The sequence below is a fragment of the Cololabis saira genome, chromosome 12, assembly GCF_033807715.1.
Source record: "Cololabis saira isolate AMF1-May2022 chromosome 12, fColSai1.1, whole genome shotgun sequence".
Classification (NCBI taxonomy): domain Eukaryota; kingdom Metazoa; phylum Chordata; class Actinopteri; order Beloniformes; family Belonidae; genus Cololabis; species Cololabis saira.
This window is the reverse complement of record NC_084598.1, coordinates 30,961,121-31,033,209: the sequence shown is the minus strand read 5'-3', so window position 1 is coordinate 31,033,209 and position 72,089 is coordinate 30,961,121. Positions and strand designations below refer to the sequence as shown.

Genomic DNA, 72,089 nt, shown 5'->3' with positions numbered 1-72,089 from the left:
ATTGTCGTGTGCTTTTGCCTCGCTTTCCAGCCTTCCTGATTTCTGTCCTGTTTCTGCCTGCCTGCCTGTAACCCTGCATGATTCTTGGTTTATGGATTTTTGCCTGCCCGTTTTGGTTTTGTTTGCCTGATCTGCCTGACTACCCGGTTTGACCCCTGCCTGCCTTTTGACAAAGATTAAAGCCTCTTGGACTCTGATCCTGCCTGGTGTTGTGCATTTGGGTTCTCTGTCCTGTCTGAGCCGTGACAGTACAATCTGGCCAAGACTGAACCCAGCCAACATGGACCTACCACTTAAGGAAGAGGATTTGTGGGATTTTTTTTATGGGGACCAACTGGCGTTCTACCACCGTACGGTGAAGGGGACGGGGACATGCCCCCGGTTCCGGCCTGTTGCTGTTCCCGAGGTGGCCCCAGACCCACCCCAGTCTCTTCCCCCTTTCTGGGGAACACGCCTGGCTCTGAGTGGGCCCAGGAGTCTGCAGGCTCAGGGGAGGCAACGACGAAGGCATCAGCCCCAGCCCCAGCTTGCTCCAGCTCCTGCTCCGGCTCCTGTTCCGGCTCCCCGCATCCTCTCTGCCCCGGTTCCGGCTCCCCGCATCCTCTCTGCCCCGGTTCCGGCTCCCCGCATCCTCTCTGCCCCGGTTCCGGCTCCCCGCATCCTGTCTGCCCCGGTTCCGGCTCCCCGCATCCTGTCTGCCCCGGTTCCGGCTCCCCGCATCCTGTCTGCTCCGGTTCCGGCTCCCCGCATCCTGTCTGCCCCGGTTACGGCTCCCCGCATCCTCTCTGCCCCGGTTCCGGCTCCCCGCATCCTGTTTGCCCTGGTTCCGGCTCCCCGCATCCTGTCTGCCCCGGTTCCGGCTCCCCGCATCCTGTCTGCCCCTGTTCCGGCTCCCCGCATCCTGTCTGCTCCGGTTCCGGCTCCCCGCACCCTGTCTGCTCCGGTTCCGGCTCCCCGCATCCTGTCTGCCCCGGTTCCGGCTCCCCGTATCCTGTCTGCCCCGGTTCCGGCTCCCCGCATCCTGTCTGCCCCGGTTCCGGCTCCCCGCATCCTGTCTGCCCCGGTTCCGGCTCCCCGCCTCCTGTCTGCCCCGGTTCCGGCTCCCTGCCTCCTGTCTGCCCCGGTTCCGGCTCCCCGCCTCCTGTCTGCCCCGGTTCCGGCTCCCCGCCTCCTGTCAGCCCCGACTCTTGTTCCTGAGGCGGTCCCGCAGCCAGTCTCCGTTCCTGAGGCGGCCCCGCCGGTCTCTGTTCTGGAGGTGGTCTCTGTTCCCCTTCCTGAGGTGATCCTGGATGGATCTGCCGCAGTCCCGGACCGACCCCCTGACCAGCCTGCCGCAATCCCAGACCGACCCCCTGACCAGCCTGCCGCAATCCCAGACCGACCCCCTGACCAGCCTGCCGCAATCCCAGACCGACCCCCTGACCAGCCTGCCGCAATCCCAGACCGACCCCCTGACCAGCCTGCCGCAATCCCAGACCGACCCCCTGACCAGCCTGCCGCAATCCCAGACCGACCCCCTGACCAGTCTGCCGCAGTCCCAGACCGACCCCCTGACCAGTCTGCCAAGCTCCCAGACCGACCCCCTGACCAGTCTGCCAAGCTCCCAGACCGACCCCCTGACCAGTCTGCCGCAGTCCCAGACAGACCCTCTGACCAGCCTGCCGCAGTCCCAGACCGACCCCCTGACCAGCCTGCCAAGCTCCCAGACCGACCCCCTGACCAGTCTGCCGCAGTCCCAGACCGACCCCCTGACCAGCCTGCCAAGCCCCCAGACCGACCCCCTGACCAGCCTGCCAAGCCCCCAGACCGACCCCCTGACCAGCCTGCCAAGCCCCCAGACCGACCCCCTGACCAGCCTGCCAAGCCCCCAGACCGACCCCCGGATCCGCCCCATCGGTCTGCCCGGCACAGAGGACGGCCCCCGGAGCTTTGGCCATGTGGTGGCCGGGGCCCTCCTCCGGACCCCCTCCTCCTGCCCGGGGTGGGGGGTTTTGGGACATCTGGAATCTGTCCCTTGAGGGGGGGGTTCTGTCACAGTTTCACAGTGTAGGATAGGTTTTTTTTACTGTTTAACTCACTCCCCTGTTTTTCCGGATCCTGCCACCCTAATCAGCCAGAGATCCACTCATTCCCTTCACCTGTGCTTCCCCACCAGCTCCACACCTGGTTTCCCTCATCAGCAGTTCCCCTCATATACCGGCCCATTTCCACCTTCTAGTTTGCCAGATTGTCGTGTGCTTTTGCCTCGCTTTCCAGCCTTCCTGATTTCTGTCCTGTTTCTGCCTGCCTGCCTGTAACCCTGCATGATTCTTGGTTTATGGATTTTTGCCTGCCCGTTTTGGTTTTGTTTGCCTGATCTGCCTGACTACCCGGTTTGACCCCTGCCTGCCTTTTGACAAAGATTAAAGCCTCTTGGACTCTGATCCTGCCTGGTGTTGTGCATTTGGGTTCTCTGTCCTGTCTGAGCCGTGACATGAATTGTATGAGGGACTCAAAGGGCTTGCTATATAAATTGCAATTTAACAATAAAGTAAAGAGAAACGTGCCGGATATTATGACGTAACAGTCAAAATGTTAACTTAGTGCAGATGTTTACAATTTTCAGGGGGAAGATTCAAAATTGTTTGCATTGTTACCTCAACTGTCCCATGAAAGCAATATTTTTGCATACCGAGCTTGATTTAGGTGATGCGTTGGAGACGAGTTGACAGCGTGTTTTAATGCTCATATGTCAAACTGTGCACCATTAAGTGAATTGGCATCTTCCCCTGCCTCGTCTTAGCATTCAAAGCTCTGCAATGATCAGTCAGTGAGCATCTCGATACAGCACTGATCCCATGCAGCTAGGGCATCACTTGACCCATTTCTACATCAATAGAATACAATAAGCTTTATTGGCCAAGTATGAACATGCCAGACAGGGAATTTGTTTTCGTTTTTTTTCGATCACTGAAACCAGATTTAAATAGTTACAAACAGTAATAGACAAATGGCTCTTATTAACATATATACAATTTAAAAGTGAAAGGTGCAGCAGTATGAGGTAGTCATGGTTATTGAAAGGTGCCTTGTTACAGCATATGATTGTGGTTATTATTATTATTATTATTATGGGGATGGTAGTCTAGTGGCTACAGAGGTGGGCTTGGGTCTGGAGGACACAGGTTCAAATAATAACCACAATTATTATTATTATTACGCAGTGGTTGATTACTCTGAGACTCTGAGTGAGAGTTCATCAGAGCAACAGCTTGGGGGAAGAAACTGTCTCTGAGTCTGGAGGTTTTGGCGTACAGTGGTCTGTAGCCGTCCAGAGGGGAGGAGTTCAAACAGACTGTGTCCTGGGTGTGCGGCGTCTGCAGAGATGCTACCTGCCCATTTCCTGGTCCTGGACCGGTACAGGTCCTGGATAGATGGGAGGTTAGTCCCAAAGACCTAATTGTCCATTGCAGTCTGTGCCTGCACCAATTGTTGAAGGATATGGAGGAAAAAAAAAAAACCCAAAGAAGAAAAAACAACAAAAAATGCGATTATCCTTGGCACACCTGCTCAATCTGTATTTTCATAATCTGTCTGCCTGGATACAGAAAAGCTGGGGTGGAATTCGTGTTGCATAGTAGGAGTAACACCACAAATCTCCCAGTGAGAGTATTATTGAGAAATATGCATGGTAATATCAGAATGGGTATATTTGGCCACGTCAGGTCAAACAAGACAGGGAATTTGACTCGGTTATTTTCGCTCACTGTACAGTAAATAGACAAGTGACAGCTCTCATTAACATATATACCATTTAAAACAGCATATGATTGTGGTTATTCTTATTATTATGGGGATGGTAGTCTAGTGGCTACAGTTGTTGCTCTCAAATGACAGCTCTCATTAACATATATACCTTTTTTTTAAAGTGAAAGGTGCAGCAGTATGAGCTAGACATGGTTACTGAAATGTGGCTCAAGCACTGACACCCTGGACGCAAATACCAATATTACTAATTTATTGGCCAACATGTGCTAGCAACTCCACCAGGAAGAAGACACGTCACATAGCCGCGGTTGAATTGGTTTGATATTGGATATTGGATATTCGACATTCAACACCCATAGAACTTGTGATACATACCACTGATTTTGGTCATATTGCTTGTGATGTGTTAATGGTCATCTAGACTAGGGCTGTTCGATTAATCGTTTTTAAATCGTAATCGCGATTATGTAATTAGAACGATGTTAAAACATGATACTCGTAAAATCGATTTTTCATTTTTTATTTTTTTTTTTACCTTTTCTGCACACATATTAATGATTGATACCATATTAATGATTGATGGAAATACCTCTCAATACCTGCGACAAGTGCCCCATCGGAGAGGCTCTTTAGTGTAGGAGGGGGCGTTGTAACATGCCACCGGGCATCCCTCAAGCCAGATGCGGTAGACCGGCTCGTGTTCCTTGCAAAAAACTTGCAAATGTGAATAGCAAATGTAATGACTGACATTACACACCTCTACCTCCTTCATGGGTTGCATTATTATTTAGCATGCAAAGACCCAGTTTAGTTTAATTAGAAAATGTCTTGTTTTATTTAATTGGAAATATAACTTACTGTATGTTTGCAAGTGCTGATTTTTTTTTCAGAGATAAAACTTTATATTTTATTATATTTTTTAAAACTTTTTTTCAACTTATTTTACAGAGTTTTGCACTTTATTCATTCATTTTTGGTCTAATAAGAGCAAAGTTTGCACTTAAAGCCCAATGGGGAAAATGTTCAATAAAAAAACAGCATAGTTGAAATCATTTCTTTGCCTTTTGTCAATTCACAAATTTTCGGATTTTGAGAGAAAAAAAAAAAATCGAGATTTTATTTTTGGGCAAAATCGAACAGCCCTAATCTAGACTATATAATCACAAGAGAGTAATTATTATAAAATCATATTATGGGCTGATTTAATGAGGTTTAATTAATTCAACACCCATAAAACTTGTGATACATAAGACTGATGGTTTTATGGGTGTTGAATTCATTAAACCACATTAAATCAGCCCATAATATGATTTTTTAATAATTACTGTTTTGTGATATATAGTCTGACCATGAACACATCACAAGCAATATGACCAAAATCAGTGGTATGTATCACAAGTTCTATGGATGTTGAATGTCGAATATCCAATATCAAACCAATTCAACCGCAGTCGTCACATATAACATGGAATAAGTGTGTTTAAAAGGCTGTGAGTGAATGAATGGTGGAGTAATGACAGCAGAACCCCCCCCCCCCCCCTTTGGGCCTGGCCTGACGCTGCAATGACAGAGAGGAGTTTACTGCTAGTGAGATTAGCCAAGACCAATCCACGTAATACCACCTCTCCGCCTGCCACTGCTGTTAAAAACACAACATAAATGAATCCAATAAGACTAATAAAAACAAGTCAAGTGAGTTATAGAGAGCCTTATAACGAGATAAGCCTGAATTATGGTTCTACGATAAATCGACGCAGAGCCTACGCGGTAGGGTACGCCGTACCCTACGGCGTAAGCTCTGCGTACGCTCTGCGTCGCTGTGACGCGGAACCATAAATCACGCCTGTCAGCCGCGGCCCCGGCGCTGCGCGGCAACGTTACCTCGGAATTTCAGTTCGTGTTGCGGCTCCAGCACCAGGACTTGTTCTGGTCTGGCCATGTCCCGCAGTTTTATTCCCGTTGAGACGGCTAAGACGACGGATGTCACAGCGCTGGTTTGGCCCGAAAAGGGGATGATGATGGGACGGCTGCCTGAAAACAACCACTCCAGTCGTAAACGGGGTTTCCAAATGCGAGGGAGGAGGTGTAGAAATGCACCGCCGCTCGCACTGGCCGGCCGATTACTCTTAGACTGGCTAAATGACAGGCTGACCGCCACCAACAGCTGCTGGAGCTACTCTGCTAAGATGCTAACGCCGCTAGCAACGGTGGGAGGGGAGTGGTGACGTAGGCAGTGACGTAGGCAGGGGGCGGGGCTACGCCGCCTGGTTTATTTTGAATCAAAACCTGATTTATGGTTCCATAGAAAGAAAGAAAGAAAGAAAGAAAGAAAGAAAGAAAGAAAGAAAGAAAGAAAGAAAGAAAGAAAGAAAGAAAGAAAGAAAGAAAGAAAGAAAGAAAGAAAGAAAGAAAGAAAGAAAGAAAGAAAGAAAGAAAGAAAGAAAGAAAGAAAAAGAAAGGACACTTGCATGTTCAGACAAAGTTGTTCACAGTGTATACGTGTCTTAAAGGATAAATGAATTGTATGAGGGACTCAAAGGGCTTGCTATATAAATTGCAATTTAACAATAAAGTAAAGAGAAACGTGCCGGATATTATGACATAACACTCAAAATGTTAACTTAGTGCAGAGGTTTACAATTTTCAGGGGGAAGATTCAAAATTGTTTGCATTGTTACCTCAACTGTCCAAACTCAATGTGTCCCATGAAAGCAATATTTTTGCATACCAAGCTTGATTTAGGTGATGCGTTTGAGACGAGTTGACAGCGTGTTTTAATGCTCATATGTCAGAATCTGTGCACCATTAAAGCGACACTACGTAACTTTTCCACCTTAATATAATATTTCCAGAGTCATTGTGATGGTACATCAACTTCCAACAGGTTTAATGACACCTCTGTCATGGTCTGAGGGGGTCTGTATCGCCTTCACTGGCACTATGTAAACAGGGTTTCCAAATGCGAGGGAGGAGGTGTAGAAATGCACCGCCGCTCGCACTGGCCGGCCGATTACTCGCAGACTGGCTAAATGACAGGCTGACCGCCACCAACGGCTGCTGGAGGCTATTTTGCTGAGATGCTAACGCCGCTAGCAACGGTGGGAGGGGAGTGGTGACGTAGGCAGTGACGTAGGCAGTGGGCGGGGCTACGCCGCCTGGCTTATTTTGAATCAAAACCTGATTTATTTTGATTTGTTTTTGATCTGTGCCTAAAATTGAAATATGAAAAACCAGAGGTTTTTCCGTTTTTTGTGTTATAATAAAAAACAAAAAACAAAATAACCAGTCACTTTTTCATGTTTTCGTTTTTGATTGCCAATTGAAAATGGAAAGAACGAATGATACACGGATTCCCAGGCGGTGCGCACATTTAAAATACTCGACGAGCCCGGTGCAGTCTTTACGAATGAAGGCTGATTTATGGTCCCGCGTTAAACCAACGCGGAGCCTACGGCGTAGGGTACAAGGCGCGCGTACCGTACGGTTCGCGTCGCCGCGTACCTACGCCGTCGATTTAACGCGGAACCATAATTCAGCCTTGACAGGTGAAGAGAGACGTTGCAGTCGCAGCGTCAGCGAGCCGTCAGATGATGATCCTTATCATTATCTGCGGGAATTTTACACATCGTCTCCAAAAGAGTCGACGGTAGAAATCTAACCTCTCTGTGCAAATTATGTCCACCTGCGCTGAGAAAACAAGTCTGAACATCTGCCTCGTCAACTTGACATTTGAAACATCATGTTTTTTGAATGATTGATTTTGTCTTTGACAGTTTGACACTTCCTGTTTGCTTCAGACCAGCTGGTCATTGTTTAAGAGCAGAATGATGTCATGGAAAAATACAGTTTTTTCTCCTTTTGTTTGTTTAGAATGTTTGCTTAGGTCGAAGCAGGAGATTCTACAGTCACACATGTGGGCGGGGCCTAAGCAGGCCTGATCAAAGGAGGGATGACGTCAATGTTCTGATGATGTCATAAGACATCTCAGTCAATAAAAGACTGATGTTGGGGAAATTCTCATATTCCCCAGGGAAGCATTGAGTGCACATCACGAGCGAGTGTTCGTCTGAGGGGTTGTAGACTCGACAACAACAACAACAGAAAACTTATAACAAGTACATTCACTACATTATTACCTTCACACCTTATTTACTTCAGAAATGACTGACAGAGCTGTCACACCAAACTCGTGGAACAGAATCCAGGGGTCAGTGAAAGAGAAAAACGGACAGGGCGATTGTAAACGAATTAATCCATATGCGCCCGTTACGAGAGACGACATGGAGAAGATGAAGGTCGAAAAGCAAGAGGCTAGGGCTAAGGAGCTCCATCAGATCAAGATAAAGTGCGTCCAGCAACTTCCGTGTTTCCAAAAGTTTAAACAGACTTTTGATGCTCAATGTATTCAAAAGGACAATTTAGAATTAGCCTCATTACACAATAAACGGAAACAACAGATAAAAAAGGGGGAGAAAGACTTCACTGAGGACAACCCCTCTATACCTTTGAAAGGAAAGGCAGGAACGAGCCTGAAAGGACATCAAAATCACACGACATGTGGTCAGCCTGACCAAGATGTGACGAAGCAGGAGAAGACCGAAAAAGGGCCGAAAAAGAAAGACCTCAAATATGTGTTGGATCAGTTGGCAGCGGTGCAGGAAGAAAGGGAAGCCAAGTGGCGTCTTGAAGAGGAGAGAGGATTTAATAATTTTATGTATTGGCAAGCCAAGAAGGAAGAAAACAGGTTGAAGGAAGAGAAGGACAAGAAAGCTGAGTGGAAAGACTCATATCATAAATTTCTGAACGAGCAGGTACAAGGAAAGTTGTTGCAGAAGAGGGCGGAAAAACAGGCCAAGTACGACACCAGGCCGTCCCAGCTCGAGGATGAAAGGCTTTTCCTAATCAAAGAGGAGACAAAGCAGCAAAAAAAGATAAAAAGGGCAATCCACTGTCAGGAAGTCAATCGTGCCATCGCGGAGAAAAAACGTCAGGGAAAAGTGATGGTGCAGGAGCCTCCAAAGCCGAAGTGGGAGTCCTTCCACCTCCCGGAGATAAGAACTGGACCGTTCCAGGCCGTCGTGCGCTCTCAACTCACCCTGGGCGAGGAGCTCGGCCTGGACATGCAGCGTCTCACACGCAGCGCTAATAACGCCATGATCCTGCTGGACGAACAGCCCCAAATATTCCACAGAAGAGATATAAATACAAATGGGAGGGCATGCGTGCACACCTGGTAGTGCAGCCGTCTCACAGCAAGAAGGTCCTGGGTTCGATTCCCGCCGGGGACGCTGTGGACTTCAGTACCCACACCATGGGTGGGGTTGGAGACACGCACAAAAACATGCACACTGGGTTATACATATTTTGATGTATAACACACCTGGGTGCAGAGGCGATTCTAGGATCTGTTGGGGCCTTAGGCAAAAATTTCTAGGGGGCCCCTCAAACCAGCGTTCATCGGCGTTATGTTATAATAAACTGACACCAACAAAAACTTTATGAAATTTTGTTTTTTATTCCAAATGTTCACAGTAAAGTTTCTGTAAATAACAACACTGTAATAAAAATAACAATTAAGTACTTAACAACGAATATAAACAGTAAACATAGTATATATATATATGACTTTATGAAATTTTGTTTTTTATTCCAAATGTTCACAGTAAAGTTTCTGTAAATAACAACACTGTAATAAATATATATATATATATATATATATATATGTGAACATATATATATATATATATATATATATATATATATATATATATATATATATATATATATATATATATATATATCTGGAGTTCATGCCAACTCGTCATACAGGTAATGTGTGGCACAGTTCATTATGGCCTAGGACACATGGCCATTGTGAAGGGTCATTTGACATCAAAACTTTTTTACTGGTAACGGTGACATCTTCATCTTTTTTTTTGACACTGCGTACAGGTGGATGACCGTGATCATGGGAATGACAACATGGGGCCCATTAAGGGAGGTTTCTTACTGGCTACTGAGATGTCATTGATAATTGCCTTATGTTTGTTTAAGGAGGAGGATGTGGTCATTGCGGTTACCACATTTTGAGATCTGTACAGTAAAAACAGCCTTCAATACTTTTTTAGTCCTCTAAACCCCTGATAGGAAACACTTTTGTAATAAAAGTAATTATTAAAAAAAAAATAAATAAACATTTTTTTTTTTTTTTTTTGGGCCTCATGGGCCCCCCAACAACTCGGGGCCCCAAGCAGTTGCTTGCCTTGCCTGTTCACAAGCGGCGCCCCTGCCTGGGTGCACGTTACGGTTCGGGCCGTATTAACTGCCAAAGGAATAGCATAAATTTCGCCAAAATTACGCGATTAATTCAAAATGTTCAAAACTTCCTGTCCGACTTCCTGTTCAGTTTCGGCCATGGCGCCAAGAGACTTTTCTTTAAGTTGCGACATGATACAGGTGTGTACCGATTTTCGTTCATGTACGTCAAACCGTATTGTGGGGCTTGAGGCACAAAGTTTTCTCTGTCTGAACCAATCAGATGAACGCCACGGTAACGCTTTTGAAAGAGAAAAGTAATGCGCGTAGTCGCAGGATGGAGACGCACATTTTGATGTATAACACACCTGGGTGCACGTTACGGTTCGGGCCGTATTAACTGCCAAAGGAATAGCATAAATTGCGCCAAAATAACGCGATTAATTCAAAATGTTCAAAATGGCTGACTTCCTGTTCGGTTTCGGCCATGGCGCCAAGAGACTTTTCTTTAAGTTGCGACATGATACAGGTGTGTACCGATTTTCGTGCATGTAAGTCAAACTGTATTGTGGGGCTTGAGGCAAAAGTTTTCTAGGGGGTGCTGTTGAGCCATTTTGTCACGCCCATTAATGCAAACCGTTAAATATCACATTTTTCGCCAGGCCTGGCTTGTTTGCAAAATTTGGTGACTTTTGGGGCACGTTTAGGGGGCAAAAAGGCCCTCCTTTCGTCAGAAGAATAAAGAAAAATTCCTACAGATACAATAGGGCCTTTGCACTGTAAGTGCTCGGGCCCTAAAAAGAAGAGATATAAATAAGACGCTGCTTGACTCCTGAAGAAATGTAGCGCGATGGACCTTCTCTTTCTCTCTGGGTTTTCTCCGGGCGCTCTGGTCTTTCCCGTTTCCCCCAAAAAAGTTCATATGCGGACGTCAGATAGCTGCTCAACTTAACCAGAACAGAAGCAGATTTTCGTACCGGTCGTGGAACACTGGACCAGCTCTATACCCTCCGCAGGGTGCTCGAGGGTTCATGGGAATTTGCCCAACCAGTCTACATGTGTTTTGTGGATCTCGAGAAGGCATTCGACCATGTCCCTCGTGCCATTCTGTGGGGGGTGCTGAGTGAGTATGGAGTCCGGGGCCCTCTACTAAGGGCTGTCCGGTCTCTGTATGATCGGAGACGGAGTTTGGTTCGCATTCCCGGCAGTAGATCAGACTTGTTCCCGGTGCATGTTGGACTCCGGCAGGGCTGCCCTTTGTCACCGGTCCTGTTCATAATTTTTATGAACAGGATTTCTAGGCGTAGCCAGGGTCCGGAGGGGATCCGGTTTGGAAACCGCAGGATTTCGTCTCTGCTTTTTGCGGATGACGTTGTCTTGTTGGCTTCATCGGACCGGGACCTTCAGCATGTGCTGGGGCGGTTTGAGGCCGAGTGCGACGCGGCAGGGATGAGAATCAGCACCTCCAAAACCGAGGCCATGGTTCTCCACCGGGAAAGGGTGGCATGCCTTCTCCGGGTGGGGGGAGATGTCCTGACTCAGGTGGAGGAGTTCAAGTATCTCGGGATCTTGTTCACGAGTGAGGGAACGATGGAGCGGGAGATTGACGGACGGATCGGTGCAGCGTCCGCAGTTATGCGGTCGATGTACTGGACCGTCGTGGTGAAGAAGGAGCTGAGTCGAAAGGCGAAGCTCTCGATTTACCGGTCAATCTACGCACCTACCCTGATTTCGGGAGCTGATTTCCATAGGTCGGCCTCCGCTGCTGAAACCATGCCCACAACCAGATTCTTCCAAGCAATGCACCTGAAGATGTTCAAGGACACCTTCAGAAGAAATGCACGGTCCTTCCTTGAGCCAGCAATAGTGCATACATGTTATTTATATACAACTTATGTTCTTTTTTAACAATAAAGTTTGTAAAATTTGTGAAAATTCAGTGTTGTGATTTCTTGAAACATATGAAATGATGAGGAATCGGAGTAAAGAACTATGGTGTAACTGTTTAGAATTCAATTAAATCTTCCTGTGTGAAGACGAGGTGACTAAAGGCTGATTTATGGTTCCGCGTTACACCAACGCAGAGCCTACTGCGTAGGGAACGCGTCGATTTAACGCAGAACCGTAATTCAGGCTTTAAGATCCGTTTCCACCGTGTAACTGAATGAGAGCGTCCGACTATCGCGTCGAGCTGCGTGACATCGGACGCTCTCTGTCCACACTAAAACTGTTAAACTCGCGGCCAGTTAGGACAGTCCAATACAAAAAAAAATAAAGCAATGGAATTTATTTTGTCGCAGAAACTTCTCTCAAGGGAGATGCTTTGTTTACGCAGCCGGCTCTTCTCCCCGGAGAGAGGCTTTGTTCCCTTCCCTGCTACACGTCATTCAGGGAGCCAAAAAAGTCGAAATGTCGAGAATAATGTTGAAGTACAATTTCGAGAAAAAAGTCAAAATGTATTTCAACTTTATTCACGAAATTTTGACTTCATTCTTGAAATTGTATTTCAACATTAATCTTGACATTTCGACTTTTTTTTCCGAAATTGTATTTCAACATTAATCTCAACATTTCGACTTTCTTCTCGAAGTGCACAATAAAAAAAAATCTTCCCCACTCAAATATTTTTTCTCCTGCATGGCCCTAATACTCTTCCGTAATAATACAGCCCAAACACAAAAAAAGATTACTTTGTCAAAATAAATATTTTCAACAAAAAAGAACTGGGTTTCAATCAAAGAAAATATGTTCAATCAAAAAATTATTGTTGAAATGCAATTTTTGTGGGGTTTCAAATATATTTCTCCATTTTATTTTTTTTATATGTTAAATTACGCCTTTTTTGATTGGAAATATGTTTTGGTTTAAAACAACTTCTTTTCTGGTTGAATAATAAAGACAACATAACTTATTTTCTGGGTGCATAATAAAGACAAAAATGTCCTACTAATAATATGACCCACACGCCCAAAAATATTTCAATTAAAGAAAAAAATTGTCAATTAAAGAAAATATTTTTAATAAAAAAAAAAATCCACTTCAATCAAAAAAATGGACGTGTTCAAATATTTTTTTGCACAAACACATTTATTATTTGATTGAAAATTATTTTTTTAAATTGAAGTGAATGCTGTTATTATGGAACTTTTTTTTGATTGAATAATAAAGACACAAATATATTGCAATCCTTTTATTATTTTAATATTGCTGACTATGGCTTACAGTTTAAGATTAAGATTCCCAGAATATTCTAATTTTTTGAGATAGGATATTTGAGTTTTCTTAAGCTGTAAGCCATGATCAGCAACATTAAAATAATAAAAGGATTGCAATATTTCAGTGGATTTGTAATGAATCCAGAATGTATGACATTTTTGTTTTTTTAATTGTGTAACCTGTGTCTTGTAGTCCCCTTTAGTAGGGATTATATACTCTTGACCTTGGCGTTTAATATCTAATCTACAAAAATATCATCATCTTCAAAAATATAAAACACCAACAGCTAATCACAGGTTCACTCAGTTTTAAATTCTCACAGGTTCAGGAAGGGAGATTGGAAGTAGCAATTCAAGAACTCCAGCCCACATAAAACACACTCAACCACTTCTTTAAAACAAAATGTGATAAGACACAAATTTATTGAAACACACTATTCTAATTGTCTCTTCTTATTCATTTCCAACAGCTTATGACGTCACTTTTTTTTTAGTCTCTGGTTACCTTGGGCCCAAGAACAAAAAATACCTGAGATCTCAGTGGAAAAAAGTATCAAAATAAAATATTAAACTCCTTAGATTCTTCTGGTTTTGTCCTTACTGTCCCTGGGAACAGTGCAGCATCCACAAACCCACGTCCTGACAGGATGAAGGCACCCTCAAGCAGCGGGATGATTTCTGGATCACAGGAGGGACAGCTCCACTATACCGGTGAAGTCTTCCCTCGGAAAAAAACAGCCAGGATATCTTGATAGAAACACCAATTAGGGTTCCGATGGAGTTCACTTCCACAGTTAATTGACTGCTTAGCACTTCCTCTCTGTCCGTGCTGCTTGCGCAGCTTGCAGCTTGCAGAGAGACGAGTTTCTGTGTCTGTTTGACCGCATTTGGCAGGCAGCTAACGTCTGCGCACGAGGTGCGTTCAAGGACAGTGGGAATTTCTAGCATCACAACACTTGTGCTTGCGTGTGTGGTGTTTAAGAACCCTAGCAAATGAATTAAAATAAATACAGAAATAAAATAATAAAATAACCCCGGTTACACTCTCCCCCTCTAAACCGCATGAGTCTCTTCATGCACATCTGGCTTATCTGTATATATGTGCAAGGGTGCAGTGTGGGAAAATACAGTCCCTAATGTCTGAAAAAACGAACTAATGGCCAAAATCAAAGGTTCTCCTAACTCATCATAAGTGAGTTTTCGAGGTTGACGCCTGTCTCTAGAGGAACGCCTCAACTCTAGGGGCTCAGGATCTGGACTCTCAGATGATGCATTCACATGGTCTGCAACTGTGGGCTCTGTTGTGACGTGACCTGTGCTATCTCTGACAGGTGATTCGCCTGTCACATCAGCTTCTGGGATATCAATAACAACATAATCAGGGGCTCTACAGTGTGGAGTAGAACGTGTCACAGCACCACTTCTCTCTGAGCTAACAAGAACATCTGACTGGGGGGTCTGGCTAGGTTCAGAAGGAGTGTGAGATTTCTGTGGCATAAAGGCAGGGATATTGGGGTTTAACACCCTTGAGATTGGCTGACGTTCAGTGGAATCTCCTTCAATGTGTATGAAAGGGCCTCTAGTGATAATTTCTGGCATTTGCATGCTAGGATACAGTTCATCGTCATCACTGCTCATGTCATCCTCTTGATCATCAGCATCCCTTTGTGTGTCTTTTGTTGTTTTGTCTCTCAGTCTCATTTTCTTTGGTGCGTCAGTGTGAAAACCATACTCCTGGGTCACTTTTGCAGGGAGAAACCCACACGGCAAAAGGAGGTCTCGGTGCAATGTACGACGAGGTCCCTCTCCTGTTTCAGGTTTCACTACGTAGACGGGACTATCTCCGATCCGTTTTACAACAACATGGATTCTCTGCTCCCATCGATCTGCAAGTTTATGTTTTCCCCTGATGTTAACATTCCTTACTAAGACTCTATCTCCCTCAGAGAGTTCTGCTGCCCTGACTCTTTTGTCAAATCTAGCCTTGTTCTTTTCCCCCATTTTCTGAGAACTCTTAGTAGCTAGTGCATAACTCTCTTGCAGGCGTTGACGAAGGCTTTTGACATACTCTGAGTGGGTCTTATGGTTTCCCATATCAGGGTGGATTCCTAGGATTAGGTCGATTGGCAGTCTGGGCTGCCTCCCAAACATTAGTTCATAAGGTGAGTAGCCTGTTGTGTCATTTCTTGTGCAATTATATGCATGGACCAGGGGTTTGACAAAGTCCCTCCAATGGTGTTTGTCTCTCTCTTCCAGGGTCCCTAGCATATCCAGGAGTGTCCGGTTAAATCGTTCCACCGGGTTCCCACGGGGGTGGTATGGGGTGGTGCGTACTTTGTTAGCTCCTATCAGTGTGCAGAGCTCTCTGATAGTCTGAGACTCAAAGTCTCTGCCCTGGTCACTGAGCAGACGACTAGGGAATCCATAGTGGACAATAAAATTTTCCCACAAGGCTTTTGCAATAGTTTTTGCTTTCTGGTCTTTAGTTGGCACCGCAACAGCAAATTTTGTAAAGTGGTCAGTGATAACTAATACGTTTCTAGTGTCTCTATTATCTGGCTCAATGGACAGATAATCTATGCACAGAAGTTCAAGTGGGTACGTAGCAGAGATGTTTTCTAAGGGTGCAGCTCTTTGAGGCACTGCCTTCCTTCTGAAACAGCGCTCACATTTTTTGCATTTTTCTTCAATGGCTCTGGCCATTCTTGGCCAGTAGAATCTGGCACGAGCAAGGTGTAAAGCACGCTCGGAACCAAGATGGCCTACATCATCATGCACTCCCTGTAGTGCCTGTTCTCTGAACTGCTCAGGTAAGACTAACTGGTAGACATGACTGCCTCGCTCTACCCATCTCCTATACAGTACACCGTCCCTGAGTTCAAGTCTTTTCCATTCCCTGAGAAGGAGTTTGACATCGGAGTGTTCAAGATTGGTTTCTCTAAAGCTGGGTTTTACCCCTCTCTCAAAAAAGGTGATAACCCGAGAGATAGATGGATCATGCTTTTGAGCATTACACCAATCAGAAGTTGTCATGGATGGCAATGTGTCTTCACCAAAAACACCAAGTACCAAGGAAGGGTCGATAACCAGAGATTCTGCTGCAATAGGTTGTTCTGGATTGTGATGGTGTTCACCCCCAACTGCTATGAGATGTCGTTGACATAAGGCGGAGAACACTTCATGACTCATGTCATCTCTTGAATCCAAGAGTCGTCTTTTCATATCCTCAATTCTTTCCCTCTCTTCAATGAAAGCTTTGTCCTCTCTGGGTGGGTCTTGAGGCCGGCGGGATAACCCGTCTGCATCACCGTTGGCATGCCCTGCTCTATATTTGATGGTGAACTGGTAGGTGGAAAGGGCAGCCAACCAACGATGTCCAGCAGCATCTAGCTTTGCAGATGTTAGCACATATGTGAGGGGGTTGTTGTCTGTAAGTATAGTGAAGCTTGTACCATAAAGGTAATCGTGGAACTTCTCACTAACCGCCCATTTTAGAGCTAAAAACTCTAGTTTGTGGGTAGGATAGTTCATCTCACTTTTTGAAAGACCTCGACTGGCGTATGCGACAACTCTAAGCTTCCCCTCCTGCTCTTGGTAGAGAGCAGCCCCCAAGCCTTCATGACAAGCATCAGTATGTAAGATATACGGTAGTTGGGGGTTTGCAAAGGCAAGGACAGGTGAGGATGTCAATTTCTCGATGAGAGTTTGGAATGCATTCTCGCACTCGAGTGTCCATTCCTCCCCGAAGAGTGCATCAGGGCTGAAAAGAGATTTGGGGCGGTCTCTCTTGTACGCTTTGCCCCTTTTCTTCGGTGGGTAGTAGCCTGCTGTCAGGTTGTTCAGAGGTTTGGCTATCTGGGAATACCCTTTGACGAAGCGTCGATAGTATCCAGCAAAGCCTAAAAAACACTTCAACTCCTTCCTGGTAGAAGGGCGAGGCCAGTCTTTCAAGGCAGACACCTTGTCTGGGTCAGTGTGAACTCCTTGAGCATCGACCACATGACCAAGGTATTTAACTGAGGACTTGAAGAAATGGCACTTTTCTGGAGACAGTTTTAAGCCATAGTCCTTTAGACGGTTCAGCACTTTCATGAGCCGTGCTTCGTGTTCTTCTAATGTATCGGAGAACACAATTAAATCATCCAGAAACACAAGTACCTCATTTAAGTGCAGGTCACCAACACACTTCTCCATGAGACGTTGGAAGGTGCTGGGAGCATTTGTGACACCCTGTGGCATGCGGTTGAATTCAAAGAAGCCTAGGGGACACACAAAAGCGGTTTTGGGCTTATCTTCTTCAGCCATCTCAACCTGATAATAACCAGATTTGAGATCCATTACAGAAAACCATTTGGCACCGCTGAGGGCCGTAAATGTCTCTTCAATGTTCGGGAGGGCATATGCATCTCTGATAGTTCGAGTATTTAACTTCCTGTAGTCAATGCATAGCCTGATTGAACCATTTTTTTTCCGCACTAAGACCACTGGTGATGCAAATGGGCTCTCTGACTCTTTGATTATTCCCGCATCAAGCAGTTCCTTGAGGTGCTGCTTGACTGCTTCTCTGTCTCGAGGATGAATAGGCCTTGGCCTCTCCTTAAAAGGTGTTTCGTCACTCAGCCTAATGTGGTGCCTCACTGTGGTAGTATGACCATATGATAGGCTGTCTACAGCAAAGACTTCTGGGATTGACTTAAGCTTGTTGACAATGCGCTCTTTAAATTTTTCAGGGATTGGTGAATCGTCAAGGTTAAACTGGAGATCGCCACTCTCAGGCTTGTCTTGAGGAGACATCCTTTGTTCATCTCCAAGTGGTGTGATGTGCTGGACTGCACAGATTTGGGCTATGATACATTTTGGTTGCAGAGTAACACTGTGTTCACCCAGGTTGCGCAGAACAACAGGGACCCTGCTGCTTGATTTAAAGGGGATATCAATCAAAGCAGCTTCAAGGAAAAGGCCGCCTGGCAACCCGTGGTGTTCGTGTGGTTCAAGCACGAATGTACTCTGGCTGTTCTTTTTCGGCCTGGCATCACCAATGACACAGAACTTTTGTTTTGGAGCAATAGTGATGGAGTCATTTCCATGTAACCTGACGGGACATGAGTGGTTGTCAGTCTCCTGTGTCTGGGCAATGTGCTGGAAGATCTTTACAAAGTCCTTTGAATCGTAGAGTGGTAATAGCACATTCGTACCGATCAGCAGGGGGATTCTACGGTTGAAATCACAATCAGGGACTACAAGTGCTAACATATCTAGGTCCTCATCTCTGCCAGTGATGCGCTGGGGAAAGGTAACATGAGCTTCTATGTAGCCAAGATAGGGAACATGCTGTCCACCAGCTCCCTCAATTTCGAGGAGAGCACGAATTGGATGGATCGGTAAGTGAGATAGATGGTCTCTATGAAAGCGCTCAGAAACTGTTGTGACTTGTGACCCGGTGTCCATAATGGACTCACATTGGGTACCTTCCAGGAAAACTGAGGCTGCACAACGAGGACCTATAAGTCCTGGGGGTATGAGTTGTTTTGCCTCATTATTAGTTGTCTGTGTCATAATTGTTCCTTGTGTCTCAGTGCCATCGATCAGTTTATTGGGACGGAGTTCATCTGGGGTTACAGCTCCTGAGTGTCCCCTAGCAGGAGCTGCTACCAGTTTAAAGCAAAGGGTGAGGCTGCTTGTTGGGCTAAGAACTTGTCTCGCCTCTCTCTGAGTTCTGCATTCTTGCTGCGAACTAGTGTGGGGTTTGGTTCATTTGAACACTGTGCGGCAATGTGATTGTCCTGCCCACACTTAAAGCAGAACCATGCCCGTGGCATTCCAGGGACTCTAAAAGGTTTTTTCACATCATTGCTGCTAATTGCAAGACAGGCTATCTCTTTTTGACTTTGGGATAGCTTTTCGACTTGTTTCGTTAGTTCAACTATCCTATTCTCAAGCTTGGAGGTTTCATCTTGTTTTTGTTTTGGCACTGGGTGGGGGGAAATGTCATGAGCGGGGTTGAATGACCTTTGGCTTAACCTTTCCACTTGTTTAGTTAACTCACTAACTTTCTTTTCAAGGTTTGAGGCTCCATCTTGCTTCATGTTGGGTGTTGGGACAGGCTCACAATCATAGGAGGGCAAATTAAAAATGTTATGGGCATGTGAAGTAGCTTTTGTAGAACCTAAATGTTTCTTCATTCTATCTAGCTTAGCTGAACGGCGATCTTCCTCAGTTCTCAACATGAGGAGAAAATCAGGGAATGAAGGTGGGTTGCTCTTTTTGCACTCTAACTGCAGACCTATAATAATGCTCTGGTCCCAACAGCCCCTACAAAACTGTCTGAGTAAATGATCATTGGACCTTTCAGCTGAGGCTCCCCCTCTAGAAATTGCCCTTGTGATGAGACTGTGGAGTCTGTTCAAGTACACTGAGGGTTTTTCTCCATTGTTTTGGTTGGAGCTGAGAAATGCTGCAAATAGCTCCTCTCCATCCTCCACAACACCGTAAGCAGAGTCAAGTTGTATAACATAAGCAATTGGAGGTGAGGAGATCCCAAGAGGTTTTACAACATCAACAGCTGGACTCAGCAAGCTTTCAAGGATTTTTCTGACCTTGTGAGCGTCATTCAAGGAAGGGTCAGCAAGGAGGAGATCAGCTTGGATGCGCCAAGCATCATAGTCGACTTCACCATTAGGCCTTGGCATGCGGCCGGAGAAGGTACGCATTCTAACTGGTGTGGATGATGGAGCAGTTGACTCATTTCGGATGACATGTTCTACAATCACCTTTTGGATCTGAGGTGGGTTAAAGAGGTTCTCATCAATGTGAACTTGGCTCGCTGGCACGCTAGCAGTAGCACCCTGAACACGTGTGGCTTCTGCTGGTTCACTATTATCTTGTGTAATGTCATGGTAAGGAGTGCTACTACTTTGAGTTACATGTTGCTGCGTGTCACTACTGTGTAGAGGCGATGTAGCATCTTGACTCTTTTGCAACTCGCTCTGAAGGATACTTAAGAACCCTGCCCTGCTACTGCCTGCTACAAAGCTCAGTTCATCCAGGTACTTACGGGCTATCTCTCTGCCTATTTCTTCCTGACAGACATCTCGTATAGTTCTGCTTTTCAAAGATTTTTCTGACCTTGTGAGCGTCATTCAAGGAAGGGTCAGCAAGGAGGAGATCAGCTTGGATGCGCCAAGCATCATAGTCGACTTCACCATTAGGCCTTGGCATGCGGCCGGAGAAGGTACGCATTCTAACTGGTGTGGATGATGGAGCAGTTGACTCATTTCGGATGACATGTTCTACAATCACCTTTTGGATCTGAGGTGGGTTAAAGAGGTTCTCATCAATGTGAACTTGGCTCGCTGGCACGCTAGCAGTAGCACCCTGAACACGTGTGGCTTCTGCTGGTTCACTATTATCTTGTGTAATGTCATGGTAAGGAGTGCTACTACTTTGAGTTACATGTTGCTGCGTGTCACTACTGTGTAGAGGCGATGTAGCATCTTGACTCTTTTGCAACTCGCTCTGAAGGATACTTAAGAACCCTGCCCTGCTACTGCCTGCTACAAAGCTCAGTTCATCCAGGTACTTACGGGCTATCTCTCTGCCTATTTCTTCCTGACAGACATCTCGTATAGTTCTCACAGACCATACCACAGCAGGGTCTTTGGGACTCGGTATGGTACCTAAGGTAATGGGGTCTATTTTAGAGATTGCCTTATCAGATACGTACTGGAGCAGGACTCTGCCCTCTGGTTGTCCTGACTCATCAGGGATCTTGACTATTTTAGATATTTCTCCATTTACTTCAAATGTACCAGCTATTTCGTCATGTGTGTAATCTCCCTTAACACCCGTTATATAAAGGGAACACTGACCGTCAACATCAAAACGGTTGCAAATATCCATATTTAAACTTGAACTAATAACTCAAAAAGGTGTGAAATGTGGGATGGAAAATCAAGTGGCTACTGAAATCCAATCTCCCCGTACGGGCCACCACTTTTGTAACCTGTGTCTTGTAGTCCCCTTTAGTAGGGATTATATACTCTTGACCTTGGCGTTTAATATCTAATCTACAAAAATATCATCATCTTCAAAAATATAAAACACCAACAGCTAATCACAGGTTCACTCAGTTTTAAATTCTCACAGGTTCAGGAAGGGAGATTGGAAGTAGCAATTCAAGAACTCCAGCCCACATAAAACACACTCAACCACTTCTTTAAAACAAAATGTGATAAGACACAAATTTATTGAAACACACTATTCTAATTGTCTCTTCTTATTCATTTCCAACAGCTTATGACGTCACTTTTTTTTTAGTCTCTGGTTACCTTGGGCCCAAGAACAAAAAATACCTGAGATCTCAGTGGAAAAAAGTATCAAAATAAAATATTAAACTCCTTAGATTCTTCTGGTTTTGTCCTTACTGTCCCTGGGAACAGTGCAGCATCCACAAACCCACGTCCTGACAGGATGAAGGCACCCTCAAGCAGCGGGATGATTTCTGGATCACAGGAGGGACAGCTCCACTATACCGGTGAAGTCTTCCCTCGGAAAAAAACAGCCAGGATATCTTGATAGAAACACCAATTAGGGTTCCGATGGAGTTCACTTCCACAGTTAATTGACTGCTTAGCACTTCCTCTCTGTCCGTGCTGCTTGCGCAGCTTGCAGCTTGCAGAGAGACGAGTTTCTGTGTCTGTTTGACCGCATTTGGCAGGCAGCTAACGTCTGCGCACGAGGTGCGTTCAAGGACAGTGGGAATTTCTAGCATCACAACACTTGTGCTTGCGTGTGTGGTGTTTAAGAACCCTAGCAAATGAATTAAAATAAATACAGAAATAAAATAATAAAATAACCCCGGTTACAATTGCATTACAGAAAATAAAGAAATTTATCACAATATTCAAATTTTCTGAGACAGTCCTGTATATACAATTAGAGAACTGAAAGGTGCAGCAGTATGAGGTAGAAAAATGACGGCTCTAAATAAAATAACATATGTACAATTTTTTTTTTTAAAGTGAAAGGTGCAGCAGAATGAGGCAGACATGATTGTTGCTGGAAGGGGCATTGTTACAGCATGTGATAGTTATTATAATTACTGCTATTATTGTTATTGCACGGTGATTGGTTTCTCTGAGACTCTATTAATTGTGAGAGTTCATCAGAGCAACAGCTTGGATCATAAATAAATCCAATTTGGTTGGATAAAGCAGCATACTCAACTGCAAATACACATGTGTTATTATATAAATAATAAATGTCAAATATGGAATTGTTTCCCAAACAATTTAGTTTAGTTTATTGATTTGCACAGTTTTAAAGATATACAAAAAAATATCAAATATAAATACTATACGGTGCAGGAAGAGGCAAAAAACCCAATGGGCCTCCACCCAAGCCTCCACCGAAGTTATTAAACTTTCACATGTTATAAAGAACACAAGATTAACATACAAAAACAAAAAGTATAACTACACAAAAGTGATGGCAAACTAATAATGCAATACATAAAGAATAAAGACAAAAAAATAAGTTTGAGTGTGCATGGGATATTGTTTTTACAATTTGTATTGACTCCTGAGCAAATAAGACTAATGGTAGAAATGATCATGTCACTATGAGTGAAACACACAAAAAAACATTGATTGATGGAATTCGTTTCAAATAGCTCCAAAAAGTTATTTAAAACTGTTATAGAATAGAATAATAGAATCAGTTTTATTGGCCAAGTATGAACATGGCAGACAGGGAATTTGTTTTCGTTTTTTTTCGCTGAACCCAGATAGTTACAAACAGTAATAGACAAATGACATCTCTTTTTGGTTAACCAAATGTTATGACTCTAAAAAAGAAAGAGAATATTCAAAATACGATTGATGAATGTAAAAAAAAACCTTAAATAACTGGCTACAAAGGGACTTAACGTTGTTTGGTAGAACAATGTTAAGCAAAATTGAATCATTATCAGAATCAGAATCAGAATCAGGTTAATTGGCCAAGTCAGGTCAAACAAGACAGGGAATTTGACTTGGTTATTTTCGCTCACTGTACAGTAAATAGACAAATGGCTCTCATTAACATATACACAATTTAAAAAAAAAAGTGAAAGGTGCAGCAGTATGAGGTAGTCATGGTTATTGAAAGGCGCATTGTTACAGCATATGATTGTGGTTATTATTATTATTATTATTATTGGGATGGTAGTCTAGTGGCTGGCAGAGCTGTTGCTCTGATGAACTCTTCGGGATTCAAGCCCCCGAATGGCAACCAAGATGAACCACCTTGGGCCCCTGAGCAAGGCTCTTAACCCTAATTGCTCCATCGTCTGTTTGTCTCAGATGTAAGTCGCTTTGGATAAAAGCGTCTGCTAAATGACAGTAGTAGTAGTATGACTGCACAGTGATTGATTACTCTGAGACTCTATGAATGATGAGAGTTGATCAGAGCAACAGCTTGGGGGAAGAAACTGTCCTTGTGTCTGGACGTTTTAGCGTACAGTGGTCTGTAGCCGTCCAGAGGGGAGGAGTTCAACCAGACTGTGTCCTGGGTGTGAGGGGTCTGCAGAGATGCTACCTGCCCGTTTCCTGGTCCTGGACAGGTCCTGGATAGATGGGATGTTAGTCCCAATTATCCTCTCCGCAGACCTAATCATCCTAAGATAGCCTAAATACAATTTCTACCATCTTTTTTATTAGAAAACGTTTAAATTAATTCCGACTGCAGACACATTATTTTGACTCTGTCATATCAAAATGTATCTTAATACTCTTAATACTTTTTTGGGGGGAATAATCATTTTGGAAATAACGCAAAAAAAAAATAAAGTTATGACTGTTACCACGAAAATATCCAGCATGATTAAATATCTCCTATGAAATTTTTCACTTACTCAATTACACAGTTGTTTATCTATCTATCTATCTATCTATCTATCTATCTATCTATATTAAGGTAGAAATATTAATGGGAATTAGATTAGGTTTTTAAAACCCCCCAAGCACATTTTACATTCCCATTCAAATACTTTGGATTTTTCTTTCTTTCAATAAAAATGTATGAAAATATGCCAACATAGAAAATATGTATTGTTTGGATGAAAATTTGGTCAAAATATGAATGCAAAATGACATGCAGTCTTATTTTGCTATTATTTATGGCAAATACAAGCACCAGCATTATTTTATAAAACGTAATTTTAACACTGACATCTTTTAGAACTTTTTTTTATGGATAGTTTTCAATTGTAACACAAAAGTAAAGAAATCTTAGTTTCATCCCATCACGTAGATTTTGCATATATCATTAGATAATTTGTGTATTTAAACATGCAATTTTTCTAATATTGATCATTTTCAGTTCTTTGTTTTATTGCAAAATAATTGAATTGAGAAGTTCACACTTGTATTCATCTCTAAAAAAGTCACATTCACCTGCAGTAGTGTGTCCTCTCCACACATTTTTCATCTTCCACTTTTTTTTTCTTAAACTTCACATTTTCATTGTGGACCCATCTGTTTCTCCCAGGTGGAACTAGTGGCCTTGAGACTGCACAGATAGCTACAAGCATCTGTTAAAAAGTAGGATTACAAATACTAGTTGGAGTACTTTTTCATGTGTTTTAAATGTTGGATTAAAAAAACCAACCAACAAATAGCTACATAAGTATAACAAAAGTATAAAAGAGATTTGTTTTTGCTTTTCCCTTTTAAGGATTGCTACAACGAATCATTGTGTTCCACATATTGGTTTGACAAGTTTTATATCTGCGCTTTTCTGGACACAACTCTCCTGAATTATATGGATAATAATAATGAATACATAAAAGTAATAATGGAGCAGTGAACAACACTTCTGCAATAATTCAATTGGTAAAGCCACTAATTCTTTTTTTGGCCTAAATAAGATGTGAACATGCTACAAAAGCCTAAGAAGACCCAACTTTCAATCTTGAAACTAGTAAAAAAAAATAAAAAATAAATAAATAAAAAATAAAATAAAAATTTAACCTAAAAGCTAATTTAAATACAAATATTCAGTAAATGTACTGTTCATCTCTGATCATTTTTGTCTCCTTTATTTTTTATTTTAATTCATTTTTAAAATGTTCGAATTCATCGACCGGTCAAAGATTACAGTGCTATTTAAAAAAAAAAAAACATTCACACACACAAAAAACCTCTATTGGATCTTTATCAATGACAGCGTTCAACTGGGTATTTAAAAGAATAAACTAGTGTAGACTCAGGCCTTGGTAATCCTGAAAAGACAGAATCTCTTCCAAACTTTCATCCAAATTGATTTTCCAGTCAAATTGAGAAAAGCCTCTGGATAGAAAGTGAAACACCTTCAAGAACAAAGAAAAAAAATCATATTGTTTCCTTTGATTCTAGCCTGTTGAAGATTTTTTTCAAAGGAGGGATTTAATCACACTGAAAAACATCTCTCAGGTTGTCAATCATCAAACCAGGGTTTGTTTCCTGCTTAGAGCTCCAGCTGATTGGCTGCTAAATTATAATTCCAGTACAAATCAATAGAACGGTATCTATTCTTCCTTCTGTAAGCTCATCTTTGGCAACATCTCCATCACAGGCTGATTGGCTGTTTGGAATTTATTTCTTTAAACTGCAAAATGAAATTCCGTTTTGATTATCCAAATAAAAATATACCAACCTTTTCTGAGCAACATAGCTGGCGAATGTATTCTTGGGGAACATTTCCCATCAATATACATTTACTATAAACTTGAATCCATTTATGCAATGCCGGTGTTCATTTTAGACCAATTCTCTTTTCAAATCCTTATGGCACGTATAAGAAATGTCATTTCACATCCATACGTCGTCGTCACTGCAGCCCTGCAACCACACCATCCATGCTAAAGCTTTTTACCGCCATACAGTATTTTCTGAATGCAGGGATTCAAACTCTTCTTCTCTCCTCCCCGTCAGCTGGAACATAAACCAGGACTTTTAAAAGACTGGATCATCTCAGAAAGCTCAACTGGTTCCCAAATTGTGTTGTTTCATAGCTCAAAAGGTACTAAAAAAATGGTAATATAAGATATTGGTATCTGGTCTTGGAGATAATGAGCGCTTGGACAGTTTGAAAAGAATTTGAGACCACTTGTACAAGCATTATGGACAAAAGAGAAGTTGTGAGATGGAAGAAGAGCTAACTTTCTGCGCAAGCTTGAAATAAAATACTCAAAATACCCACAATCCTTTTAACCAACACAGAACTCCAAGTATCACATAAATGTCTCATGTACGACATATCTCCAAAATTAAGCTCTATATTTTTTGCATCTCTGAAAAACGTGGGATAAAGAGTAAATCTAAGTTCTGGGTGGATGTGGTAGGAGTACCAAAAAGAGTTTGTAGTATTGAAGTCTGTTTCATTTTTGACTGTGACCACAATCTGAGCTGAAAACAAAAACCAAAACTACGTATCAGGAAATCTACTTTCTAGAGTTGAGTTTTCAATTTTCCCCACTTAGACATTTCTCTTAGGTACTTTTGCATTTATCTTTTGGTGAAAGGTTTCAACCCACATTTCCAGAAGCTTAAAACTGGAGGCTCTTCTGCCATAAAAAAAAGACTTTACAATAATGTTTGTTCCACAAAATACAGACTCTGCATATCTGAAGGGGAAACGATGGGTAAACGAACAGGAAATTTCACTTCCTCTGACATGGATTTACAACATCCCTTTTGACAGATGAGAATTTAGGGATAAGTGCAGAATAGTAGTTGCGTTGCCTGTGTCTGTGGGTGTGTTTTTATGTGTAATGACAGGGCTGTAGCTGTCTGCACCCAAAAAAAAACTTTATTTCTTAGAGCTCCTGGTCAAAAAAAAAAAAGTAGAGACCCATTTGTGATGTACACATTAAATGAAAACTAGGGCACTGAAATAAGAGATGCTAATACTGTACAGGCTGCCTCTGGTGTGCAAGGCTATGCAGGAGGACCCCCTCCCCCCTCATCAGAAAATAAACCTTTATTATTCATCACATTTTTGGCCTTACTTTTCTTTTTTAGCAAAAAAATATGATTTGTGAAACAAGCAACGTTTTGCATCTGCCATCTCATGTGCAACCATCCAAAATGTTATTTGCAAAAAAAAAAAAGTTAAAATAAAAAGAAACCTGAACACAACTTCAGTTGAAAGGATTTAAGTTATAGCAATACGCACACTATCAAGTGTACAGTTTGTAAAGATTCATTTGATTGTAATAAAATACCTTTTTTTTCTCTTTTTAAACCCATATACATTTCATATATTTATCTTTTTGGGGTATATGGATAAAAAAAATAGACATTTAAATCATAAAGAGAGACTGGGAAAGATAGGAGAGAAATAAAACTACAAAAGCTACAAATGGTTGTCGGTCATTTCAGAGAAGGAAGAGCAAGGATAAAAGGAAAGAGAAAGACAGAGACGGAGAAAGTGGGTAAAGAAATAACAGAAAGAAGTGAGGGAGGCGGGACGTTGGGAGGGGATTGGCCAAGCTATACAGCGCAGTATGACACCCACTTTAGCTCATTACACACGTACAGTCGTGATCAAGGCACAGGGATCTTCTAAAAGTTTGTTGTTTTTTTTTTTTTCAATAAAGTTGTACAAAATAATACATTTTACAGTCTGTACAAGAATAATAGTTCAGCAGTTAAGTAAAGACAGACATACAAAGGAGCAAGAGGTCGGGGCGTGGGGGGGTATGGAGGAATGGCAAGGCGGTGCAGGCAGGCTGTTTTAACCACATGGATACAAAAAATGTTTTTAATCATCTTCTTTTACATAGTCCTGTGTTATTATATATAATTTTGTCCTAAAAAACAAAAACAAAACAAAAAAGAACACTGCCAGGAAAGTGCAAATGGGAAAAGGAGGGAGGTGGACGGGGGTATGGGATGGTGAAGAGGAGGATGACAGGAGTGGGAATAGGATGGAGAATGGGAGAAAGTGTCAGAGGTGAGAGATGACAGAGTAAAGATAAAGAGCGCACAGGGCACAATGGCACAAAGGTCTACACAGACAAAAACAGCTGTGGAGACAGTAAAACAGGATGAGTTCGCTTTAACTTATGGTAACTTTACTGTAAGAAGGATGCTTTTTACGCTCCATTTAAATTTCATAAAAGTTGGCATTTTTGTTTCTTTTTTTTTTTTCTCTTTTAAATTCAACATATCCTCCTCACATTTTGCTCCGCTACCAAAAGGCAGAGACAGGTGGCAAAACAGTTCTGTAGAGAAGTCGTCATCCCCGTCCAAACGTGTCCAAACAAACTCCTTCAGAGATATTCACATCAAAGTCGGATCTGTCCCGTTTCTGAAGCCCCCCCCGCGGGTCCGTTTGAGTCGTTGGAGGTAGCGCTGCTCCTCAGGGTTCGGCTGAACAGTCACTTGATCCATTTCAACATCGAGGCCCAGTTCGGGATAAATCAATCAGCATCTCAACAAGCCCACCGTTTATTGACAGAATAGAGCATCTCCATGTTTACATCAGTCGTGCTGTCCGTTAAAAGCAGCTGTGATACGTTTCTTTCTCGTGGTTAGATTTAAAGACGTCTTTAGGAAGGTTGGGTGTACATGGTTCAAGTCAAGTCCTGAGCACAGTGCTTTTTTTTCTCTTTTCCTTTTTTTTTTTTTTTTAATACAGTGTTCACCTGATCGGTTGTGACACATTTATTCTACGTTTGCAGTTATTCAACAGTTATTTCTTTACCAGTGGCACTGAAGTTTTAGCTCTCTTGGTTTTCATCAACAGGAAAATCCCACAATCACAAGTGCAGGAAACTTAGTCCAGGCTGGAACACTCTGGGCTCTTAGAAAGGTAAGGAGTAATACATACGGGAGACAATACATGATGTGGAAAGGTGAGGAGCTTGGGATATGGCTGAAAGTGGAGATCCGAGTCTGTTTTTCAGTTTGATTTTTGTTAGTCCCCCGGAACCCCTGTAATTAAAATAGCTCTTTAAACATCAGGTGAAAAGTTTGCATCAGGGGCAGTTTTGGGTTGAGGGGGGGGTTTTACTGCAAGGTGTGTTCGTGTGTTTTCTGTTCTGTCACGGGAGCTCACACACATCTGTGGAAGAGAGAGGAGCTCAGAGACTCAGTGTTCAGATTCAGTGTTTTTCTCTAGTCTTTTTCTTTGTTTTAGGCAAACACCTTTCCTCTCCCATCACAACAGCTCGTACTGCCGCAGGTGCATTCGCTGGATGATGTCTCGACAGTCGTTAAAGACGCGGCGGATGTTTTCTGTATCGACGGCGCAGGTGAAGTGGGGGTAACAGTAGTGCCTCCCATCCCCGCTTGCTGTGCTGATCCTCTGAAGGCAGAGACAGAAAAAGCAATTAACACATTTTATACTTAATTTTGCTCTACATCCAATTTCAACTCAGTTGACATCCAGAGCAGACAAAAACCCTTTGTTTATGTCATGCTTAGTTTAAATAAAATTATTCAGCATTTTTGTCAACTAACAACAAATCCGATAAAATGTCACGCCAATGCACTTACCAGGAATTCGTCTCTTATGAAGTACTTTGCCCTAGTAACACGAGGATCTTCCCCAGGCTCTGGTGTGGCTAAGTAAGACAGAGGAAACTTATTTTAATCACCACCTCCAACCAAACCAACATGAATCGATCACATAATGGCCTATCAGCAGATAATCACTAAGACACTTGTAAGCTAAGTAAGCTTGTTACACTGTGATAAAGTGAAAGTCACATGTAGACGTATCAATGACGACCTCTTGTGGCCAATGACACTAATTGCACTCAGAGTTTCATTTCTTTGAATTAATTTTTTCATTTGGTGATTGGAGAGATTTAGTGATGCACCGAAATGAAAATTTGTGGCCGAAACCGAAACCGAAAATAATAATAAACACTTGGCCGAATACCGAACAATACTGAACATGGTTCTTCAGCAGTTTTTCATTTATTTTGCCAATTTTTTCACCATTGCATAAATCAAATACATTTGATTTAGGCATGCTTTTCAAAGAAAAAAATCTTTTACAAAATTACAAGGTAGAAAATATTTATTGAACATAAAAAAATGAATTTTTTTTAATTTCCCAGCATTACTTTGTTTTGGTTCCACCTCCTGGTGAATGTTAGGTAAAATTCTTATGGGGTTAGTTTTTGGTTGGCCAACGATTTAGGTAGTGCGCAACGTTACGGGACTGAGCGGCCAGTCTATTTCCTTATTTTACAACGCCGTTATTAATTGTTCGTTTTTTTCCCCCACTTATTCCACCGAACACCGAAAGTGTTTTTTTGCCATTTTCGGCAACCGAACAATCGGTGCATCACTAGAGAGATTGTGTATATTAGTTTTTACACAGCTGTTTTAATATGATGCTTCATTGGGGAAGAATAAAATGTGAAAACAAACAAAAAAAAAATGTGTTTCTTGAAGTAGCCCCAATAAAGCAGAAGAGTTGTGTCATGAACTTTGGGAACAAGGGAAGAAAAATTTGAATATTTTTGGATATTTTGTGATCAGAAAATATTTTTTAGCTAAAGCTGAGGCATTTGTTGCTGTCTGGTCTTTCAAATTCACAAACAATCAGTGTAGCCTCAAAATAAATAAAAATATAAAATAAAAAAGCCACTAAAAACTACATTTGCACATTTTAGTTACAGATTGTGAATGTTGCTGAAAAATAAATGGCAAAATTTTCACCATATAAATAATATACAGCATTTTGGAAATTGCGTTTTTCACATGTAGTCAATAACAATGATTTCAGTGGTCATGTGGTCAAATAAATTGTTACAAGATTTCTCACCATCGTCGGGTGTGGTGTAGCGAGCAAATTCAGGGAAGTATTCCTCAATTTTGGACTTCCCTGCCAGCACCTTTTCTGCAAGTAGATCCTGTTTATTTAGGAACAAGATGACTGAAATGGTCCGCAGCCACCTGATAAAAACAGAACACTTTGAATTAACATCTCCCTGTGTATGGCGGGAGTAACAAGACATCATCACACAGCTTCATGGGGTCAGCTTCATTAGGAATAACAATTACAATTGGAAATCAACTCTGGAGAACAATATTCACCGTCCTGTAGGTGCAGTGAAAGTTAATTTGGAGAAGAAAAAAATACCCCAAAAGTTTCCAAAACTCAAACTTGCAACAGAAAGGATGGACAAGCCTCCTGCTGTCTGGATTCAGTAGAAGAATTAATGCAATTCAACCTAAATAATTAGCTTAAACTGTTTTAAATCACATATACCTGAAAAATTGTCTGAGTTATGTCTTGGCTTTCTCTGCAGTTTCTGTTCGCACAGTAGGATATCCTCTGGTGGAGATACATCAGCCGATTCAGTTTCAGACGGGTCAATCTGGCCCATAAACTGCATATAACGGTCTAGCCGGAGGCCATTGTGCAACAGATTAAAGCGCAGCATGAAGAGTTGATGCAAACGAGCCCTCCGCTCACTATCACGTCACATGACAAACGTATAATTGCTCACATTGCGATTTCAAAATCGCATTTCATAATATCGCAATATTATCACAAACGCGATCAATCATTAAGCCCGACAAAATACAATTTTTGGATAGAAAATGCAGAGAATACTACATATAAGCTGTCAGTTTTTGTGTTGATATAGTTAGCAGATGTATTTGGATGTATCTGCAATATTAACAAATAAGAAAAAAACAACATGCGGTCCAGCAGAAAAGAATATGAAGTAGAGACTATAACCAGCATCAACACTAGCTCGCCTTACATGTTCTGTAGGATTACTTGGTCCTGTTTTGTTAATGGTTGACCCTAAAATTCAACGCTCTCTCTCACTGTCAGCTGTGAACATCACCTGCACTAATGCGCCACTTCAGTTTTGCTGTTGAACGAGAGGGAATGTAAGAGACCTGTGGCACACTTTAAGTCGAAAAGTTGGAAACTCCTCCCTCATTGCACATATTGGAAGAAAGGAAGATTTTTCTTTTCCCTGGCCAGAGTTGTAGCACATGTAGCACACTTCTGTTGCGGACTCCTGCGTACACTAGTAACTAGTCTCCTCTTGGTGTCTCATGTGTGGACTTCATCCGCTCAATGGTGCATTTGTGAATCAGTCATTTCTTCCTCACTTGGTCACGTGCCTTTACGGTTCAGTGCCTCTTTGCATCACACAGCCATATCTTTATTTTTATCATCTACTATTGAAGCTCCAGAGCCCATGTAGTAGTATTCGGGACAGCATGCATACAGCATGCTACAAAATATCTTAGTTACTTATGCCAAGTAATCCTGTATATAAAATTTTCTGAGTAACGCAGGGAGCTATGTTAGTTCCTCTACCATTGCTGAGGGGGGGCAGGAAGAAACGGAGTAAAAACACTGGGGTAATTTATGGCATTTTTTCAGCAAAATAACTGTGCAGATCTCAGTGTGTTTTTTGTTTTCTTCCTTTTTTAACATGTGGCTACACCTGCTAAAAGGACACCCTATCCAATTGTCGGTAGTGCAGCATTTACTCTCAGTGTGCTGAGGGTGCTCACAGAACTAGAGTTATGTCCATTACTACTACTACTACTACTACTACTACTACTCAAGAGACGTATACGAAAGCCACAACAACATGGAAGGTAGGATATCTCCTGTCACCTGTTATTCCAGATGTTCTTGAAAAGGTTGAGGGCCTCCTGCAAACGGTTGGTCTCATTGTCCTCTCGGATCACCATGTTGTAACTGCTACTGGCCACCACAAATATAATGGCCGTTACATCTACAGATGTGGAAGAAAAGAAGAAAGTTATATCAAACAGAGTAAGGGGAACATGACATTAGCTACCTGAAGTAAGATGAAGCATAAATTGAATTAGTTACCATTAAAACACTGAATCCATTTCCGGCGTTCATCTCTCTGACCACCAACATCGAACATACTGTGTGAATCAAACAACAGCGATTGGTGTAAAAATGGAAAAGACTGCCTTCATACATAGAAACTGATCTTAACAGTCTTTAAACAGATTAAATTGTCTGACAGTGACCAGTGTCACCTTGCAAGACAGTAAATTTACTTCTTATTGCTCGTACTTACTGGAAATTAACCTTGTCCACTTGGAATCTTGTCTCAAAGATCCCCGATGTCAGTACTCTGCACCGAAGCAAATCCTGGGACAATACCCCCCGAAAAAGAGAGTGGTGTTAGAATCATAAAGAGAATTCACAATATTTTTAATGCTTATCCTGAAAGATCTGGGATAACATTATACTGTACAGACGCTTTCTTCTCCTTCTCTGAACTTATACCCTAAAATAAGGCTACAATCTCGAGTTCTCTGTTGTTAATTTTGGTCCAAATCTTCATTTTATAGTGCAGCTTGACCGTAAAATTATTAAAGATACATTTTTGACAAATAGGACATTTACATTTAATTTAAAATAGTTATAGATTATAGTAAAGAAATGTCTTTATTTCACATAAAAATCTCCATTTTACATCTGCTGTACTCTCAAAAACAGGGAGTAATTGGAACAAAACATTTTTCTACGTATCTTTTTTTTTTAATTCTAATAGTCTTTATGGAGCTTCATTTCAAATGAAATATTTAGCTATTTTTAAATATTTAAAAGCAATATTAACTCACCTGATCTGTTGGAGTGTAATCATTTTGTTTCACAATGTCGATCTTATCTAGAAAACTGAAAAGGACAAAAGCATTGGGTAAGAAACAATTTATTGAGAAAAAAACACTTGATCAGGTAGGTTACGCCATCTCTACAATTATTGTGTACGACGTGTAGAGAAGGGCTCCGGCAGCACAGCTGGAAGGAAAATGACAACCAAAAAACAGTAAATGGTTTAAGCACCAATGACAACCTGTCAAAACATTTAAAAAAATAAAAGGTTCAGTAAAAAGCATGCTATTCTGCATTATTCTGTTAAAAAAGAAATCCTTAAAAATTGTTCATTGATCAAATAAAAATCTGACATGACAGCATTTTAAAAAGGTGAAATTTTAGTTCTGATATTCAGCATCAATTTGTGTCCAGGCTGGAACACTGGGCCCGAGACGGGATGGCGGGGCATTTTCATTGTCCCCGTGAGGGGAGACGAGCCTCTTTTTCTTTGTAATGTGTGCAGCAATGTTGCGCAGGAAGCTGATGCACACTGTATGTAACTAAAAATTAGCTGTGGCAACCGCCGCCATCAGCCGATCGCCGGCGAAATAGCTGCAGACCTACTGGCAGACATTTACAGCCGATACAGTAATGTTTCCATTTTGCATGTTGACTCAATGGAGAAATCAAAAAAAATTAGTGTCATGTTTAGCCGACACTGGGTGAGTACAAACTGCAGATTGCTTCTTTAAGGTTGGTAGCATGACGATTACGGATGAAGAAAAGGAAGAAGAAGAAGAAATCTTTTATTTGTCCCACAATGCTCAAATAGAATTTTTTCAAAAAGCAAAATACAGCATCCTTAAAATAAGGATGCCAAAAACGATCACAAATATCTAAGATAAATTAAAAATATTTAAGAACAAACATGTTTATACTTAAGAGTATGTGGCTATGGGTATGTACAGTATATGGACATCAGCCAACAGGTGGATGAGATCCGGTATGGCGTCCTGATTTAATCTCAGATTTTTGCAGATGATGTGGACCTATTATACTCATCTAGAGGGAATCTTAATCTCTCACTGAAGGCTAAGGAGCTGAGTGAGAAGCAGTGGGAATGAGAAGCAAAACCTACAAATCTGATTCCCCAATGGAAAAGCATGGAAAGCCCTCTCCAGGTTGAGAGAGAGGTAGTGACTGAAGTAGAGTAGTTTAAATGTCTTGGAAATTTGAGCCAAAAGGCAAGACTCTCAGTTTACCGGCTGATCTTTGTTCCTGCCCTCATCTATAGTCATCAGGTGCTGGTAGTGACTGAAAGAAGATGATCATGAAAACAAGCGGGTAACTTGAGTTTTCTCTGCAGGGTGGCTGGACTCTCCCCTTACAATTAGGGTGAGAAGTTCAGTCATCTGGAAGCTATGACTGGATGATGTGAAGGACCCAATTGAGGTAGTTTGGGCATTTGGTTAGGATCCTCCTGAACATCTCCCTTGGGCACATCCAACTGGAAGAAGACCCCAAGACAGACTTGGCACACCCTGGAGGGTTTCTATTTCACAGCTGGCCTGGGAACGCCTCTGTGTCCTCCCATAAGAACTGGAGGAGGTTGTTGGATGGAGATCTAGGCCTCTCTGGCTAAGCCGGCATACAGTGTGTATTTTTTGGATCGGGCCAGATTTCGACCAAATCGTTGGTCGTGCTTCGTGCAGTGTACGTGGGGTAACGACGAGAGATTAACACCTCACGACAAGCTCCCGATCACAAATCGTGTGCTTGCAAGAAAATCATACGTGTTTGAAATCCTGGTCGCTCATCGTGAAGGAATCGCACAGTTGAAGCAGCTACGACCCGATTGGCCTCATCCTTTCGCAGAGAGCATGCGCAATCTCTGATGTCACGTCAAAAACTATTATTTGTAGTTTAAAGTGTTGCAAATTCACATTACAAATCATGTTTTAATAGCAGAAAAAAAGACCGTACTTCCCACGTCTACCCAGCCAATTCCTTGTCCAAACACAACGTCATCTTATCTTTTTTGATTTATTGCCACACAGAATGGCACAAATTGTAAAAGCAGCGCGTTTGTTCTTGCCGAGCATCTTCGATGTCTCTCACTTCCGGGTTCCTCCTCTTCCACTTCTTTTTGACGTTACAGTTCCAGTACACAGAAGCCCCACATGAGCATTATGAACGTATAGTGTGAGCAGACGGGTCGCATCAGAGCATCAGGACGTACAGTGTGAGACCATTACTCGTGGGCTGCGATCTTTTGAACTCAGCGATCTAGTCGTGCAGTTTGAGATGGGGTTGATCAAACGATTTGAAATATGGCACAGTGTATGCCCAGCTTTAGGCTGCTGCCTCTACAACCAAATTCCTGAATAAGTGGCAGTTAATGGATGGATAATATGATGGATTAATAGATAGATGTGCCTGATGTCAAACTGCGTCATCCTTTGAGTTTATTCATGATTAAATGGCATGTCCTTTATAATATTTCTTTAGAAGTCCAAATTGTTAATTATTATGTAATATAATGCTGTTGAATGGCAAAAAAAAAAAAAAAAAAAATGCCGAAAAAAGCAAGTACTTGTCCAACCCTGTATAAATAAATGGAAAGAGGGAGGAAGACAGAGACAGAATGAAAATGTAGTAGCGGCGACTGTCTGACATTACAGAGCAGATTTCAAAAATAGCTCCCCAGCGCCCTGGCCTGCAGCGCCGTTACCATGGAGACCCAACCACAGGTGCTATAAATAGTCTATCAGCTCCCAATCTTGTGCAGCTGGAGTCGCTTCAGAGAGAAGACAGAGGGCAGGAAGATGGCGAAAACGGAAGACGGCGAGGGAGAGAAAGAAAGCGGTGAAAGGAGGATGAGTGTGTTTTTTTTGTGTTTGATACATCAGATTGAAAGAGGGGAGGAACAAAATGATGTGGGATTGCACCATCTCAAACACCTGGGGGTGGGAGGCGGTGGCCGTTTCCATCACGTGAAAACTATTTAACGAAAATAATCAACCTAATGTGCGGGTCTAAATGAAATGCGTGTCATATTTAGTCGAGGCTACAGTCTCATGGCCTAGAATAGTCTGGAGCTGAGCAGCAAAGGTATCCTCCTCGCCCCCACCCCCTTCCAAACATCCTTTTATCTGTAGATGACTCAGCCACGTCTGCGCCAAAACACTCCAAAACAAACTGTTGCTGTTAGATTACTCCCTTACATTTTCTTTCTTTAAAAAAAATCATTTTTCTTTGGCCATTAAATGGCTTTTTCTATGGAAATGTTGAAAACAGATTAAAGACACACTCATGCAAACACCTGAAAGACAATCATTGAGGTAAAAAGCGACAAATTGAAGAATAATTCCTATTTAAGTCAGTTAAACCCGGAGTAATTTCATACCGTTGACACAAGATGTTACCCAAGAAACAAACCTTGTACCACTTTCTTCTGTTAACTCATAACTCATTTTGAAGTAACCAATTTAGACAAAATGATATTAGTAATTCTCAGGTTTATGAGACACAGACTGGTAACACGGCAAAACAGTGTCAGACTTTGAGACCTGTAAATTACAGGCATTATAAATATTTACATACATTCTCTTTTAGTAATTTAAAAGTTATCAAAATGACAATATAAAAAGCAAATAACAAAAACTTGACTTCTCTTTGTCCCAATAACCCAGTCCAACTAGCCCCTGCTAGCCTATCTCAGTTTAATAGCTGAAAGTACATTGATACATCCAGCATAGGTGGCCAAATAAACTTCCTAATATCTATGACATAACTATCACATGTTGTGACTTGTACATTTACTTTGAATAGAAATAACTATGTACAATGAGATGCAACCATCTTATACAGTAGCAGCAAACTTCTTCATTCATGTCAAAATTAAGGCCGAAGTTATCTTATGATTTATAGTGTATGATTCAAAACTGGATTAAATTATCTTCTAAATAGCAAAGAACACAAACCACATTTTGTGATTTGTAAAACCTTTATTCTATTTGTGAAAAAGACAATGATGATGTCTATTAACTTCTGAAATGGGGAACTATGAATCGGAAGGTAACTTTAGCATCGTGGTTTGTGGTTGTGGAGTTTGCAATACTGATGCCCGTCGAAATAGAGTTTCATTGCTGCAGATATTGGGACCGGTTGTTGCAATCTACAGCAAGGTTTAACATATCTGGAGAAGGCAGGGAACAAACTGTGTCACAATCACAGATGAATTTATAGCTATCCTACATCCTACGTATTTCTATTTGATCACATGTGATAAAATAGAAATACGTTGCCATCTGAACCATATGAAGTAAATTATTATAATAGACGTTATGTATGAGTCAAAGTTTATTATACTGTTTTATATATCAAACTCTCTGACTGCATGTAACAATGTTGTTACAGTCAATCGCTGAACTCAGTTAGTGGTACTTTGCTGAAATATAGTTCCTGATATTTGTCTGTTAATAAAATTGTTGCATCTCATTTTACATAGTTATTTCTTAACAAGTGAAATGTACAAATCACAACACGTAAAATCAAAGCATTTCCCATAATACCATGCACGGATACATGCATTCTTAGAAGCTGCATTTGGTGTTAAAGGTAGGGTGTAGGTTTTACACACAGATTATATTATATTATATATATATATACACCGTATTTTCTGGACTATAAGCCGCACCTGTATATAAGCCGCATCCGCCCTATTTTTTTAAAAATAATTAAAAAAAGATATACAAGCCGCATCCGCTCTATTTAAAAAAAAAAAAGATATGCAAGCCGCAGATATTTATGTTGTTAGATTAGATATTTACTACATGTACAGAAGGATTTTCAACTGTAAATGATGTACATGTTTGTACCTAAATAGATCCTTTACTAACAGTGTCTTTTAACATGGCAGCAACTTTGATGATTAACAGAACCAAGAGAGAATAACCAGTATTTATTTATCTATTTGAAATCTGCTTCTACCTACTTCTATCTGCTAAAGAAGAAGTAGCATATTCTTCTTTGCATTTATTTTGTCTTAATTTTTATTCTAATTGTGGTTAGAGCGCCCTGCGGTGGAAGAAAAATCCACAGATTAGCCGCACCTTTGTATAAGCTGCATGGTTGAAAACCTATGAAAACAGTAGCGGCTTATAGTCCAGAAAATACGGTATATATATACACATTCATTCATTCATTCATTCATTCATTCTCTCACACACACACACACACACACACACACACACACACACACACACACACACACACACACACACACACACACACACACACACACACACACACACACACACACACACACACACACACACACACACACACACACACACACACACACACACACACACACACACACACACACACACACACACACACACACACACACACACACACACGATCAAAATTTTAAGAACAGTTGAAAAAATGGCAAGAATTCACATTTTGCACCGCCGGATCTGAAAAAGGTTCTAGGGAGGGTTTCAAAATGCAATAAGAAGAAATGGGAGTGAGACAAAAAAAAAAAAAACTGAGTATGCAACAAATTAACTGGAATAAGCTTTTCATCAGCAGATCAAAAGTTTAAGATCTTTACTAAAAAAAAAAAAAAAAACAACCTACCCAAAATAGAAATAAAAGTTTCAAAAACGGACTCAGTAATCAATAACTACATCGTTCTTGTTGATCACTTCAAACTTTTGTTTCGTCATGCTTGATGCAAGCGTTTCCAGGAGGCTAGTGGGAACAATGCTCCAGGTGGTGACGATGACTTAAAAGCCATCCACTGTCTGGAACTGATGTCCATTTTTGTGAACTTCACTTGCCATCCATCACCAAATGTTCTCAATTGGATTTAGATCAAGGGAACACGCTGGATGGTCCAAAAGAGTGACGTTATTCCCTTTGGAAGAAGTCTTTTGTCAGGCAGGCATTGTGAACTGCAGCATTTTCTGGTTGAAAAACCCAGTCATCACCAGACAGACGAGGGCCCTCAGTCATGAGGGATTCCCCCTGCAACATCTCGTCATAGCCAGCCGCCGTTTGACGGCCCTGCACAATCTGAAGCTCCGTTGTTCCACTGAAGAAGAAGAACCCCAGATCATGATGGTGCCCCCTCCACTGTGCTGCAGAGAAAACATCTCAAGTGGGAGCTCCTTGTTATGGCGGTCATGTTGGACGCCATCAGGACTGTCAAGGCTACATTTTCTCCTAAGAAAATAACATTTTTTCCCCACATTCAATGTCCCATGTTTGGTGCTCTCTTGCAAATTCCAAAACAGGCATTGAAGGAGACGTGGCCTTTGAAGACGTTTTTTGTTCTTAAGGCCCTTCTCTTGCAGATGCCATCTGATGGTTATTGGTATGCAGTCAGCACCAGTAATGAACTTAATTTGGGTGGAGGATCGTCCCGTGTCTTGATGGAAAGCCAGTTGGATCTTCCAGTTCAGCGCCAGTGAAATTCTTTTTGGTCTACACATTTTTTTGTTCAGGATCTTTTAAGAAATTCAAAATAACTGTCTCACTGTGTCCAACCTCATCAGCGATGGCGTGCTGTGCGTGGCCTTGCTTATGCAGCTCAATAATCCGACCACCTTTAAACGAGAGAAAGCTTTTTTGCCTTTGCCATCAGGAAATCATGACAGTGTGAATCACTGACGGACAATGACATAAAATCCACATTTATGCGCAGATTTTGCCTTTGAAAGGCTATGGTCTTAAATGTTTGATCTACTGATTAACAGCCTATTTCGGTTTAATCCTTCTTTTCAATAAATTGCTTATTCAAATTGTAGAAAAGTACCTTTTATAATAACGAGACTCGATTTCCCAGCATTCCTTGCCATGTCATGTGACTGCCAAGCAGCATACCAATGCTATTTTTAGACTGGCTCACCTGTAACACGAGTCGGCAAGAGCTAGTGAGCTAACTGTTCATTCCTGGTTTGTGGAGACTGGTGTGTCACATGAATAAACCACACTGCTCCAACACACCATAACCTCCATAATACCGCTGTTGTATGGTGAATCTGGGGAATAAATCTTCTACAAAACTTAATCTCTGGATCCGAGTCTCCTGACAGAAGACATTGCAATAGCACACCAGTTACTAGACACGCATCATTCTTTCTTTACACACACACTTTTTTTTCCCTCACTCCCATTTCTTATTTATTTGAAACTACTTAGAACTTTTTTCATGTTCCAATTGTGCAAAATGGACATTTTTGAAAATTTGATCAAAAAACATGTGATATTTTTTGAAAAAACTCAAATCCATTTTGAAGCATGTTGTATTAAATGATCTTGACATAAATACTTTTAGACTGCATGAAAATAATTCAGACCAGCATAAAAAAAAAACATAGTAGACCTGCTCAAATAATCTCAAACATTTTTGCCCAGATACACCAGTGTGACCTTGACATAACTTAACTTTATATTAATCAATCTAATGAGTCTCGAGTCGTAACAACCACAACATTCAGCTGCAGCTCAACTGGTTTGTCCAGTCACTGTTATAACGTTAAGTAACCAGAAATGAAAATGATCATTAGTTACACCCTTTGGACCTGTATTATGCCACCACCAACTAGATCACGACGCATTAATGACATCCATCAGAGTTCAGGGAAACACATAATTCTGTAAAATCTAAATCACAAAAAAAATGTCACATCTTAAGCATCAACCAGTCATTTTATCTGAAAGACTGCTCTATCACATTTCATTTAATGCAAAGGCTCTGTAACAAAAATGGATTCAACTCGGTGGAAAAGTCATGTCACTATGAAGTTCACTTGGAAGGAAATTACTTACTATTGTGCACAATCGATTAGCTGGTACTCATTGGATCTTTCATAGCACGCTCGGACCCCTTCATCCTGCCACAATGTCTTTGCATGATCGTAAAACTCCTGTGGAGGGACAGAAAACAAAACAAAAAAAAATGACAGAAGGCCGACATGAAGGGCACTGATAAAGGGGTCATGTAGGAGACATTAATTCAGTGGTCAAAAACGATTTCCTAATTAAATGACAAGAATACGCAAATGTGTCCTGTTAGTGGAAATGTACATTTGCACTACGACCTTTGCTTAACATGGTCGAGTAACAAGTTCATGTTCAGTGACTCTCAGACAGGAAGCGCTCCATCGAGTCGGCGCCATTCTGTATGTTTACTGAGCACCAAATATGACAGACATGACAGCAGACAGAAACGACAACTGGGATGTCTGTTGTCCATGATGTCTGAGGTCACGCAGTGCACAGCGCTTTTATTGACAACACACGAAATGTACGTTGTGCCTGGGCGATGCCTGTGTACGTTTCAGCAAAGGTAAATAGGGGTGAAGGCGAAGAGGGGCACCTCACTACTCAGGTGTTAAGAGATGGAATTGGCTTTGATTAAGCACACGTCTTTCTCTGACATTATTTATACTTAGTGAGCAATATGTTGCTGCCAAAAGGGTTAATAACACAAGTTACATTTGAACGTTTTTAAATGTATGTTTCCCAGTGATATTTGAATAAAATTGCAAAACATGGTTGTACATAATACCCTTGTGTTTACACTAAAAATCTCTGTAGGTGTACATGTTTTCAAACTCAGTATGGAATTGATAAGGTAGTTGATAAAGAATAATCAGAATCAACAATGGCATCGGTATCAATACAATCCCCTTCTTCATTAATGCATGACAAAAATCAACAAGAAAGGCGTGACGAGGAATATTTTTGTGGGGATTGTCATAATAAAAGCCTGTTTTTTGCACCGGGTCAAATCAGACAGCTGCCCGGCCCGGGGGGATGAGCAGGACACCCAGGTGGATTTATGCTGTCTTTTTTTGTTTTTGGTTATGCTTTTTTATGCAGCAACAGGTTTACATTTGCTCCATGTTTTAACAAGCATCTTCAATCTGATGTTTAACACTGAATGGACCACAGAATGGCTACAGATTTTATTATGAAAGACATCTGGATTTTTACTTTTTAAAATGTTTTTTTTTTTTTTTTTTTTTACAGGATGCCTGCAAGGATGTATTGTCGTAACTGCATTTGTGTTGACCATGTCCAAATAAATAAATGCATAAATAAACAAGTCAATGATGAGGTCACAATAATACCTGGCTGGATTTGGTGGCTGCAGGACTACAGTCACTGTTATATGCTGTTGCATTTTTTTTTGTTTCTATCTATCTATCATGTATTTTTATTGTAAAGAACTTGGTGACCGGTGTCTGTGAAAGGTGCTCTATAAATAAATGTTACTACTGAGTGTCTTGTATTACCATCAGCAGGATCACCGACTACGTTTACCACAATACTCGGATCATAATCAGATTCTGGTAATAATCTGATTAAGAAACCACCATGTAAATAGCAACCTTAATCTAATTAAGATCATAATCGGAGTAAGCAATAATTGTATTAAATTGTGGAGTATACCGGTCATAGTTGCATTATGAAGACGTGTAAACGCCTTCATCAAAATATAACGTCCTTTTGGAGTTTTTGCAGGATTTTGCATCAGTAAATACCAGGGACGTGCGGTCAGGGGAGGCAGGTGAGGCAGAGCCTCACCTGTCATGTCAAGTAAAAAAATAATTATAACATCAAATTTATACTAATATTTGTCCACTGATCTTTATGTATGACTAATTTCTAGGGCTGCAGCTATCGAATATTTTAGTAATCGAGTATTCTACTGAAAATTCCATCGATTAATCGAGTAATCGGATAAAACATATATTTGTTTAGTTAAAGAGCAATTATAAATATACATAAGATGTTAGATGTTAATTGACATCAAGACTAAATTATATAATACAGTAGGTTCATGGCTGTTCATTTAAAAACCCTGAACTTACACCAGTTGACCAAAGTCACTGCCTTCACTCAAAAAACTAAGGATCTTACCAAGAAATGTTCTTATTTCTAACCTAAAAATGCCATTACACCTGATAACACACATAACTTAAAATGTTAGGTGTTTTTCCCACGTGTTTCAATTGAACTTTCATTTGTGTCAAGCAAATTTTAAGTTGTAGTTACGTTTTAAGTTAGAGTTTTGGCAGTGTTCAAAATAAAATTATGAGACCTGCTGTATTGGAGCACATTAGGCTCCAGTGCTGCTTGTTTTATCCATGAATGACTACAGAGATAAAATGAAATGAAAACTACCCAGTTAGCTTTATTACGTTTTTATTTTTATGACATTTTCTGCCTTTTCTTTTAGTTAAAACTGTAGCGGGAACAGAGGTTTATATACCCGGTAAAGGCTGATTTATGGTTCCGCGTTACAACAACGCAGAATGGTGCGCGTCGCTGCGTACCCTACGCCGTATCCTACGCCGTACCCTACGGCGTAGCCGGCCGGACGCCAGCCGGACCGGCGCTCTCCGCCCTCGCCGGAGAGCACCGTAGACTCTGCGTCGATTTAACGCGGAACAATAATTTTGGCTTTAGAGGGGGGACATAGGGGAACGGACCAGAAGAATATAGCGTGGATTAAAAATAAAAGTTAAGCACTGAACTACATGTGTCTCCCGTCTGGGCCATTGCAGACTGCCTGAGCATGGCATGTTACAAAACAAACATACCCGCCGCCTCTTTCTTCCCCCTTTAACGTGCGCAGCGCATTGATGTATGGCGCAGCTTCAGCGTGTTGTGTCGCATTAAATGTGGTCTGGGCGTAATACGAGGATTTGAGCTGGTGAAATTAAACGAAAAAAATAAATAAATAAATAAATTAAACGATTCCTCGAGGCAGAGAAAAATCCTCGATCATTTTTTGTAATCGAATTATTCGAGGAATCGTTTCAGCCCTACTAATTTCGAACATGTATTATAGTCAAAATCACTGAATTTGCCTATTTCCTGTTCAAATACGGGAGGTGCGGCGAGCCGAGCCGAGCCTCTGATTGCGCAATCCATCACAAACTGGGTTGATACGTGCGATTGGCGCGGCTGGTTGCCGTATCTCTGCATGTCGCCAAGATAATGTTTGCAAATACGTTTATTTGACCTGATTTTACACAGTCTGGCTAATGTCTTTAACCATTAAAATTTAATGTTTTTTAGTGAGATATTTAGTTTCGCTGAGGGGAAATAAAACCGCAGTGAAAAAGGCCCAGGGTGAGGCAGACAGTACTCTGCCTCACCTGAAGGGGGCGAACGTGAGTCAACGCCGTTCGCTCACGTACGAAAATAAGGAGGACTTTTACAACAAAGTAACGGAGATTTTTTTGGCGAAGGACAGGCGCATGGGCTTCATTTTAAAAGTAAGACCAAAAACACTTTCAATCTTATAAAAAAAGGGATTAGACTAAGAAAAATACAATAGAATATTTAAAAACTAAATTTGGGCCTTAAATAAAATATTCTTTGTTTTTCTTTTCATGCTTTTTGTTGATCAATCTGTATTAAATTGATTAAAGTATCAGAATTAAATGTTTTAAAAACAACTAAATATTTCACTAAAGGTCAAAATTTAAATCTGTGGTTTTGTACACCAGTCTATAGGCTACTCTCATTTGTGTTGTATGAATTATAGAATTGCAACGGCCTATACATGGAGGGTGTAGAGCAAATGCACGTTTTTTTCTTACCTTTACGTATCTGTAATATGTACCGTGTGTGCACACGTGCGTCTGTGCCCGTGTGTTTTTTTGTGAAGAATGCTGATGAGATATGAAATAACCAGTAGCCAATTGAATAAGCTATCCTTTTTGTTTTATATATTTGTAAATCTGACACTAAAGGAGTCAGTGCCTCACCAACCTTGAACCTCACCGCACGTCACTGGTAAATACCATGACGACAACTCTTTCCCACAAGTCTTTACTTCTTAGTCACTAATCTAGTCTTGCAGATATATTTGCAGGGCTGTAGAAACAGTGTAGAATGACACTGCAGCGACTTGTTGATGTAAAAAGTGTATCTGCTGGCGTCTATTATCATGTAGAACATTGAACATAATCTGTATCTGATGCTTTAACTCAATCTTAACACTCAAAATGGTATAAAGCATCATTACAGCTCGTGGACTCATTTTTTTGTCGTTTAAGTTTGGAATTGGCAAACCTAAGGCGTAGTGAACAGGGTTGCCAGATCTTGAGAAAAATAAGCAAAAATGTATTACAGTCAGTAATACAGGGGTTCATGTTGCTATTACAGTGCGTTTCCAGCTGGCTTAACGGCAAACCAGTTAACATTTTCTTGTTGTGACAAGCCGACTATGTTCAACGACGACCGGGAAAACTAGAAATGTTATGGTTTTAAGTAGAACAGTGTGCATTGTGGTAAACAGGAGCCTTGATAGTTTATGTCCAGATTACTTACTGAATAGTCTCTCAGAGTATGATGTTCTTTAATGCTTAAAGACTGTAATTTATGACTAAAATGTTTGCATGGAAACGCAAATCTGAATGACAAAACACAAAAGTTTTGACGAAAACATCCCAGTAAATGTTATCAACTGTGTGGCTTTTTCCCCCAAATCTATACGCAGCATTTCAAGTCTGAGCAAAAATAAAACAACCTCATTAATAGCAGCTTGTACCCACAGGTGAGACTGTGAGATGAATATTGAATTAAGTTCAGCCCCACAGGTGACTCTGGTCGAACACTGGGATCTGTGCTTTACTCTCTTGGTTTGGACAATTAGTTAGTGGGAATACTCTAGTGAGAATACTAAACCCACACAGATAACGCTCATAGGGCCAATGATAAACCTCTGGTGGCAGTACAGTCCCTTGTTGGAGACACACAGATACCAACATTCCAACAACAGCTTTAAACTGGCGTAAAACAAGATATTACACGGATCATAAAATTAAACACTGATACAGGACCAACTTCTTCAGGAGATTTCACACTTGAATGATTAAAAGCTTCAGAAAAACCTCCTAAAGCATATCAAACCTGAATAATGTGATAGTTCAAACTGCAGGTCTTATGATGACCCTGGTTATGAAAGAGTTTCACGCCACTTTTTTGAACAGTCAAATATTAGTTGGGCATGTGTGTTTCTACTGTTATACTACTTACAGAAGGAAACTCAAAATCCTTTTGGTTCACAAGGTTGAGGACGTATTCGATCCGGTACTGGTTTTCGGGACACGCCAACTTCACCGGTGGCGTCAGGGTGCTCATTGCTGTTACTATGGTCTGTTGCAAACAGATAAAATACAAAGACATGAAAATGAACTCAATGAAGTTAAGAAGAATAAGCCAAAACCTGAAAAATGAAACAAAAAAAAAAAAAGGTAAACAGACACTTGCCTCGATAGCTTCTTTAATATTATTTTTGATGTCCTGGATTTTCTGCTTCTTCTCTCTGAAACAGTAGAAAAAGGTGAGAATCCCGTTAGGTGATTTTCCTGTGTAAATATGCTGAAAACACAGTTTTTCACGAGTGAGGATTACAATAATTCACGTTAACATAAGTTTCCAACAGAGTTAAACAGCATCAACTGGGTCTGGATAGAAAAGGGATTGTTTTGTGATGTGGAAGGTTAAACAGACCTTAATTGGCATACATGGTGGAGAAATTATGTCTTTGTCTGTTGTGACTGATAGTTGTGTGTAAAAGACAGTCAGGACGGTCTGTGACAGAAATATTTTCAATAAAAGGCAACCAGAGAGCAACAAAGTCTATCTTTCACCTTGAGCCTCTTAGAGCACCAACACATTGTGTTTATAAAAGTTCTATCTCAGTGAGAAAGGCGTCGTAGTTCTGTGATAGTAAGACTTTTCAAACAAGGAATGCTGCCACGTTGGTCAGAGTGAACGCAAAAACTCGTAGGTTGTAAATGCAACACAAATTTAGAAATGTCTTTGCCTGATTAAAGAATTCGCTAGTGGTCAACAATTTATTGAAACTGGTGTAATGTTGATCCATTATTACCACAGAGAAGTGGAACTATTCTTCAAAAACCTTTACCTAAAAAGATATTTTTTTTAAGGGCAATTAAGGCTAGCAATGTTTGCTTGTTTTGCAAAAACAAAATTAAAATAACTTTGAACTCAAATAAAAAAATAAATACAACATCTTAGAGCCTCCTCTGAAGCAGCAACAGCATTTAAATGACATAAACTAAGACTTTGCTCTACAATGACAATACTTTTTTTTAAAAGAGAAGAGAAAAAAAGCATTAGTCATCAGCTATGATCAGTGATGATTTTAAATCCCCCCCCCTCAGGTTAATACAGTCATGTCATTGCCAGTAAACACATCAACCATACAGGTTTTTTTTTTCCCTTGTCTCTTTTTTCCCCTGGTCCAAAATGAATCATGCCTCTATGACCACACACACGCGTTCATGCTCACACCAGAAAGCATGTCTTTGTGAGCGTTTTTCCACTGCGAGCCGACCAATACCAATGTCTGTGAAGCAAAAAAAGAAGAGGTGGCACACGCATTTTCTTGCTGAGGATATAGATTTCAAAAGTTAAAATCAACCACAACCAAAAATGTACGATAATGAGACAATTATCAGATGCTGAATTACCAGAACCACCCAACCTGTTGAAAGCCAGTCCCGGTGCAGACATCTGGACATCTAATATCAGCTTGATTCATGTTAATTTTAAGTCCTTTTCTGTTGGATTTTTAAGCACAAAGGCATCTTGAGGAACCTGTTGCATTCCCACTCTCAAAGAGAGACGAGGCCTTGTAAGCTGGTGCTATTTAAAAGAAAAAGTACTGTAGTCCTCATTTTTCCTTTAAACAAAAAATAAATAAATTAAACCGATATTGAGAATGGTGAAAGGCTAAAATTACACAAAAATGTATGTATACAGAGACAGCCAAGACAATTGCAACTGGTGCATCTCTAAAAAAGGAAGCAGTTTTCTTTCCATTTTCTAAATAAACCACCTGTGAGGTCTATGCACTGACAAACAGAGGTAAGAGAACCAGTGACAAGCTGGGGTAAGAGAGTTTATCAAGGTACAAGGGAGATTGAAAAGGCTTTGTTTACATTTTCAACCTGACAGTCGTTATAAATCATATGGTTGTGTAGCGTACGCTCTCCGGTCTTAAGAGTGAAACTTTTCATCTCTGTGCATCACTTCTACTGTTGTTTTTTCTGCTCTTTTTTGTGATTAAGTTTGAACATCTGGGAGCTATATCATCTCATCACAGTTAGTAGTTTGTATATTTTGGCCTAACTTTGCTGCCTAAGAGTCCTGCATATACAAAAGTCTAAGATGCTTGTAAATAAATGTTGAATGCTTTAAAAATATAACATGTAACTTTTTACATATTTATCAACATACAAAATGAAAAGTAAATGAATAGAAAATATGAATCAAAATCCATATTTCTTATGAACACCCTATTTAAAAATAACATCAACTCATCAGGGTACACTCGCACAAAGTCAGGCAATTTGCAGGATCTTAATAAGGTGTCTGATTAAACTGTCTTATCAAACAGGTGCTTAAGAAGATAAATGTCATATGTTGTTTAGGAGGCTTAGAACAGTGGGAGGAACAGCCAAACTACTATCAAGGTAAGCCTGCAGCAGACAGTTTCATGTCATAAATCAAATGCAATGGCAAGGCAGAGCACACAAACAAGACGTAAGGGAGCTTTGTTATATCAGCACGGTCTCGCCCTAGTAAAAATTTCAAAATGGACAGGGAAGTCAAAATGCATTGTTCAAGTTCTTCTGGAGATTCACAAAAAATGGGAAACTTTGACCAATCACTGCATCTGAGGTCCTCAAAGAAACTTTATGCTCATTCCCTTTGAAATTGGCAGATGCTCAGCCATCAGCTCAAAAACCCCTCACCTACTGAAGAAGTCTAAAGAAATGTCTGGCAAGGGGTGGTCTTCATGAGAGCACTGCGGCCAAAACAAACAAAAAAACCTCTGATGTGAAAACAAGGCCAGATGATTCAACTACGATAACATCGGAAAAGGGACGCAGTAAAGCTGAAGCAGGTGCTCTATGCCGACGGCAACATTTTTTAAATATTTGGATGTGGCAATAGGTTGTTTGTTCACTAAAGGATTGGAGAGCAGCACAAGAATGAATGTCTACAAGCAACAGCGAAGCCTGGTGGGGGCTCATTTCTACAAACAAAGTTGAAGATTTGATCAAGGCTAATGGTGTCTTTAATGCTGAGAAATACGTAAAAAACCACCGAGGGAGGCTTCAGATTGGCCGCAAATTTAATCTGCAGCAGGATAACAATCCAAATATACAGTCAATGTTTTTAGGAATCATCTTCTGGATATAAGTGAAGGCATGAAGAGACGGTAATTCATCCGTCTTCTTGATGCAGCCTACATCTAAAGAAGATATGGTTAGCTCTCCAAGATGTCTGGGAAAACCTGCCATGTTCCTTCAAAGGGCATGTTCAAGTGTATCAAACTGACGCCGTTTTGAAGGCAAAGGGTCATTACAACAAATATTGATCTGATTCTTATTTTTGTTTACGGGTTGCTCACTTTACATTTTGTAAATTGATAAAAAAAAAAACAAATTGATACAAAAAAACAAAAACAAAAAAAATCTTATATCTTTGAACACGTTCCCCCTAAAGTAGAAAGTAGCCTCAGTCCTCTGTATTGATCACTAACTTCAAAGCTCCGATGGTGGGGGTGGAGGGGTGCAGTTCAATGTCATGCCCAAGGACAACTCGCTTATCGCTGCTAAAAGAATAAAGACAGCCGAGTGACCATTAGTCTTCCGGTCACAAGCCAAATACTCTGACTCCACAACACTCACTTCATTCACCCCAATTTTTTTACTGAACCATTCATGTGCCAAAACCAGCGTACTTATGTCCTTCCTGAAATTCTGGCTTCATTAAAATATATTACTCGGTTCCTCATGTGATGACTCACAAGCAACTGAGCTGTAACAAAGGAGTTTTTTTGTTTTTTATTTTAAAGAGATGCTAATTAACTTAAATTCATTTTAACACATCATACCACTCAGTCAAAATCATGCATATTGACTTGACACACACACAAAGTGTTGCAGTCATACACTGGGTCATATGCTCTAGAGCAGGGGTTCCCAACCTTTTTTGTGCCGAGGACCAGCAGAAGTATAAACAAAAAGCTCAGGGACCGGTTGACAATTTATGTCAATTTTAATAAACATTTTAGAAAAAAACAATGCATTTTAAAATGCAGGCTATCATTGTTTTACTAACTTTACAATGGTTTCAGGTGCATATATTTATCCACCAACAGGTGGCGACTCATTTTACGAAAATAACAGCCTATTTCAATTGCCAGACCGCTGCGACATTTTGCCAGCTGCTTTTTCCCCCAAAAGTTCGAGGCAGATGTCTTTTGCAGCGGGCAGTATTAGCTCCTCTCCAATTGTAAAGGGCTTTTTAGCTTTTGCAATCCGGTGAGCAACGAGATATGAAGCCCTCGTTGCAGCGACGTTAGCTGATGTTGTGGCCTTTAAAACTTGCTTCTGCAAATCTAACTCATGTTTTTTCCTTTCGATAAAATCCACTGGTTTGTCTTTGAGAGAAGGATGTTTTGTATTTAAGTGTCTTTGGAGCTTGGATGGGTTAATTGCTTCGTTGCCGAGCGTTTCTCCACATAAAATACATAGTGGGTTTGGCGCCTCCAAATCGCCAATTGCAACAAATCCATATTTTATATACATAATGTCGTACTTGCGATTAAAGCTTTTGCTTTTCTTTTTGGTAGGATTTTCCACTTGTTCATCACTATTTCTTTTACTCGAACAACCAGTAAAGAAACGGCTCATGGAGGTTTGCTGAGGTCCGCTCATCTCTACAGCTGACTGTACCTAACCTGCAGCACCTGTGCATTGCGCTGTTCAGTCCGGTCGGGTACCAGAACTTATTGTCCGCCAAGCCATGACAGGGCTGCCACTCAAAGAAACACATTTCGATTTATACAAGTTTTGGATGAAATTATATGACAAAAAAATGCTTCAGGTGAAGAATATGGTGTAAAAGTTAACTTATTTCAATAATTCAACTAGAATATGGTGTAAAAGTTAATTTATTTCAATAATTCAACTAGAATATGGTGTAAAAGTTAACTTATTTCAATATTTCAACTAGAATATGGTGTAAAAGTTAATCTATTTCAATAATTCAACTAGAATATGGTGTAAAAGTTAACTTATTTCAATAATTCAACTAGAATATGGTGTAAAAGTTAATTTATTTCAATAATTCAACTAGAATATGGTGTAAAAGTTAACTTATTTCAATAATTCAACTAGAATATGGTGTAAAAGTTAATCTATTTCAATAATTCAACTAGAATATGGTGTAAAAGTTAACTTATTTCAATAATTCAACTAGAATATGGTGTAAAAGTTAATTTATTTCAATAATTCAACTAGAATATGGTGTAAAAGTTAACTTATTTCAATAATTCAACTAGAATATGGTGTAAAAGTTAACTTATTTCAATAATTCAACTAGAATATGGTGTAAAAGTTAATCTATTTCAATAATTCAACTAGAATATGGTGTAAAAGTTAATCTATTTCAATAATTCAACTAGAATATGGTGTAAAAGTTAATCTATTTCAATAATTCAACTTAAAAGGTGAAACTAATATATTACCTAGTCTTATTACATGCAAAGCATGATATTTTGAACCTTTATTTGTTATAATTTTGATGATGGAATTGTTTATTGATTTCATAAAATATTCTCTAATTTATTTTTTATTTGGGGTTTTCATAAACTGTGAGCCATAATCAGAGAGCAGCTCCTTGCTGCTGCTGCACGCAGTGACGGACACTGGCTGATTTATGGTTCCGCGTTGCACCAACGGATAGGATAGGTGGGGACGCGAACGTACGTTGCGCGTCGCACGCGTACCAGCCATGCCGTCGATTTAACGCGGAACCATAAATCAGGCTTAACGCGGGCGCATTTGTCAGTTTTCTTTTCGTCTTTTCAACTGAGCAAACACAAACTGAGTGTGCAATGCTTGCTTATGCACCCTCGTAGAACCGGGCCTGCAATAATATATGTCCGTATTGGTTCAATACGGAACTTTTAATTCCCAATTCCCAACTCCTACCTGGAGGTGAAGCCCGATTCCTCCCCGCAGCGCTGTCTGGCACACACACACACACATATATAACAATAACATAGAAAGATCTGGCACAGATGCAGCAGGTCCTGTTGTCCGGCCACAAAGATTTTGCTGGCCTTAATGTTTCCTGTGTTTTATTTTGTTATTATTGTTAAATTTAGTGTTGATGTGTTTGTGACAGACGTGTGTATGGGGCGTTAATGAAAATACGGGACAAATCGCAACATTTTTTTCTCAAATAAAGGACAATTCCGTATTTTACGGGACGGGTGGCAACCCTACTTGCAAGTCTTCTATTATTCGCCGTATCCAGGCTAAAATGCTCCCGAACTTTTGAAGTTTTGTTACCCGCAGCAGCTGCTCTGGGACGCAAAAAAAAAAAAAAAAAAAAAGGCTGCGCTGAGACCATGGATCTATGGCTGAGACGTCCTGCTGCGCGGCTCTCGCAGAGATTGTATGAAGTGAAGTGAAGTGAGATGCCTCACTCCATTGGGAAAAAAACGTCTGGTGAGAATTGCAGACAATTTTGATTATCGCTTTTTTGTCGACAACGTCGGCGAATCGTTGCAGCCCTAATTATGATCGGAACACAAGCCATTCCACGGCCCGGTAGTAACGGCTCTACGGACCGGTACCGGTCCGGGGACCGGGGGTTGGGAATCACGGCTCTAGAGTGCTCCAGGTGCTAATTTTCCCAATCCGACCTTGCAAAGATGCTTATGGCCCTACAGATACACGACCACCACCAGACCAATGCACACCTTGCTTACCAAAATAAGCCAAGTACTAGTCAAGGATGTTATCCAGGAATCAGAAACCCAGAAAAAGATTAAAGCAAAAAACAAAACCGTGTAATTAGCTTAAAAGAAAAAAGAAGAGAAAGTAGTTTCGCTATAGATCAAGAAAGAAAAAAAAAAAACTTCAAAAAGGCAAATTTTCATCAGAATTTCCAGCAATCGTACATTGCTTGTCACATTACATTTAATCGTTCAGATGCTTTTCTTCAAAGCATTAAATGTAAAATCTATGTTGGACAGATGATCAATGCCAACGATGTTATGAAGACATATATACATATATATACATACATATATATAACTTTCAGAACTCATTGAACATTCCTCCAGATGTTCAGGTGACTGATTGGCAGCAACTGGGGGTACCAGAAGCCCAAAACAACAGTCAACAGCAACATCAAAATAAGCCGTTTGGCAATGGTAGAGAAGATTTGAAATGAGATTTCTGAAAGTAAGTAAGAGCATTAAGATAAACTATAAGTGCTAAAGGATAGAAACTGAATGCGAGATGGACAATTTAATTCCCAATAAAAATAGCACTGGCAGTGGCCTGTTTAGCAAGGAAGACATTAAACAAAACAAAGTTATCTGAAAGTTATGCCGTAAAACCTTGGCCACAACAGTTAGCAGTACCGCCAATTTGTTCCACCACCTGAAATGTCATCCTCTACAACACCATCATCCTCTGTGTGGCCACATCTCCACAGACACAGAACAAAACGTTAAAAGAGCCAGCCACAGAAAAAATGACTCTGGCCTCTGTTTGCTAAATCAACCGCATACGACCAAAAAAAAAAAAAAAAAAGCTTGAAATTGAAAGAGATAACAGCTGCAAATACATCGTCAAAGACATGGCGCCAGTTAGTGTGGTGGATAAGGGAGGATTCAGAGACCTCATTAAGCCGCTGAACCCAAAGTACGATTTACCTGGGTGCAAATTCTTTGCAGTTAAAGTGCCATCAGAATTATACTTTTCAGTGAGAGAAAAGGTGATCCAATACCTAACAAACATGACCCACTTATCTACAACTACGGATCCTTGGACCAGCAGAACACCTGAGCCTCACCTCAGCTTAACGTTACTTTACAACGACCACTGGGAGCAGAAGATCCTGCGCCTCCAAATGAGCTCTTTCAATTAGACCTGCTGTATTGTTGTTTAGTTCAGTTTGTTTAAAGAATCCAGTGCCTCAAATAAAAAATGTTAAATTTCACTTCATTGTCATTGTTTTACTTTTAAAGTCATTGTATGATTGATAATGTTGAATTCAACATCTACAGAGTATTTTAGAGATTTCAAAACATTGAGATATATATCGTGTATCAGGATGTAGTATATATATATATATATATATATATATATATATATATATAAAAAGAAATCAGGATATTCGTTAAAGGCCATATCGCCCAGTATCAAAGAGTGTACCTATTTGAGGAACACTTTTGTCTTTTTATCGGTGTAACAGCATAAAGAGTTTTGCAGAAGCTAAAGAAGTGCATGCCTCAGAGATTGCACACAAAGGTCCCGAGAGAGTAGCTGAGGGTTGGCAGTCAAAGACCAACGATCGTCCACCTCCAATGAACACCATCATCATTCTGGGCAGAAAATATCGTTGGCGTTGTTCAACCTTTCCAAAATTCAACAAAAAAAAATTAAAAAAAATTGCTTAATGCCCGATGTCAAAGCAGAGCATTTATCTAACATTTGCTAAATGCCCGCTGAATCATGAAGATCGTGTAAATGAGAAGTGACTAAATGGAGGAAATCAGTGGTGGCAACTAGACCGATCTTATAAAGCAGGAAGTAAGACTTTTGCCAACTCAAAATCAGGAAATACAGGTAGGTCCGGAAGTATTTGGAGACTGGCCAAGTATTTTGAATGAATGATGCAGGAGAACCGCGGGGTTTTACAGGGTAAAATGAGTGCATACATGACAACGCTACCAACAGCCCCACCAAAGTTAACTGGGATTCCATTGCTTTGCACACACCTTCCAGATAAATTATGGATTTGCACTGTACCTGAATTGTGTGATCTGTGCAGCCACCAGGCTTGTTCGCCACTTCACAACAGCAGCAAGAGGGCCTGGCAAACCACTGGCTAATACAATCCAGTAAAACACAACGGAACTCAGTTTGGGAGATGTTTGAGCGACTGGTGGCGCAGCGGTGGGCTGTTGTTGCTGTCCCAACGGATCGAATCATTACCACAATTCAAGATGAAAGGGTTCTTGAGTGAAAGGATGAGCACTGGCAACTAATGGAGGACATGCAGCCCCTGCTAGCTGCTCTCAAGTGTGCCACCACCATCTTGTCTGCAGAAAACGATGTCTCAATTTCTAATACATATCCCATTACCCTCAGCCTTGTCAACACACATCTCATGCATGGAGAAGCAGAGACCAACAAAGTCAAGGAATTAAAGGCGAAAGGATGCTCTTCCCTGATCCAGTGAATGCAGGTCTGCCAAAACTGAGCTATTTAATGGATTTGTTTGCCATTAAAAATTATTATTACTGGCCCGAAGTAGACCAAACATCGGCTACTTTTACATACGTCACTTATCTACAATGCTTATTCAGAATAGCGATTTTTCTGACAAATTATATATTTCATAGACTAATTCTATTCTACAGGTCCAGTCTGATGAGCTGGTGTCATTCACCCCAGTGATTGCATCGATGCCGGACCCTCGTCACAAACAAGAGTTTTACTTACAGCCACACAGAGACTAGTTGCAAATGCAAACCTTCAAAACTTTCTGAGACTGTGCCACCTCTTGACTGTAATCCTGCGGAGGGGTGGAAAGTGTATGGACTGAGGTTCCCCAGGCGGGCGAAGTTAGCGTGCCAGTATCTCTGCATCCCCGCAAACATCAGAGTGAGTGTTTTCCGTAGCTGACTGACGGTCACTAGACCACGTTCACACCTGAGCATGTTAACATGCTCATTTTTCACAAAAAAAAAAAAAAATCAGCAGTCTTGATGTACTTTATGTTGCTTTTCGTTTATGTTAAGAGGTTAAACTTGCAACTTCAGGCCCTGCTGCCTTAGTTAAGCTCTTTTTCCCTTGTTTAAATTAAATGGTTAATGTCTGGTAAATGCTCATGAGAATAAAGAATACATTTCAATATCTGTAAATCTACTGTATTTAATATATTTATTATAAGATTAATTGATAGCTGATTTTCAAGATGATCGATAAGAGTACATTTCTAAAAATGCCCAACCCTAACTAAGGCACTGGAAATGTGATCAAAGTGAAGATTTTCAGCTTAACTTTTAGAGATTTATTGCATTTAACCATTGTAAGCAAAGCACCTCCATTTTTAGGGGCTCAAAAGTATATAGACAACTGACTGAAAAGATGTTGGCCAGGTGCGATCCATTCTCTCAGTAATTCCAGACAAACTAACAATGCAGATAAAGATCATCATTAGGCTGAGGCGGGAGATGTCTATAACCAAAGTGTGGCCAAATCAACAGTTGGTAAATTCGTAAAAAGAAAGAACACACTGGCGACCTCAACAACATTAAAAGGCCTGGAGGACCTCAGACGGTTGCGAGAGGGGATGACTGAAGAATCATTTTCTTGCTGAAGAAAAACACCTTTGTACATGTAAATTAAGAAATTAAGTGTGAAAGTATGAAATTCTTTGTTTTTGGTTTGCTTTTTTTTCTTATCTTTTCTTTTAATTGTTGTCTTTTATATGTACAAAACAAATCAAATCTTCATGACAACAACAGAAGTCAAAAATACTCTTAAAAAAAGGAGATATATCTGTCAAAAACTATAGTTTACAGACATTTTCGTGAGTGTAATAGAAAAGTGAGGATTTTCACTCAAGAGTGGCATGATCAGATTAGACTTTTCGTGAAAACATCTTAAAAAAAAAAGTCTCCAGCACTTCACGGTGTAGATGGATAATAACTACGAGATGCAATATCCTGAATGGCACCTGATCTCACAAAAACAGAGCATATTTTTAAGTTACTGAAGACCAAACTAAAAGGCAGAAAGGCCCCGCAATCAAGCAGCAACTGAAGGTGAGGGGCCTGGCCGAGCATCTACAGATATGAAATCTAAGTAATTTTCACATAATGTTGCTGGACACCTGTGGTGTTGCCTCACCAGATGATATTGTATCATTTTCCAGTTAGTTCGGCAGCAATCACAAGTGTCATTTTCACTCTGGCCCCAATGCGACACTACAAACCACGTGACCACGATCGGTACCGTCAGTGGTCAAGATCAAGCTTGTCGCAGCATCATGTCTCCATGACAACTGGCCTTGGAAAAAAGTTGAAAAGCATGGTGACAACTACAAATTTGACCCAGAGTACATTTTTTTTTTTTTCTTTAATAAACAAAAAAGCTTTAACTTTTTATCCCCAAGCTAAAATTAAAACTGTCAGTTTCAAATCACAGTTTAGAAGAAGTTAAAATGTGCATTCCCGTGGATGGGGATGCCAAGTGTAGACTTCTTATTAATCCGACTAAGGTCTTTAACATGTTACCTTGGAATATGAAACTAAAATAGAGGGTATGCATTGACGTCACTTTCCCACTGGACCACGCCCCCTTACTCACACTGAGTGGCAAAACATCACCAAAAATGGCTGCAACTAGTAGCGAAACTGTGGAGAAGACGGGATAACAGCCGATTATCGGCTTATATTAAAAGGCAGTTGGACTTGACAGTGACCCGTACAGTTACCCGAAGAACCAGTGGTCCATGGACATTAATATTTGGCCACAAATCCAGTTTCCTGATATTTATATGTACTTAATTTCTACGCCAGGGAAATACACGAAGCAAAGCTTGAAGGCTTACAAAAGTCTTGACGCTTGGTCCTACTTCTAAGCAGCATTTGTTGGCGAAATTAAAGTGATGAGGACACCAAACTTTATGATTCGACCGTTTAACGTTAGAACCCAAAAACCCAACATTACCTGATACAAAATGGGAACCGCAAATCCCCGTTTCGGTGCCTGGAATACAGTTTTTTCTGCGAATTGCAGCAATCCATTTGTCTCTCTTAAGCTTTTTTTCGGCAGTCTGTAAAACGATAACTCCGATTTCTTGCTAAATTTATGATTACAGTCGATCGCACAACAGCTCTTTCCCATTTTAGATGTTTTCCAGTGTGATCAAACTGAAAGTCTACGCTGCCACTCAGTGGGCGTAACCCGCTGTAAAGTCGCATCTGTGACGTCATGCGCATTCCCTCTTCTTAAAGCAACTTGTGTTAACATTTTAATTGGAACACCTTATTTAAATTAAAAAAGTCCAAATTTATAATTTTTTTAAATCATTTGTTAAGAATTGTGGTTTATTTAATATTGTCACTTTCTCCAGAAAGTTGATACAAACACATGGCCCTTTATTTTATTTCTTTTAATTCATTAAAGGTAAAGCCATAAAAACACAAATTACTTCTGGACATAACTATCACCTAATCTGAGTAAGTTAATCAGTTATTTTTGTTAGTGGTCTGGATTTGGAAAAGATTATGCTAAAAGTGGAGACGGTGTTTGTAGTTTATGGAGGAACATTTAGTACCGAACAAAGGAAAAATAACACGATCTGTAAATCCTTGAAATCGTACTCGTGGTGGTGAATGCTGAACAGAATCATGGTATATTTCCGCACAACTTCCCGTCAAAACAGGCGGCATAAAGAGAGAGCTCCCACTTATACCAAGCAACTATTATTTTTGTCACACTGTGTACAGCCCGCATGGACAACATTTAGGCTCCATGCACATATCTGCAAAGGGGTTTTCCTGAAACCTTGTGAACTTGGACTGAAGACAACATTTATGCTGGTCTGAAAGATTAGCTTCCAGCTCAATTTATAAACATTTACGTGAAAAAAACACTGGGCATTTCAATATCTCCAGCTGGCATGCATACACCCAGTTCAAAACACTGTAGAAATCCAGTTTGCAGTAGCATTTGTAAATACCAGTCAGATTTCAGAAACGTCGGTTGATAATGAAACAACGCGGGTTGCTCACAATACCGAATGTTGTTTACAGTTTTTATAAACTTATAGTGGCAATATTAAGACAACGGCTTGCAGGAAAAATAAAAGACAAACACTTTGATCTATGAAAATAAACTATATCTCTGTACTGCATTCCTGTAAAACAAAATTCAGGACACACACACAATTCAGGACACACACACACACACAATTCAGGACACACACACACACACACACACACACACACACACACACACACACACACACACACACACACACACACACACACACACACACACACACACACACACACACACACACACACACACACAGTGTCTGGTGGGGACAAAAGTATAAAATGAAGGTTAGATGTTCTGAGGTTGTTCTAGCACCAGATCCCAGTTTCAAAGGAGTTAAAAGAAACTGATAGTATTACACAAGCAGACTTTTCAGGGTAGCTGTTCTCCGTGTGTGAGGAGGAAGATTCAGCCTGGATTCGAGATTTTCCAGAAGTCAACTGTACACGGTTCGGAATCTTAAACGGAGGGAGGACTTGGACACGCGTTTACGTCACAGCTTTTATTTATATCACACTTACTCTGCATTGAATCCATTGACGTGTAAGATCCTCATCTGTTTCACTATGGTGCTCTTTCCCGACTCGCCAGCTCCTGAGAAAGAGAATGACACAGATGCACTCATGAACACAAAGCTGGAATATCAATAACAGTTTCTCAAAAAACAAAAACAAAAAAACAATTCAGAATATGCAGAAGTTAAGGATCATCTATGAAAATACAAGCATGATACATGACTAAACCCATGTCGCCACTATTTCAGCCATAAGACTCTGTACTAAACGCGTTTCAATAGACAAAAAAAAAAAAACGTATACATAACTACAGGGGAAAACTGAAAACAGATCCCACTGCAGAACTGTCAGCAAATTTAACGAAGAATCGGAACTGTACGCCTTCAAAATTGTCAATTCAATTTTAATTATATTTGTTTCATCATTGAAACTGTCTGGAATTGATAAGGAAATTGGTTAAAAAACTCTGGTTCATAAACAGAATCGATACTGGCATTAGGGTCAATAAAATCATATCAGTTTCCATCTCCATGTACCTCTCGAGGACTGGAGCTCGACACCCCTGCTTTAGAGCTTTCCCTGCTTCAACACACTCCGATCCAAATTAATGTCATTGACAGTCCTGTGCAGACCTTGATGACAAGCTGATGATGATCCATTAATCTGAATCCGGTGTGTTGATGCAAGGAGGCATCTAAAACATGCAGGACCCTCCAGGACTGGAGTTTGACACCCTGAAAAGCATGCAGGGACCTACACTGATGAACCCTTCAATGCAACTAAGTTGGTTAACTGAAGGTGTGTTCCCCCCTCTTCCTCTTCTTTTATTAAAAGCATGTTGCTGAAGTACAGACAAAGATTTTTCCCCCCCTAGTGTTGAACTAGGCTATTTACTGCCTGAGGTCTGTTACCAAAGTATTTGTTTATATATTGCAAGCCATATTGTCATTGCAGTTTCTAATTATACCGCATTTGACACGTTTTCCTAATATTGTGCAGTCATATTATATACCATAAAAAAAATAAAGGTGTTAGTATGCCTGGAAGGTTCACCACTAAAGATGTTACGGTGGATCATGAACATTTTGTCTCAAGTTTACAATGCCGTCTGTCAGTTACAGCAGTGTCATATGACTGATCTTCAAGAGATGCATTTTTGTGAGCTATACCAGTATACTTTCCAATATCAGTTTCAATTTGACTAATGTTGCAGGATCTTGCATCTACTTGTATGTAGGGCTGGGCGATATATCGAGATTTTAATATATATCGATATATTTTCAAACACGATATGGTACGAGACAATATCGTTTATATCGATTTAAAAAAAAAATAATTTTTTTTTTTTTTACATTTTTTTTTAATGATTTTGATATAGCTTATTTTGTGACAAATTGACTTGAATCTTTTATTTGAGATTTGCACAAATGTTTTGTTATTTGCACAACTGTCAACCTCAGTGGAAAAGTCTGCCTGTTACTGTCTACATTGTATTAATTGCACAGTGTATTTTAATTTAATTGTTATGCAGGAAAGGGATATTTGTTTTATTTTATTCAAGAAGCATTTTTATTCTATATATGCGGGCAGTTTATTTTTATTTCATTTGTTTTATACATTTTGATATTGTGCAGACCTCTGTTAATAAAGGAACCTGTGTGACATTTGGCACGAGGCTTTGTATTAAAACTGACTGTTTTTTTAAGAGTTTGCTTCAGAAAAAAATGAAGCTAACAGAGATGCTATGCTATAATGCTTTGGGGGAAACCCCAATTATGGCACAGAAAAAATATCGAGATATATATCGAGTATCGCCATTTAGCTAGAAAATATCGAGATATGACTTTTGGTCCATATCGCCCAGCCCTACTTGTATGGTAAGGATTTCACCTTGCACTGCTAGTCAAACTATGGCCTAGAAATTTCTAGACGTCCAACCGTCCAGTAAAGCAACCAACTTTCCTCTGACAAAAAACAAAACGAAACCAAAACTCATTACATTACTTTGCAACCTGTGAAGAACATGCCAGTGGGCTGTAAATACAAAAACAGGATTATATGTGATCATCCTCTTTGATCTATAGTACCGTTCATTACCATTAGGTAGAGTTATCATTTGTCCCAGATTCTTTCTACACAGTGAACCCAATTACACAGTTAGAGCTTAAGGAACCACCTTTAGTGACCAGATGAACAAGGAGTCCTTAAACATTGGGATAACCTTAAACCACAGAAGATCTGGGACATTTCTCCAAAAATCAAATCCAATCAAAATATTTTCAACACAACTTGAAAAACTGCTGCTGCTATTTTAAAAGGCAGAGGTCACACTCAATATCAAATCATTTTTATTATCTAAATAGTAAACGTTGATTTAAAAAGAAAAAAACCTTATATGAACTATTCTTGGCATTCATTTTAGAAGCATCCTTTCTTTGCCCTCAGAGCCTGAAATCCGCTGCAGAGTGTTGTATACAGTTTGTGTGTATTGTGTTTGTTTGCCAACAACATGAAACTGCTGGTGTGTGTCCTTGCCAGATAGTCAGATGCTCCCTGCAAGTCTTTAAATGTGTGTCGCCTGTAAGACTGAAACTGAAACAGTTGCACTGTCATGCCAAACCTGTAGTATGCACAGCTATGCAAAGAGTTAGGTACAAAAGTTCAGTGTCAACATGCTGCAAGTTCTTAAATCAAAGAACTTTCATTGATTACAAAGGGGATCCACCCTGAGTCCAAGTGTAAATGCAAAGCTTAAAAGAAAAAAAAGTACATCATTCAAGCTAAAAGTGAGTCTCAAGAAAGTACAATTTAAAAATTGTACAATAATGGACTAAAGCAAACTAAAGAGTTAACAGTATGGTATCATGTATAAATGTATATGAGCAAAGTTTAGTAAGTGTTTCAAACCAATGAGATGCATCTATGGTCCCAGATTAGCCTGGGTTCAGACAACAGGGCATTAACTTCTGCCAGGGTTCCTTAAATCTGACTGGTGACATCATGTCACAAAGTCAGCGCTCCAGTTTTGCTCCCAAATCCAAATTTGTAACCCATACCTTCCTGTCTGATGAAACACAAAAAGGTGAAGGAATAAATGCTTATAAAGTACAGTAGTGTGGTCCTAACTTAGAGTCTTTTAAAACTGCATGAATCATTTTAGAACCTCTGTTGTATCTCCAAATTAACCATAATCAAAATGTGTTGTCGGGTGACTTTCTCCAACATATTATAACAAAAAAACAAACAGACATCAAAACCGTTTGCAAGCTTATTAGATGAGACAGAGACGTAGAAGACAGATGTGCGTAGGCTGTTGCTCGATGTTGTCAACCCTAAAGACAATCTACAACATTAACATTATACCTACTAATTTTAGTTAAAAAAAAAATGTATCATTACCAAATAGCTTTATTTGTCCACAATCAGTTAGGCAGAAGTCCTGACTCCAGGCATGAGAGGGATTTAATGTCGCTGGTTTGATTTACAACACCTTACAACAGATAACTGCAGAAGCAGGCCTATATCACCAGCTAACAAACATTACAGAGCTTCTGTGCACTTTGAATGACAAATTGTGGTTAAATTGCACAAGAATGTACATTTTTTAATCTCTGCAAGTGACTGATTTATTTTCTGGTTATAGAATAGATATAAGTTCAAATATGTCCCCCCACGAGGGAAATATTAGGATGCAAAGAAGCTTGTCCTTTTTGTTTTTGGCGTATGTACACAGAATGTTATGAAGGACTCAAGTGAAGATTATTTAAATTAACTTATCTGACAAGACGTAGGGCTGGGCGATATATCGAGATTTTAATATATATCGATATATTTTCAAACACGATATGGTACGAGACAATATCGTTTATATCGATTTAAAAAAATATTATTTTTTTTTTTTTACATTTTTTTTTTTAATGATTTTGATATAGCTTATTTTGTGACAAATTGACTTGAATGTTTTATTTGAGATTTGCACAAATGTTTTGTTATTTGCACAACTGTCAACCTCAGTGGAAAAGTCTGCCTGTTACTGTCTACATTGTATTAATTACAGTGTATTTTAATTTAATTGTTATGCAGGAAAGGGATATTTGTTTTATTTTATTCAAGAAGCATTTTTATTCTATATATGCAGGCAGTTTATTTTTATTTCATTTGTTTTATACATTTTGATATTGTGCAGACCTCTGTTAATAAAGGAACCTGTGTGACATTTGGCACGAGGCTTTGTATTAAAACTGACTGTTTTTTTAAGGGTTTGCCCCAATTAAGGCACAGAAAAAATATTGAGATATATATCGAGTATCGCCATTTAGCTAGAAAATATCGAGATATGACTTTTGGTCCATATCGCCCAGCCCTAACAAGACGCTTGAGAAAAATATAGAGCTTAACAAAAGGCTCAACTTACCCTACAAAGCCTATTTGAGTTTTCACATACAATCACTAAAAGTCACCATCTTTACTACTGGGAGCCCAGTCAGGGGGTTACTATTACCATTTAGTAGATCACAAGTTGTTCCATTACATATCCTGCAATAATCACACTTCAAGTGACACACATCCTGTTAACATGTGCCAAAAACCTTTATTCAGATTATAGTTAACCCAGAGGTCAATCAAAATGTATAAACTCAACACAAACCACCAATGGTCCACATATCTAAACTAGGTCAACATATGGGCCATAGTTGCTCGGCTTTGCAAACAACTGACTGACATTTAACATAAAAACTGACAAATACACCGTGTTTTGGTTTACGGTGACCACTTAAACTTGTCACTTGTCATGACCGTTATGGTAGAAATCCTGACGCTAAACCTGTATACAAACCAAGAACAAGGTCACGCGTACCTTTTTGTCAGCTGCACTGGGCTGAAATTGTGACCCACCCTTTTAATCTTTTATTTTAGTTCACTCTTTAAAAATATCTCCTAAAATATGCAGACACACAGGCGAAAACAGTCTGCGGGCCCACAGCAATAATAGTACATGACAAAAGGGAGCTAACTTTACAGCACATATCTTTGTTTTGGTTTCCATGTGGGTCTTGTCCGGCTTTCATAAAGCCACCACAACTTCCTCCCCACCAGAATGAACCTTCACCACCCTGGATTAATCAAATATTATCATTTTTTACAAAGAACACCACAATCTCTTAGTAGTGATAAAACTATGAATAGAAGTAAAAGAAGGGAACAGGAGAGAGCTTTTTAGGAAAAGTCAGATACTCTGTCTCTTGTATAAGAGACTCAGCCCACCTCCAGTTACCTCTCCCCCACACACATACAACCACACACTGAGTCTTACAAATGTTAAGTTTATCCACTAACTGGTGTGTATTTTTACTGTCAGGTTATATCTGGATACACAGCCTTAAACTGACAACAATTTACAACTATCATTTGTTTAGCAAACCTTCTAAATCTGGATTAGAGCTAAAATGAACCTGCTCTACATGCGGTGTAGCTGCAAAACGATATGTTCTGTTTTAAAAATATGCATAACTTATATAAATATAAACCATTAAAGCCATATTTGATGGAAGCCGGGGGCTTCTAATCTTGTGGTAACCACTAGCAACAGTTTTCTCACCTTATGTGCCTAACGCTACATCTGCCTGTGCTCTCAGAACAACTAATGGACCCTACTACAACATGTTTTGGTGTTGACAGTTGCAGTCTTCTCGTCTGACAGCCGCATGCTGCAAAACCCAGCACAGAGCTGCATTTTTAGGCCTTATGCAATGGCAGTCACACTGTTGACAATGTTTCCCAAAACAACATCCCAGAAGGTTATGCAGGGAGGAAGCAGCCTCAACTGTGCAAACTCGGAGGCCTCGCCTGTTAGACAGTAAGCACAGAACAGAGAAAAATGAAGAAACAAAACACGTAAATAAATCAAACTCACCTAAAAGTAGTAGTCTGTGCGTTGCTCTGTATATCTGTTTGTCCTTTTGGAGCTGTTTCTCTATCTTTTTGTTTGCTTCTCTTTGTGCCTTCTCCTCATTTCTCTGGTCTTCAGTCTTACTGTTGCCCAAACAACCCATCTTCCCGCAAGGAAAAAAGGAAAAAAAAGGGGGGGATCCAGGGGAGGAGGAAGAGGAGGTGGAAGAAATAGTGGAGGGGAGGGAGGGGAAGATATGTAGAAAAGAAAAACAAATAAAATAAACTAGTTTAGATCCCTCGTTTGACCTGCGGGGCTTGGCAACAACGTTAACCACATTTACACCATTCAACGATCAGATTTCCTCTGTGCTGATCTCTAGAAATTATGAGTCCATGAAGCTACTTTGCTGTCACTTAAAAAAAAAAAAAAAAAAAAAAAAGGCAGGATACTGTTGCTGACGACAAGAGGCCGCCTTCTCACTTCTTTGCTGATTTTTTTTTTTTCCTCTTCACATGCAGTTTAGTGTTTGTTTGTATGTTTTTTTCCCCCCCAAAAGTCAACCGGGTAAAGAGGTGTAATCCACAAACAGCGGGGTTTTGGGCAGCAGCAGCAGCAGCCCGGTGTGCATCTCCAGAAGCAGCGGGTCTCGCGTGTCACTGCAGCCGGCGACCAGCGGCCGAGCTCGGCGTCCCCGCGGGGAGGCGCGCCGCCGCAATAAACATCTCCACAGACACAGCACCGCTTTTTTCTGTTCCCCCTCTTTATCAATTTATCTGTCGACGTCGGGGATCCCGGCAGGGAGGGGGAAATGATATTTACACCCCCTGAAAACGAGCTACATGTGTGACACAGCGCTCGCTTCCGTCGTCATCTGGTCGCTTTTCATTCTCCGCATGAAGCGAGGCCGAGAGCCGCGGACTGGCTGCGGAGTCTCTCCGCCCGGATCCCGGATCCCCCTCCGCCTCCGTCCTACTTATCCGCGACGGCTCGGGGTTTCTCCTCTAAAAAAAAAAAAGAAAAAGAAAAAGGGGGCCTCGTCTCTCCCTGACCCTCGCTTTTGTTGCTGAAATGTGTTATCAGCCCCACACATCACCACCAAGCCTCCAAAACTGCGCACCGATACTCTTTTACAAAAAAAAAAAATCTTTTACAAAAAAAAAAAAATATGAAAAAAAAAAATTTGGAAAAAAGAAAGAAAAAAATCCCAGGCTTAAGAGTGGAACTGATAAAAAAATCCAAAGAAAAGGAAAAGAAAGCGTGACCAAGATGTGAGAATCCCTCGAAAATATGTATCCACGTTTCTTGCAGATGAAAAATCAACCCCCGCTGTCAGGCTCATTTTTCACAGCTTATATTATATATTATATAAATATATATATATATTTATATACGGCCTATACATGTTTACTAACGGATTGTCATACTAACGCACATTTACACATATTCCGAGGTGGGTAAAACAGGCTACAGGCTTGACACTACATGTGCATTTACATTCAGAAGAAAATAGGACGCGGGCTGGTTGTAGCAGCACATTCCCCCCGCGGAGGCCGCTCCTCTCCCGGCCACCGGTCCACGAAGCTGCGAGGCGGTGACGACCGGTCCGTGGGGGTGTATTATTTTCCTCCCTTTCTCTCTTTTTCGCGTTATCTCCCCTCCGAGAGTGGTAGCCTGCATCGAGCAGGCGGACAGCGCTGTGGAGACGCGGGGTGGGGCCACACGGCGCTCATTGAACCCTGGGAAGGAAGGACCGGAGCGAGCAGGAGAGGAGAGGCCGCCGCGCCTCGTCACGTGGCCGGGCCGCGCAGCTGCGTCAGCGGCGTCAGCGCCGTAGACATATGTACGTAGACGCCCCGTCGAGCGCTGCTGCGATACGTCAACGCCGCCGCCATATTGGATGTGGCAAGACTGCGCTGTAAAGTAATACAAGTAAATTGACTTATTTTCATAAAGTGCCTTTCTACAAAGAAATTTACGTTTTACGTCTTATTTATTCATCCACACACGCACTAATAATGCTGCTTTTAGCCACTACGCTCCAAAACTGTGGAACAGCCTGCCGGAGGATCTGAGAGGAGCTGGAAATATGGACATTTTTTAACGTAGACTAAAAACTCATCTCTTTGGTCTGGCTTTTATGTAGCATCACATTTTATAGTTTTATTCTGTTTAACATTTTTTAAAGGTATCTGTTTTATTTATTTATCTATCTCTTATAATGTTTTTTTTATTATTTTTTTATTGTTGTGGACTGATTATTTTTTAAACTTAATCCTTGAAATTTTATCTTTTTATAAATGTTATATATTCTATATTGTATGTCAGGGTGCATTGGTCTCCCAGTTTTTCTTTTTTGGTCTCCCAGTTTTGATTTATTTGTTTATTATGCTTATTTTTCAATCAAAATGTCAAAGCACCTTGTATTTCATGTACCTGGATGAAAGGTGCTATATAAATAAAATTTGATTGATTGATTGATAATATACTTGGGAAATAGTTAGACACCAAATATAATATATTTAATTTTCTCAGATGGCAAACATAAGAACTTTATTGATCCCTCCCACATATGAGTAATTCATGTTATACAAGGTAGTGCCGAAAAACAATACAGTATATATCGCCCCTAACAAAAATAAGAAAAACAGAGAAACATATTTTCTCATCAACAAAGCATATTTTACTTAAAAATATTTAAAAATTTTAAAGTAACAAAATAACATATTTGAACAATTTTCTCAGATTTTTTCAATTATTTTATTGTCTGAAAAATGGTTCAAATGTTATTTTATTGTCTGAAAAATGGTTCAAATATGTTATTTTGTTACTTGAAAATTTTAAAATATATTTTGTTGATGAGAAAATATGTTTCTCTATTTTTCCTATTTTTGTGAGGGGGGATATATATTGTTTTTCGGCACTACCTTGTTCTCTTTAGCTGATATAACATGAATTACTCCTATGTCCTATGCATGTCCTATGTATCTGAGAAAATTAAATATATTATATTTGGTGCCTAACTGTTTCCCAAGTATATTAGTGCGTGTGTGAATGAATAAATGAGACGTAAAACGTAAATTTCTTTGTAGAAAAGCGCTTTATGAAAATAATTCAATTTACTTGTATTAATTTACAGCGCAGTCTTGCCACATCCAATATGGCGGCGACGTTGACGTACGGCTCAGTATACATGTCTATGATAGGGTACGGCGTAGCCTACGGCGGTGCGCGTCGTCGCCGTAGGCTACGCCGTAGGCTCTGCGTTGGTGTAACGCAGAACCATAAATGAACCTTAATAATGGAAACACGGCTTTTGACTCTGGCATCACCTTTGCTAATTTGCATAACAAGTGATTAATGGTGCTTGGAAATCAATAGTATTTTATGATTATAACCGAGGATTTAAACCTCAAGAGAATGAGAAAATAACTGTGTCTATGTTGATAAAAGCTCATTCTAAATATTAGATGGTCCATTTCCCCAAAGATTAAGGAAACTCACTTTAAAATATTGTATAAAGTGTACCCTGTTTCAGAATTCCTTAAAAAAAGATTCAAGTTTGAAGTTGATCAATGTGCTTTCTGTAATGTAGCAGATGAAACTTTAGAACATATGTTTTTCCTGTGTCCAGAAACTTCTGGTTAGAATTAAGAAACTGGTTACTACTTAGAATAGAGGACATACCAGTCTTTGATATCTCTCATATTTTTTTCTATATAGATAACTTGAAGTCGAATGTATCTGACATAATAAATATAGTTATTCTCATGGGTAAATATCATATTCATTGTAGTAAGTGGAGGAATAGCAAACCCTCCTTTGATTGGTTTTTAAATGATTTTATTTTAAATTATTCTTCTTATCCCTAAGAAAAATAGACTCCAACAAAATGGCTAAAAAGATTTGTGACGATATATCTTGTTTTCTGCTTTTTTATGCATGCCTCAGTCCTTGCTCCTCTTTTTGGCACTTTTGTTTGCCTGATTTTAAATACTGTGATACTTTTATAGTTTGCACTTTATAAAACCCCCTGTTTGTCTTTTATTTCAATATATAGTTAATTGTTCTTTCTATATAGCTCTATATTTGACAGCATCTCATATTATGTCTACTAAGTATACTATCATCCTTATGAGATGATGTTTAATTACTGTTCTATGTTGTTTTATTGTGTTCAATAAAGAAAAAAAAACTTTTGCTAATTTGCGCTTAGCAGTGTATTGACTTCTGAGCTGTGAATAAAGACCTAACAGAGCTAAGTCATTCATATTTTAAGGAAAATGCCACTTATTTTGCTGTTAATTTTATTAAAGACTGGTGTTCCTTCCTGCTTGTTCCTTCCAACACTCATAGAGTCTCAGAGTAATCAATCACTGTGCAATAATAATAATAATAATAATAATAATAATAATAATAATAATAATAATAATAATAATCTTCTTCTCCTTTTGACTTTTCCCTTCAGGGGTCGCCACAGCGAATCAGTTGCCTCCATCTGAGCCTGTCTTCTGCATCTTCTTCTCTTACCCCAACTACCTTCATGTCCTCTTTCACTACATCTATAAACCTCCTCTTTGGTCTTCCTCTGGGCCTCCTGCCTGGGAGTTCAAAACTCAGCATCCTTCTACCAATATATTAACTATGTCTCCTCCTTTTTTCTGTTTTACTACAACTGTAGCCTACAGTCTTTGAGGCAAAAATATGTTTACAAGTTTTTCTACAGACTTTCTGTTTGCACTGTTGTTATTGCACTAAAAATGTGCACTATTACAGAATGGATGTTCTGCTCTCTTTCTATTGTTTTATATTAATTTATAAAATTCTAAGTTAAGCAGGACAGCTTTCTGTTTAAGAAAGATACTTATTTTATTCAGTTCATTTTGTTATTTTGTATTAAAGTGAATTGCTGGATAATAATTTGTTTTCCATGTGTTCATGGCATTCAAAAATATGCATCTAATTCAATTCAAGTTCGAGTCAAATAGTTAAAAAATTGTTTCACTCACAAAAAAAGGGGCTAAAAAAATTCACCACGCCAGGAAGGGTGAAGGCAATCGGGTTGGCCGGCCCTGCCGATGAGGTGTCCCTTATTTATTTTACAGGGAGTTGGCAACCCTAGGTGGGAGTCACACGGACTCGTGGGTCAGGGGCTCCGGTGGCTTCCTCTGCAGACAGTGGTGGAGGAGAGATCTCAGCTGAATAAAGGGGAAGGTTTGTTACAGGACAAGCAGGTAAAAAAAAAATGTTTTCAATAAGAAAATGGCCTAATTTTGGATTTACTGACAAATTGAATGTTAATTGGCATCTTTACAGGCCTTAACAATAAATCGCAGCTGCAGCTGATCCAGAGTGCTGCCGCCAGACTCCTTACAAACACCAGGAAACTGGACCATTTTACACTGGTCATGAAATCACACTGGCTTCCAGTGAGTCAAAGAATAGAGTTTAAAATCTTACTGCTGGTCTACAAAGCACTGAATGGTTTTGGACCAAAATACATGCTTGATCTGTTAGTTCCCTATGAAGCTCCCAGACCCCTGAGGTTCATCTGGATCTGGTTTGTTGTGGTTCCCAAGAACAAGAACCAAGCAAGGTGAGGCAGCGTTCAGTTATTCTGCTCCTCACCGGTGGAACAAACTTCCTGTAGACCTGAGGTCTGCTCCAACTGTCAGCTCCTTTAAATTAGGGCTAAAAACATTACTGTAAATTACTTACTGTAAATTACAGTACCTGCGGTACTCTACTGCCCTTACTTTTTAACAACTTGTGCTTTTTATTATTTTACCTCTTTTCTTATAATTTTATTTGTTATTTACTGTTTAATTGTGTCTTGCTGCTTTTAATGTTGACGTAAAGCACTTTGAATTACCTTGTGTTGAATTGTGCTATAAAAATAAACTTGCCTTGCCTAATT

At 40.2% G+C, this 72,089-nt stretch overlaps 2 protein-coding genes across 3 annotated transcripts in view; both read right to left on the bottom strand.

Annotated features, from left to right (window-relative positions):
* Window positions 1-5,948, bottom strand: part of LOC133457366 (vesicle-associated membrane protein-associated protein B-like) — an 11,472-nt gene extending 5,524 nt beyond the window's left edge. The window contains exon 1 of one of the 2 annotated variants that reach the window (XM_061736562.1): window positions 5,629-5,948. In XM_061736562.1, the coding sequence (XP_061592546.1) occupies window positions 5,629-5,686 (58 nt within the window). In that variant the 5' untranslated portion in view covers window positions 5,687-5,948. The remainder of the gene's footprint in view (window positions 1-5,628) is intronic. The other variant, XM_061736560.1, reaches the window with a different exon arrangement.
* Window positions 5,949-28,673: 22,725 nt separating this feature from the next.
* gnas (GNAS complex locus) lies at window positions 28,674-67,939 on the bottom strand. Its single transcript, XM_061736559.1, has 13 exons — window positions 67,670-67,939; window positions 66,197-66,335; window positions 60,289-60,361; window positions 47,118-47,172; window positions 46,884-47,003; window positions 41,652-41,749; window positions 33,836-33,890; window positions 33,286-33,359; window positions 33,069-33,127; window positions 32,847-32,967; window positions 31,020-31,150; window positions 29,738-29,805; window positions 28,674-29,546 (listed from the first exon to the last, which is right to left on the bottom strand). Exons 1-13 carry the CDS (start codon window positions 67,850-67,852, stop codon window positions 29,400-29,402), a joined length of 1,323 nt encoding a protein of 440 aa, XP_061592543.1. The 5' UTR covers window positions 67,853-67,939; the 3' UTR covers window positions 28,674-29,399.
* Window positions 67,940-72,089: the final 4,150 nt, after the last annotated feature.

Coding starts and splice junctions, on each gene's coding strand:
- gnas (XM_061736559.1), bottom strand. CDS start 67,852: ATGCAGGCTACCACTCTCGGAGGGGAGATAACGCGAAAAAGAGAGAAA. Junction 33,891..41,651: donor CTAATCGATTGTGCACAATA/GTAAGTAATTTC, acceptor TGTCCTTTTCAG/TTTTCTAGATAAGATCGACA. Junction 29,547..29,737: donor TCATAAGAGACGAATTCCTG/GTAAGTGCATTG, acceptor CTCTGCCTTCAG/AGGATCAGCACAGCAAGCGG.